Source organism: Pelophylax lessonae (genome assembly GCF_965119305.1).
Source record: "Pelophylax lessonae genome assembly, chromosome: 10".
Classification (NCBI taxonomy): Eukaryota; Metazoa; Chordata; class Amphibia; order Anura; family Ranidae; genus Pelophylax; species Pelophylax lessonae.
Genome location: NC_138777.1, coordinates 69,987,653 through 70,059,741, shown reverse-complemented (window position 1 = coordinate 70,059,741; position 72,089 = coordinate 69,987,653). Strand labels below are relative to the sequence as shown.

General features: G+C 47.1%; 1 protein-coding gene across 1 annotated transcript; it reads right to left on the bottom strand.

The window, feature by feature from the left end:
• Positions 1 to 20,831: 20,831 nt before the first annotated feature.
• Positions 20,832 to 62,733, bottom strand: LOC309565940 (glutamine-dependent NAD(+) synthetase-like). Its single transcript, XM_082270969.1, has 14 exons — positions 62,633 to 62,733; positions 54,958 to 55,018; positions 48,036 to 48,152; positions 47,872 to 47,925; positions 43,656 to 43,745; positions 41,810 to 41,861; positions 39,683 to 39,771; positions 37,388 to 37,478; positions 36,853 to 36,959; positions 35,726 to 35,857; positions 35,244 to 35,313; positions 31,857 to 31,982; positions 24,684 to 24,851; positions 20,832 to 20,961 (listed from the first exon to the last, which is right to left on the bottom strand). Exons 1-14 carry the CDS (start codon positions 62,715 to 62,717, stop codon positions 20,908 to 20,910), a joined length of 1,296 nt encoding a protein of 431 aa, XP_082127095.1. The 5' UTR covers positions 62,718 to 62,733; the 3' UTR covers positions 20,832 to 20,907.
• Between the last annotated feature and the right edge of the window lie 9,356 nt (positions 62,734 to 72,089).

The following is a 72,089-nucleotide window of genomic DNA, read 5'->3' as shown; positions in this document are numbered from 1 at the left end:
AGCCAGGTATTATAGGTGATAGAAGGGGCCAAATTACACAGCAAAGCACTGGGCTGTATAACATGCTTTAGACACTTAAAGCGGAGTTCCACCCTGGATTTTTTTTTTTTTAATACCCCCGGGACAGTCAGGGCTAGTGCATTCCACAATGGCTAGCCTCTGATCTGTCCCGGGTTGCACTTACCTGTTAGGACAAATACTTACCTTGCAAACGTCTTGTCCAGCGCTGCCATCTCAGATGTGGGCAGCTTGAAGCCAGCGAGATCCCCTTCGGCGTCTTCTTCCGCCTTCTTTGGTCCCACGATGCTCTGCGCCGGCCCCGACGTCACTTCTGGGTCGCGCGCGTCATCCCTCTACAGCTTCTGGGCATGCCCAGAAGCTGTTTAGAAGGGGATGACGCGCGCAACCCGGAACTGACGTCGGGGCCGGTGCAGGCGCAATGATTCCTGGGAGCTATGACGTTCAGCTCCCAGGAATCATTGCAGAGCCAGGAAGTGACGACGGGCCGCGGCCGAGGAAGAAGGAAGTAAGGTAAGTATTTTTTCTTCGCTACGAGGTAAGTAAAAAAAAAAAAAAAAATATGCGATTATCCATTTCTTTTTCAGGTGACCCGGAGCGAGAAGATGGAGGTAAGTATAAAAATAGGGTGGAACTCCACTTTAAGGCCCGAAAGATTTTACCCCCTTCCTGACCAGGGCCTATTTTGCGATTCGGCACTGCGTGACTTTAACAGACAATTGCGCGGTCGTGCAACGCTGTACCTAAACGAATTTGATGTCCTTTTTTTCCCCACAAACAGAGCTTTCTTTTGGTGGTATTTGATCACCTGTGCGATTTTTTTTTTTTTTTTTTTGATCATGTGCTATAAACAAAAAAGAGCATCAATTTTGCAAAAATAACAATATTTTTCACATTTTTTTTATATAAAATTCCCCCAAAAAAAATGTAAAAATCTAAATTTTTTAACATTTTAGGGCAATTTGTTTTCTGTACTTAACGAGTAATGGCGATCTGCTATTTTCTTTGCGGGACTGCGACATTGCGGCGGACAGATCGGACCCTTGACTGACATTTTGTACACTTTTGGGGTTACCAGTGACATTACTACAGCAATCAGTACTATACATTTGCACTGTTACTGTAAAAATGACACTGGCAGTGAAGGGGCTAACTTTTTTTGAGAGGGAGGGGTTAAGTGTGTCCCTAGGGGCGTGCTTTTAACTGTGATTGGATGTGGCTTGAGGTGTAAGAACAGTGATCAATGGTCCTACATAACAGAACCGTATGATCACCATTCATACACAGGGGAGAATGACAGGCGGCTTTGTTTACATTAGCCGCCTGCCTTTCTCCCGCTGTAACGGACAATCGCGAGTGCCCGGCAGACATGGGGTCTGCCGGGCACACGCGCGGGGGTCCGTGAGCGAGCGGGAGCGCGCCTCCAGCGGCGCGCGATCGCTCCCTAGAGCCTCACAGGCTAGCGACGTAGTACTACGTCACTTTGCCTTTGAGGGGCTGACTGCCGACGTAAATTGTCGTTAGGCAGTCGGCAAGTGGTTAAGGTAACAGGATCCACTTTTTTTTTTTTTATGTTAGAGGCTTTATAAATACTGTAAATGCTGCTGTCTGCTCTTTAAAAATAGATACTCAAAATAAGTATAATGACATTGTTGAAAAGGGGCGGAACATGGGTGACCCCCCCCCCCCTGAAAAAAGTTCTGCGGACGCCCATGTATGGGGGTGCATGGAGTGTGTTATGGGATATAGGAGAGTGTATGGGGACACATGGAGTGTGTTATGGGGTATAGGAGAGTGTATGGGGACACATGGAATGTTATGGGTATAGGGGAAGTGTATGGGGACACATGGAGTGTGTTATGGGGTATAGGGGGAGTGTATGGGGACACATGGAGTGTGTTATGGGGTATAGGAGAGTGTATGGGGACACATGGAGTGTGTTATGGGGTATAGGAGAGTGTATGGGGACACATGGAGTGTGTTATGGGGTATAGGAGAGTGTGTGGGGACACATGGAGTGTGTTATGGGGTATAGGGGGAGTGTGTGGGGACACATGGAGTGTGTTATGGGGTATAGGGGGAGTGTATGGGGACACATGGAGTGTGTTATGGGGTATAGGGGAGTGTATGGGGACACATGGAGTGTGTTATGGGGGACACATGGAGTGTGTTATGGGGTATAGGAGAGTGTATGGGGACACATGGAGTGTGTTATGGGGTATAGGGGGAGTGTTATGGGGACACATGGAGTGTGTTATGGGATATAGGAGAGTGTATGGGGACACATGGAGTGTGTTATGGGGTATAGGGGGAATGTATGGGGACACATGGAGTGTGTTATGGGGTATAGGGGGAGTGTATGGGGACACATGGAGTGTTGTATGGGTTATAGGAGAGTGTATGGGGACACATGGAGTGTGTTATGGGGTATAGGAGAATGTATGGGGACACATGGAGTGTGTTATGGGGTATAGGAGAGTGTATGGGGACACATGGAATGTTATGGGGTATAGGGGAAGTGTATGGGGACACATGGTGTGTTATGGGGTATAGGGGGAGTGTATGGGGACACATGGAGTGGGTTATGGGGTATAGGAGAGTGTATGGGGACACATGGAGTGTGTTATGGGGTATAGGGGGAGTGTATGGGGACACATGGAGTGTGTTATGGGGTATAGGAGAGTGTATGGGGACACATGGAGTGTGTTATGGGGTATAGGAGAGTGTATGGGGACACATGGAGTGTGTTATGGGGTATAGGAGAGTGTGTGGGGACACATGGAATGTGTTATGGGGTATAGGGGGAGTGTATGGGGACACATGGAGTGTGTTATGGGGTATAGGGGAGTGTATGGGGACACATGGAGTGTGTTATGGGGGACACATGGAGTGTGTTATGGGGTATAGGAGAGTGTATGGGGACACATAGAGTGTGTTATGGGGGACACATGGAGTGTGTTATGGGGTATAGGAGAGTGTATGGGGACACATGGAGTGTGTTATGGGGTATAGGGGGAATGTATGGGGACACATGGAGTGTGTTATGGGGTATAGGGGGAGTGTATGGGGACACATGGAGTGTTGTATGGGTTATAGGAGAGTGTATGGGGACACATGGAGTGTTGTATGGGTTATAGGAGAGTGTATGGGGACACATGGAGTGTGTTATGGGGTATAGGAGAGTGTATGGGGACACATGGAGTGTGTTATGGGGTATAGGAGAGTGTATGGGGACACATGGAATGTTATGGGGTATAGGGGAAGTGTATGGGGACACATGGAGTGTGTTATGGGGTATAGGGGGAGTGTATGGGGACACATGGAGTGTGTTATGGGGTATAGGAGAGTGTATGGGGACACATGGAGTGTGTTATGGGGTATAGGGGGAGTGTATGGGGACACATGGAGTGTGTTATGGGGTATAGGGGGAGTGTATGGGGACACATGGAGTGTGTTATGGGGTATAGGAGAGTGTATGGGGACACATGGAGTGTGTGGGGACACATGGAGTGTGTTATGGGGTATAGGGGGAGTGTTTGGGGACACATGGAGTGTGTTATGGGGTATAGGGGAGTGTATGGGGGACACATGGAGTGTGTTATGGGGGACACATGGAGTGTGTTATGGGGTATAGGGAGAGTGTATGGGGACACATGGAGTGTGTTATGGGGTATAGGAGAGTGTATGGGGACACATGGAGTGTGTTATGGGGTATAGGAGAGTGTATGGGGACACATGGAGTGTGTTATGGGGTATAGGAGAGTGTATGGGGACACATGGAGTGTGTTATGGGGTATAGGGGGAGTGTATGGGGACACATGGAGTGTGCTGTAGAAGAGTGTATGGGGAATAGGAGGGTCTATAGGAAACATATGGAGTGTTCCATGGTGTATAGGTGAGTATATAAGGAGCATACAAGGGGTGCAGTAGAGGAGATGGGGGGGGGTTCCAGATTTCCTATGAGCCCCATACTGTAGATATAGATGAGGGGTCAGATTGGTGGGTGGAGTGATGGGGGATGGGAATGGATGGAATAGATCCCAGGATTAGTATGGAGTGTGGTATAGATGGGAAAACATACAAATATGGATGAATATGGGGGGGGGGGGAACCTAATGGGGTGCATTGTGGAGTGTAAAAGGGCATGGTGGGGGTGTGGAGGGTTTTAAGCCCATTTGCAGGAGATTTACAGGGGGGGGGAGGAGTTAGTGAATTTTTATTTTTTGTTTTAATATTTATAATTCCCCCCCTCCCCTCTCTCCTTCCCTACCTGGAAGTGATGAGTGACACAATCTATTTTCTCCTCCAGGTATGGAGATCACAATGAGCTCCGGAGCTGCTTTGGATTGGAAGGCAATCTGCTGACACAGCGTTTTAAAGCTTCGTCTATGCGAAATTGAAGGTACCGAAGTTTGTTGCCATTTCGCGGGCCAACTCAATTTTATGCCTTGTCATGTTGGGTATCTATTTCCTCGACACAAGTGAATTTGTGTGCCCTAAAATGTATTTGTATTTTATACTGAAATATTGCCCCAACAGCCTGTGACATGGAAAATATAAACTGTTTTAGGGGTTTTAAGTGAGCCTAAAATTACTTTTTAAACATGGGTGCAAAAAATGGTCTTCCTAGCACTGCCAAGACTTGTGTAATGCTTGTCCATTCTTCTTTAAAGTGGAGTTCCGGCCCATTTTGCAACTTTAGTGATTCCTGGAGTGCTCGCTATGCTGATCAACAATTGGGCATTTTCAATTTTTTTCGGGGGTCCCTTACCTTATTTTCAGGGAATTTTTGATTGTACTTCCTCCTTCTCCCCCCTCTGTGGCCACGGCCACCGACATCACTTCCGCCTTTGCATTGCATCCTGGGAGCTGTTTATCATCACTCCCAGGAGGCTGGAATCAGGAAGAACTCCCAGAACACTCCCTGGAATCAGGAAGAAGGACACAGCAGATTATACTGCGGCTTCAGATGCCCACATACAAAATGGCCGCGCCCAGACAGCATATTTAAAAGTAAGATTTTTACTAAAATCCAATACTGTACACCTTGTAAGTATGAGAATAGCGGTTCTGTAAAGGGCGATGGATTAGTATTATAGGGGTATTTTTAGTTAGAAAAGGTATTTGAGGCCGGAACTCCGCTTTAACCACTTGCCGCCCGCCCGCCGTCATATGACGGCGGGACGGTGCGACCATTATCCTGGGCGGACGTCATATGACGGCGGGACGGTGCGGCCATTATCCTGGGCGGACGTCATATGACGGCGGGACGGTGCGGCCATTATCCTGGGAGGATGTCATATGACGGCGGGACGGTGCCGCCATTATCCTGGGCGGACGTCATATGACGTGATCCAGGAATGCAGGGCAGGCGCGCGATCGCGTGCGCGCCGCCGTGCACTGCCAGTGTGTCCCTGGGACACAGCCGGTCACCGGCAGGGGGGAAACAGCCAATGGGCATGGCTGTTTCCCACGTGATCGGCTGTGTTCCAATGACACAGCCGATCACAATAGCAAAGCCCGGAAGATGACCGTGCATGCGCGATCGGGAGCGCGCAGCGCGGTCATGTCGGTGGCGCTGTGTTCCGTAGGAACACAGCTGTCACCGGCAGTAGTAAACAGTCACTGACAGTGACTGTTTACTAAGTGATCGGCTGTGAATCCATTCACAGCCGATCACAAAATGTAAACAAAGAGCAGTAACTCACTGTTACTAGCTCTTCTCCCCTCATACAGTTTCCAGTGTGAGGAGAGCAGAGCTAGAAATAGTGAGTTACTGCTCTGTACACATGTCAAATTTAAAAGCACACAAATAAAGGTCCCCACACAGTCCTCAGCCCCCCCCCAATTGCACCTGTCACCCAACAGTCACCTCATCAGTGCCCAGAAATTGACACCCATAAGGCTACGCTCACATTTGAGCATAGCGATCGCGGGCAGAATCATAGCGATTCTGCCCGCGATCCGGAAATCATTGCAAATTGCGGGACGCCTGTGCGTTGCCCGTGATTTGCAATAGCACCCCAAACGCTGTGCGATGCCGCGATTTCCACCTGCCGAATCGCGGTAACATCGCACAAACAACGCATGACGCCCAAAAAAGGTACAAGAGCTTCTTTGGGGCGTCATGCGTTGTTTGCGTGATGTTACCTCGATTCGGCAGGTGGAAATCGTAGCAACATCGCACAGTGTTTGGGGTGCTATTGCAAATCACGGGCAACGCACAGGGGTCCCGCGATTTGCGATGATTTCCGGATCACGGGCAGAATCGCAGTGATTCTGCCCTGATCCGCTACGCCCACATGTGAACGTAGCCTAAAGTTCACAGGTCACCAGAGACTGCCATCAGTACCGCCGTTCACCATCGCCTGTCACCCCATCAGTCATCGTCATCTGTCACCCTATCAATCATCGTCACCTGTCACCCCATCAGTGATCGTCACCTGTCACCCCATCAGTGATCGTCACCTGTCACCCCATCAGTCATCGTCACCTGTCACCCCATCAGTCATCGTCACCTGTTTGCCATATACATGCAACCACTTACCGACCCCCTAACGACTATATGCGTCAGCCATTAAAAGCTAAATACTGGAGTTATGGCAGCAGATAGCCCCCATAACCCCGGTCTTTTTTGAAACGGTGGGCGGTCGGCTTTCAGATAAGGGTGGTCCCAGTGGCGGATTCGCCGCGGAATTACCCTTACGGTGCAGGGGAAGAGGTGCCCCCCTCCTGCCGCGTCCCAGACGTTTTCCCAGACGAACCCGCCGGCAGCGGGGAAAACTATCCGGTCCCGGATCCTCAGAGACAGGAAGTCGAGTGAGGGCAAGATGGCCCTCACTCGAATCTATGGTCTTGGAGGACCGGAGCTACGTCAAAAGGGCGGTTTTCTTTTTTTTTTTTTTTTCCTTTTTCAACAATTTTTTTTTTTTTTTTCTTTTTTAGTGTAGTTGTGAGGTCTTTTTGACCCCAGATCTCACAATAAAGAGGACCTGTCATGCCTATTTCTATTACAAGGGATGTTTACATTCCTTGTAATAGGAATAAAAATGATCAAAACATTTTTTTTAAACTGTGTAAAAATAAAAAAATAATAAATAAAATAAATAGGAAAAAAAAAATTAAAGCGCCCCCTGTCCCCGTTAGCTCGTGCGCAGAAGCAAACGCATACGCAAGTCCCGTCCACATATGTAAACGGTGTTCAAACCATACATGTGAGGTATCTCCGCGATTGTTAGAGCCCTAGACCTCCTCTGTAACTCTAAGCTGGTAACCTGCAGAATTTTTTAAAATGTTGCCTATGGGGATTTTTAAGTACCAATGCTTGGTGCCATTCTGTGAGCATGTGCAATTTTGAAGCATGACATGTTGGGTATCTAATTACTCGGCGTAACATTATCTTTCACATTATGGAAAAAAATTGGGCTAAATTTACAGTTTTTTCTTATTTTTTAGTTCAAAAAAGTGAATTTTTTTCAAAAAGATTGCATTTGGAAGACTGCTGTGCAAATATGGTGTGATAAAAAATATTGCAACGATCTCCATTTTATTCTCTAGGGTCTCTGCTAAAAAAAAATATATAATGTTTGGGGGTTCTAAGTAGTTTTCTAGCAAAAAAAATGATTTTAGCTTGTAAACACCAAGTGTCAAAAATAGGCCGTCTTAAAGTGGATAAATGGACAACTTTGTGAAAAGTGCTACTTGGATGTTAGGCGTCTGTATGTGGTCAGGCTGTGTAAAAGTGTTACACATGTGGTATCGCCATATTCAGGAGGAATAGCAGAATGTATTTTGGGGTGCAATTTTTGCTATGTACATGCTATGTGTTAGAAATATTGCATAAATGGACAGCTTTGTGTAAAAAAAAATGTGTTTTCATTTTCTTTCCACATTTTCCAAAAACTTGTGGAAAAAAATGACATATTCAAAAGACTCATTATGCCTCAAAAATTGTACGTTGGGCTGTTTGCTTTCCAAAATGGGGTCATTTTATGGGGGTTTCCATTGTCCTGGTGCTCCAGGGCCTTCAAAAGTGCGATAGGTTGTCAGGAAATGATATGTGTAATTTATGCTCCTAGAATGCCGAACGGTGCTACTTGGATGTTAGGCCTCTGTATGTGGCCAGGCTGTGAAAAAGTCTCACACATGTGGTATCGCCATACTCAGGAGGAGTAGTAGAATGTGTTTTGGGGTGTAGTTGCAAGTATACATATGCTGTGTGAGAGAAATAACCTGTTAATACGTATATTTGTAAAAAAAAAAAAACATCTTCATTTTGCAAAGAGTTGTGGGAAAAAATGACAACTTCAAAAAACTGACCATGCCCCTTATTAAATACCTTGGAATGTGTACTTTCCAAAAAGGGGTCATTTGGGGGGTATTTGTACTTTCCTGACTTTTTAGTGTCTCAAGAAATGAGATAGGCCTTCAGTACATCAGGTGTAATCAATTTTCAATGATTAGCACCATAACTTGTGGACTCTATAACTTTCACAAAGACCAAATAATATACACTTATTTGGGTTATTTTTACCAAAGATAAGTAGCAGTATAAAATTTGGCCAATATTTGTGAAGAAAAATTACTCATTTGCTAAATTTTATGAAAGAAACAAAGAAAAATGTGTTTTTTCACAATATTTTCAGTCTTTTTTTATTTATAGCACAAAAAATAAAAAAAACCCAGTAGTGATCAAATACCATCAAAAGAAAGCTCTATTTGTGTGAAAAAAAGGACAAAAAATTTTATGGGTACAGTGTTGCATGACTGAGTAATTGTCATTCAAAGTGTGAGAGCGCTGAAAGCTGAAAATCAGTCTGGGCAGGAAGGGGGTGAAAGTGCACTGTAGGCAAGTGGTTAAAATAAAAAAGTTCTTCAGAATCATGAGAGAATCGTGATCTTTATTCTAAGCAAAGAAAATTGCGATTCTCATTTTATCCAGAATCGTGCAGCTCTAATATACACAACTGGGCGAAGGTCTTAGACGGGTGTGAAGAAATGCTGTAAATGAAGAAAGCTTTCAGAAATAAAAGTGTTGATAGTTTATTTTTACAAATTAACAAAATGAAAAGTAAATAAACAGAAGAGAAATCCAAATCAAATCAATATTTAGTGTGACCGTCCTTTGCCTTCAAAACAGCATTAATTCTTCTAGGTACACTTGCACACAGTCGTTGAAATTGGGCAGGTAGGTGCCTGGACCATACCTGCCTACAGGACTCATCCCCCCTGCTCCTACATTGTTCAATTAAGTCATTTTAGGGATTTGATTGGCAAGATTTACTAAAAGTATGTTTTGATGAAAAATATGATAGAAAACAGGTCAGCTGCCATTTTCTTCTGGGTGAAACCTTCTGGCAAAAAAAAAACAAAAAAAACCTGATGCTATACCAGTGGTTGGGGGGTGGTGGTAAAAACATGTCTCAACTAAGGAGTTTTACAACCCCCCCAAACTGCAAAGGTTAACAAGCCCTTACTGTCCTGAGCACCTTATAAAGGTTGCTTTCCCAATGATGCACTGCAGTTTACCAGTACCACAGGTGCAGTGCAGCGCTTTCACAAAGCACAACAACCCTGCAGGATATAATAGAAGTTGATTGGCTCAGTGCAGCTAATCCTCTTAGTGCTTGCTTCATCCGATGCTGGCGCTATGCACTCTGATGCTCTGGGATGTCGGTTTGGCAACCTTTGATCTGGGCTTACTGACCCACCATTCCAGAGCATGAGGCCACGGACCACATCAAATGTTGTGGGTGGGGAGTAGTGGGCGGCTGTTACCAAGGCGCCGGACTGCTTCAATCTGACAGCAGGAAGTCGGCTTGTCAAATATGCAAATCCCTGTGTCCTATGGATCTGACATTGAGGGGTTTACACCCACCCCCTCTTGTCAAGCCTGTATGACGTACGGACCTGGCAGTGAAAGGGTTAAGTATGGTTACTCAGTGTTTAATAGCTTTTAGTGGTGTCATGGGGGCATATAAATGCCACGTACTGAGAATAGATATCCAGGGCTGAGAATCACCATATTGTCCATGTATGTATAAAACTGCCATAAAAGAGAAATGTGTGACACAATATTAGTGTCACAACACAGAGTCACTTACATGACACAATTAAATGACTGTATATTATTTTTCATATAAATGATGTTCAAGTAGAAGTAATACTTTTTTTTTTCTCTCTCTCCAGGCAAAAATGTTATCTCATCCAACCAAGACACAAAGCCAATTCCACCGGCTACATCCATGGAGGACAAGAAACCTCCCATAACTTCAGTTACCAGTGAGAGCGAGGAGGCTTTAATGGCCACATCCAATGAGGGCAAAAAATCAGCCAACAGGGAGGATGAGAAGACTTCACTGGCTACAACTAACAAGGACAAGCAAGTCACCAGTAAAAACGAGGAGACTTCGCTGCCAAAATCCAAGGAGGACAACAAACCAGTCACCAGTGTGGGCGAGGAGGCTCCACTGGCCAAATCCAACAAAGACAAAAAATCAGCCAATAGTGAGGATGAGAAGACTTCACTGGCTGCAAGTAACAAGAACAAACAAGTCACCAGTGAAATCATAAAGACTTCACTGACCAAATCCAATAAGGACAACAAAACGGAAAACAGTGAAGGCGACGATACTTCACCTACCTACGAGTCTGACAAACCTACCATGGAAAGTTTCACCTTTCATAGAATGCTTGGACAGGGGTCCTTTGGAAAAGTGTTTTTGTCCTCTCATCCCTTCATTGACAAAAAGCTGGCAGTGAAAATTGTTAAAAAAAAAAAACTACTTGCTGGTGATCCTAGCTGTGCACTTGAAGAGCGTTACATAATGGAAACATGCAGCGACTCCCCATTTTTTGCACATCTCTACTGCTCCTTTCAAACAAAGGCCCATCTGGTCTTTGTTATGGAATTCCTGGGTAGAGGGGACCTCAGTGCATTTATAAATTCTTCAGCTCCATTTTATGAAGTGACCTTAAAACATCTTACTGCCGAAATTCTGTGTGGACTGCAATACCTTCATTCTCTTCAGAGATCTAAAACCAGAGAACATTCTTCTGGATAATGACGGTTTTGCCAAAATTGCAGATTTCGGTTTGGCGGCAACTTGTGTCACGGAGTCCAGCAGAGTCAGAGAGCGTGTGGGGACACAAAGTTACATGGCCCCTGAAGTCTATGCTTATAAGCCATACTATTACCCAGCAGACTATTTCTCATTTGGGATAATAGTATATGAGATGGCCGTAGGGTTCCATCCTTTTTATACTGGAGTGGAGAATCGACAGCAGTTGGCTGACAACATTCACACCATGTCAACCAGTTTCCCATTCGACATGGACTTTTCCCTGTATGAACTCATACACAGACTTTTTTGGCATGACCAAGAGGAACGTGCATACCTAGTGCGCAATCTCAGATCACACCCTTTCTTCAAGGGGATTGACTGGGCAGAAATAGAAAGAGGACCAACTATATCAGAGCCTATTTTTGAGGAACCACTGGAAGAAATCATTGAAGTGAACACATTTCTGTCCAAGGACCTGGAGATACCAATTTGCTCAATTGAGCAGGGGTTTTTCAAAGACTTTACATACATGAGCGAGGGAATGAAGGCCAGAACAGTCTGATCCCCACCAGCATCAGAGGGCCATCCTTGCATGGATGGTTAAAAAAAAAAAAAAAAAAAAAAAAAAAAAACAACCCCCCCCCCTACCCCCCCCCCCCAAAAAAAACAAAAAAATTAGTTAGGATAAGATAGGATATATAGATAAGATAGGATATATACTGCTTTTACATGTTAACTGACCCTGGCCTGTTTACCGACAATGCCTTTGCCTAACATTTTAAAAACCAAGTTACTGACATCCACGTGCACCGACCTCAGCCCGTTTACCGACTATGCCTTTGCCTGCCGTTTTAAACCAAGTTTTTGACTTCTAAGTGTACCGACCTTGGCCTGCTAATCGACTATGTTTTTTGCCTGCCACTTGGAATGATCTTTTGCCCTTCTACTTTAGTACACAGGGGTCTCACATATGTGAGGGGCTTCAGAATAGTCTTTGGAGTATAGAAAAACCGTGTTTTGGTTTTCTGTGTTCCCAGAACAGGGTCTGGAATCCGGAGGCTTCAAAGAGATTTGGGTGGGAGAAGCCTCTACCTCTGTCCCCATTCCTTTCTGACAGAGGCCTTAAGCTTGATGGTCCTTCCTGCTGCCTGGATCAATATTTTGGCTGTGCTGACCATATTGCTGCATGTAATGACCCAGGACTTTATAGATCATATCTCTGCCTGCTACCTGGACCAATGCTTTGGCTTTGCAGACAGTATCCCTGCTAAATGGACAAATTTGTGTGAAAAAAAAGTTTTAATTTTCTTTCCACATTTTCAAAAAACTTGTGTAAAAAAAAATGTCATGTTAAAAAGACTCATAATGCCTCATAGAATATACATTGTGGTTTATGCTTTTCAAAATGGGGTCATTTTATGGGCGTTTTCATTGTACTGGTGCTCCAGGGCCTTCAAAGTATGATAGGTCATCATGAAATTAGATGTGTTTGAAATTAGAGTGCGGTCTTAGGTGAATTTCCCTCACAAACTTGGTCTTTCGAGCCAGAACCCAAGATCCTGTGACAGGACCAGATCATGGGTGACCGTTACCTTACGGGAAGTCCCAACACAAGGGATTCTTTTACTGCAGAAGTCCTCCGTCTGAATTGACGTCAACAGAGGCCGGTCTACCAACTGGTCCCTATCAGGTGACGGGTTCCCAAGAATTGGCCGAATAAAAGACCCATTCTGGTTCAAGGTAAGAGTGACTTATAATTTGGTTAGAGAGTCTGTATATGTAGAAGTGTCTGTGTGAGAAGATCTTCATAAGAATACCAATATTTTTTAGTAGAACACAGAACTCTTAGTCTGTGTATGTCTGCGAGTTAACAAAAATATTGTGTATAAGTGTAAGAATATCAATATTTTTTAGTAGAACACAGAGCTAGGAGGGTTGAAGAAGTGCAGTAAACCGCTCAGAGAGTCTGTGTATGTCTGTGAGTTAACAAAAGTATTGTGTATAAGTGTCTGTGTGAGAGACCTTAACTAACTCCGTGCGCACGTTAATATGGGCCAGAGATGTGTGAAACAAGAAGAAATAAGTGAGAATACCAAATAGATGTTATCTGAATTTAAATAGAATAGGTTTATTGTGGTTGTCTGCATCTTTAAGCGATAAACTTCTGAGCTAAAAAAAAAAAAAAAAAAAAAAAGGTATTCTAGTAAAGAATAGACACTGACACCATAATATTTAGTGCCTTGCTTAACTGTTGTTCTGTTTAAGATGGGTAAAGTCCCTGCCCAATTTACCTAAGCCCACAGTAGTCAAGATAGCAGAAAGAGTACCCTGGATCCACCTCTCACATTGTAAAAAGGAAAAGAATCTAGGGCCAGACCAGGGAACGCCCACAGAGTCTTCAGTGAAAGTCCGGCTACAAAGGGGGGTGACTCCAATAGGGACCACCCGTCTCAAACCCGGTGAAGAAACATGGCACAATATAGGCTCATAGGGGCGGTAAAACAGCTTAGGGAAAGACAACTGTTAGAACCAGGGTGCTTTATCAAAACATGGATGGGCGGATTCCTAATAGGGATAATGATAGTGGGAAGTATTATAGCATTAGCACTAATATTTTTGGATCTAAACTCTAGGACCCAAAAACAAGATAAAGGGTTACACAAGAGAGAACTGCCAAAAATGCCCAATGGTGATCTAACCATCACCATAAGTGAAGGATCTATTATAGCAGTCAAATTTGTTGTCGGTCAGGTAATAGAATGCTCATGCAACTGTATATTTAGATAAAGCAATTACAAAAAATATGTGTGTGGAACTGCCACCTGTTTTTCATGGTCTGAAGTATGGTGGATTACAGATTTAGATGGTTACCTAACCTCTTCAGCCCAGACTCCCCAACAAAAAAGTTTAGTGCAGCGTTTAAGTTTGCATAAACTGCCACCACAGGGGAATAGCTATAACCAACTGTTATTGGTTTTGAAAAATGCAACAAAGGAGGATTCAGGAACCTATAAGATATATATATATATATATATATATATATATATATATATACACCCCTTGGAAGAGATACAGTGGGAACAATACAAATTCAAGTACTTGGGAAAGGACAAGTTGCACTTTCAGTTATTAGCATGCTATTAATAAGGTTTTGTCCAGACTTGTTTAAAACTAATTTTATTTACAAAGAACAGTTAAGTATAGAAACAGGGTTTGGGGATAAAAATGAGTGGGTAGAATGGGTCAGATGGACAACCAAAACCAAAGGGCTGGGAAATTGTATCTCATGTGCCAACTCAAGGCCCCAGCTAGCGACTGTTCCTTTCCTAACGGATGAACCAAACCTGATATGTATAATAATATATGATATGTATAAAGAAAGTTCAAGGAAAAACTCACAAACACTGAGTGTAGGGAAGAGCAAAAATTGTATTCAGTCACCAAGATGCAGAGCATACCCCCCTCTGTTAGGGCAGTCTTAGGACATTTTATCTGCTTTGTCAGCACCAAGAGTGAAATGTAGGAGACTTACACCCCGCCTTACTGCTTATAAAATATATTAACCAGTAACCCACCTTACCAGCAGATTGGTTTCAGAACCAAAAGAAACAGTTAGCTGATGTTTGGTGGCTGTGTGGGGATATGAAACTTAGAAACAAACTCCCTCCCAAATGGAAAGGGATACCTTTCAGTCATGAGATGAAGATGCCGCAGTTGAAGAAACAACACTTTCGAAGAAAGACGCACTACAAGGATCATTTGACAATCGAATCGAGTCTACACTGATTTTATCGGAGTACCATGAGGAGTCCCTGATGAATTCAAAACACAGGACAAGATATCAGCCGGATTCACCTCCATCTTCTTGGGGGTTCAACCTAACAAGAATGTTGATTGGATAAACATCTATTATAATCAGCAAATGTTTGTGAACTACACCAGAGATGCCATTCTAGGAGTGGCCAGCCAACTGGATGCAACCTTATTGACAGCCTGGCAGAATCGTATTGCTCTTGATATGCTGTTAGCAGAGAAGGAAGGTGTGTGCAAGATGTTCAAGGCCTTTTGTTGCACCTTCTTTCCTAACGATACAGCCCCCGATGGTAGCATAACGAAGGCCCTGCAAGGATTGCAGATGCTGTCTGAAGCACTGGCATGGAAAACCCCCTGACTGGACTCTTTGAGACATGGTTCGGTAAGTGGGGTGAGCTGATAAGGAATATATGTTGATCTCGATAGTAATGGCCGCCACTGTGCTAACCCTGTGTGGTTGCTGTTGCATTCCCTGTGTCCGAGGACTCCTTCAGCGATTCATTGATTCATCTTTGACAAAAACTATGTTTCTCCAAAAGGATTTGGGCTCTCTTAATGCTCGGCAAAAGCACATCTGCTGAGCGAATAAATGAGGTGCTGACCCCAATGACAAAAAAAAAAAACTTTATTCCTTCAGGTTACCTTCACACATGGAAACACTTGGGTGCTTGCTGAGCAGCCAAATCAAGCTCCGTTGTCCGCTGCACTCGCTTACTGGCCTGGCAGCAGAGGAAGGAGGAGGAGGGGGCCAAACTTCTGATGTACCTCGCCGTGGCAAGCTCCGACGGAAGTGGGGACAGGTAAAAACAGGTACCCGCTCCCCCCCCAAAAGGTGCCAAACATGGCACCGGAGGGGGAGAGGAGACAGATAAGTGGAAGATCCACTTTTGGGTGGTCAGAATGGGCCTAAGCTTATCAGCAGTAATGGTTATTACGTTTACAGAAAGGTCACTAAAAAATACAATAAAAGTCACAAATTCCACGCTTTCCATCCATCCGCAGGGTGGCTCTCAGGCTGCTTTTTGGTAACGCACGTCTGAGGTTACAGTTAGAAACCAGGGCTTCCCAATAAAGGCAACAGCCAAATTCACAAATGTACCGGTAGTCACATTCAGTATCATTAAAAGGTTTATAAAATCAGTTTTTTGTTTTAAATAACGTTATATATACCTGTTCTGTTTAATGGTCCCCTGCTGGCACTCTGGGCGCCCCCATCACAAGCCGCTTGGTTTTGCACAAAGCAGCCCCGATCCTCCTCTTCTTGGGTCGCCCGCTGGCGCTCTGGTTCACTCTCTCCTGCTTCCACAACTTCATTTCATTATCAACTGTTACTTACCTTTTAAAGTGGTTTTCAAGGCTGAAGGTTTTTTTATCTTCATGCATTCTATGTGCATTCAGTTTGCAGGTTCTAAGTCAGCCCCCCATTACTTACCTAAGCCTGATCTCAATTCAGTGATGTGCACGAAAGCCGAGGCTCCCCCATGTCTCTCGTTTCTCATTGGCTTCGGCTGCTGCCAATCACAGCCAGTGAGGACGGAACGGGGGCAGGGCTGAGCCACACTTACTGTGTCTTATGGACACAGAGAGCAGGGCTCAGAAACAAGCATGTTTGAGTGCCCCCATAGCAAGCAGCTTCAAGAAAAGCCTTTTGGGAGTAAAATATGTGTGATGTAGATATCGTAACTGAATCAATTTATCTTTGGATGAAATTACTGTGTCTGGATATATATATATTTTTATTTTTTCGTGGTCTTGATTGATTTTTGTTTGCATATCTATCATTTTCCTTCACAAGATCTATACACTGCAGGATGGCTTAAGCCGGTGATAAATTGAGCAATTCGCTTTCCTGCAACCATGTGTTGATGGGGGAATCCCTTCCACAAAGTAATTGTGTCCTCCCAGTAGGGGGAGCCATCCCCACACGGTGATTACTGCTAGCGGCTGTAATAGCTGACAGGCTGGTTGTACCAAAGTTGATCACTCAACTTAGGTACAATCAGCCTGCCCATACATGGTTCAAATTTCGCCCTGTCTCTGCTGAAACGGCTGAGATTCGAACCCTCTATGGCCGGCTTTACACACGCTCGCTTCTGAGCCCCGCTGTCTGTGTCCATAAGACACAGTAAGTGTGGTTCTGCCCCGCCCCCATTCCCTCCTCACTGGCTGTGATTGGCAGCAGTGGGAACCAATGGCTTCTGCATCTCAGCCAGTGAGGAGCGAGAGACACGGGTGAGCCTCCACTTTCCTGCACATCACTGGATTGAGGTTTAATGTTGAAAAATGTAAAGTAATGTACTTGGGGGCCAGAAACCAGAAAGCAAGCTACTCACTAGGGGGGAAACTCTGGGGGAGTCTAGGATGGAAAAAGACTTGGGGGTACTGGTAGACAGCAGGCTTGGCAGTGGCATGCAATGCCAAGCAGCTGCAAGCAAAGCCAACAGAATATTGGGATGTATAAAAAAGGGGATTCACTCCAGAAATAAAGAGATTATTCTCCCGCTCTACAAGACTCTGGTCCGGCCACATCTGGAGTATGCTGTCCAGTTCTGGGCACCGGTCCTCAGGAAGGACGTGCTGGAATTGGAAAGAGTCCAGAGAAGGGCAACAAAAATAATTAGGGGAATGGAGGACATCAGCTATGAGGAAAGACTACAAGCACTGAACCTATTCTCTCTAGAGAAGAGACGTTTGAGGGGGGATATGATATCAATGTACAAATACTGTACTGGCGACCCTAGCATAAGGAACAAACTATTCAGAGTAAGGAAATACAACAAGACACGTGGCCACTCACTAAAACTAGAGGAAAGGCGGTTTAACCTTAAAATGCGTAAGGGGTTCTTCATTGTAAGAGCGGTAAGGATGTGGAATTCTCTTCCACAAGCAGTCGTATCAGCAGGGAGCATTGATAGTTTCAAAAAACTATTAGATGGGCACTTTAAAGACCACAACATACAGGGGTATACAATGTACAGTTAAAAGCAAACACACACACACATCATAGGTTGAACTGGATAGACTGATGTCTTCTTTCAACCTCACTAACTATGTAACTATGTAACTGGATTGAAATCAGGCTTAGGTAAGTAATGGGGGGCTGAGGGAGAACCTGCACAATGAATGCACATAGTATGCACGAAGATAAAAAAACCTTCAGCTTTTAAAACCACTTTAAAAGGTAAGTAATAATTAATAAAATGAAGTTGTGGAAGCAGAATTTAAAATAAATAAATAAATCCTAATGGATTGCTAAGGTTTAAAGGATAAAATCCCCTTTGGACAATATTACAGGTTCCTCTATTCAGGGTAGAACAGGTAACATGTTCCAGCTTCTACTGCCCTCTCTCCCCTGATCCCTCCTCCCTGTGACAGTGAGCGGGGTGGTGTTCTCCCCAAACCCGCTGTCACTTTTTGAAACAGCGTGGCCATAGGCTCCATATGGCAAAGGAACAGAAGCAGACTCCATCCAGCCACGATCGAGACCGGAAGCATCAGAACTCACCGCATCAGCGGCTGCTTTTGCTGTTAAACTACTGCTTTCTAGTACGTGACCTGTATCTTTTATTAAATAAACGTATATCCTGATATGCTGCACCATGAGAGTTTCTCTTGTTTGAGCACCTGATAGACGCACCGAGGGAGATTGGTATATACCTAAGCTGGGACCAGTTGATTTCTTCCTGAAATATTAAGCTGTAACCATTGGAGATAGAACGAGTGTATTTCTGAAGATTGAGAGGCCTGAGAAGAGTTTAAATTACATCATAAAACGCTCGTTTTGAGTGTTATGGAGGTGAGCGGCCATTTCACTTAACCACTTGCCGACCGCCGCACGACTATCTACGGCGGCGGTCAGCCCCTCACAGGCAAAGTGACGTAGGTCTACGTCGCTCGCCTGTGAGGGTTTAGGGAGCGAGCGCGCGCCGCCGGAGGCGCGCTCCCGCTCCCGCGTGGTCACGGACCCCCCCGCGCGTGTGACCGGCGAACCCGATCGCCGCCGGCCACTCTGCGATCGGCGGGGGAGAGGGAGAAAGTCAGGCAGCTTGTGTAAACAAGCTGCCTGTCATTCTCCTCTCTGTATGAGAGATGATCACATGGATCTACTATGTAGATCCATTGATCACTCTGCATACAGTTGAAGCCACAGCCAATCACAGTTAGAATCACGCCCCTAGGGACACACACAGCCCCTCCCTCTCAAATAAAGTTAACCCCTTCACTACCAGTGTATTTTTACAGTAACAGTGCATATATATAGCACTGATTACTGTAGAAATGTCACTGGTAACCCCAAAAGTGTCACAAATGTCAGTCAAGGGTCCGATCTGTCCGCCGCAATGTCGCAGTACCGCAAAAAAAAAATCGCAGATCGCCGCCATTACGCGTTAAAAAAAAAAAACAACAAAAATGACAAAAATCTTTCCCTTTGTTAGTAAACGCAATAACTTTTGCGCAAACCAATCAAAATACGCTTTTTGCGATTTTTTTTACCAAACATAGGTAGCATAAAACAAATTGGCCGAAAATATTAAAAAATTTTGATTTTTACATTTTTTTTTGGGGGAATTTCATATAAAAAAAAGGGAAAAATATTGCTATTTTTGCAAAATTTACGCTCTTTTTTTGTTTATAGCGCGTGATCAAAAAATCGCACAGGTGATCAAATACCGCCAAAAGAAAGCTCTGTTTGTGGGAAAAAAAGGACGCCAAATTCGTTTAGGTACAGCGTCGCACGACCGCGCAATTGTCCGTTAAAGTCACGCAGTGCCGAATCGCAAAATACCCTCTGGTCGTTTAGCAGCCAAATCCTCCGGGGCTTAAGTGGTTCAACGTCGGATTGCTTGCTCACCTGCGCACATCTACCTGGCTGTGATTGGAAGTTTGATCGCACTCTTTTATTCACCAAAATTTTTTATTGAATTTCCTGGGCACCCTGCACTTTAATCACCTTAAATATATTTTGAAGGACTGTATGGACATTATGCACTTTATATAGCACCCCTGCACTTTGTATATCTACTTTATTTATTCACAAGTGTATGTCTAGATTGACACCGATTATTCATTTTTGCTACAATTCATTTTATTGATAGTTTATCACTGAATATTTTAATCATTTTTTTGCACATTTCACCAATCAATTTGATATTCACTGTTTTTCAATTTCATTTTCTCTATTATCAAGTTTTTGACTGATTATATGTAGAATTTTATTTGGATCCATTTCTTCTATCATCGCCTATATTACCTCTGTGCTTTTAGACATCTCTGGAGATTTTAAATAATTGTGGTTGGAAGTTTTTAGACTTACACTATCCCCGACTGTTTTTTATTTATATATGGAATATTTATTTTGGATCATCCCACTTTTTATGCATTTTGTAGCTTTTTAAAATTATCCAGTTTTATTTCTCGTGTGGATACAGTTAGAGTGGTTCATCTTAAAGAGTGGAGCGCTGATTTTCTGCTTTTCAATATTACTGGGATATGTGGTGACACTACCAAATCGGCTGCTTTCTCTGTGTTGTTCCACGATTGTCTTTATTCATTTACTCTTTTAGATCCAGGGTGTCGTTTACCTTATTTTAGCACACAAGTTTGCTATTTTATAACCTAAGGGTGAAGAACTTCTTGTGTCCCTCAATGGACAAGAAAAAACATGGTGCATTGGCAGACTCTGCAAAGTAAATCTGCTGCCTAATGTAACACATGAATACCTAACCATAAATGTGAGTCCCTTATCTCCACACACCAATGTGCACAGGCCTTTACATTTTGGATTTCCCATCACTTTCTCTCCCAATGGCAATGGTCATTAGGATTAATGGAGATTTCAAATTCCTGCAGTGGGGGTACTAATAACAAAAGCATGAAATAGTATGTAACCCCCCACCACACTAGAAAAATAACGTTTTGTCTGAAGTTGTAAACCTCAATTTTCAGTGCAGTGACCCTCTGATCATCTTTGGTCTTAGATTAAGAAGAAAAGAATGAATGCAACCGGTTCTCTTCAATCCACCTCTCCAGATACCTCTCCCATTCTACTTTCCTCAAGAGAAGACACCTACAATAAAAAGAAGCCATTTAAAATATATTTTAACAATTAATGCTAATTTCTTCACCATCAATTACTCCTAAAAAGCAACTACTTCTATCACCACAATATAAATCACACTCATCCCCATGCTGGGCCATCTGGTACAACTGGCTGCTGCAGCGGACAGTTGAGTAGAACCGATCAGTGGTCGCGTTTAAATTGGCTTTCCACTAATACAATGCAACAAAAGCAAAATAATGTTATACCTGCTGGAACCTGAACAGCTCTTATGTAAGGGTTCAGCTGACATTTAGTACTTACAGTATGTACATTTATGACGCAGACAGCAAAATAGTCAGCCAGGCGTTTCTCCTGTTAAAAGAATCTGTCACTTTTCCCATTCAGAGCAGAATGACTGGTTCTCTTGACACGCATACTTCCTCCATTGAGTCCACTACAACTGTATGTTTTGCTTGTTTTTCTTTTTATCTCCCCGATGTGTACTGGCCAGCACATGACATGCTGGATCCTCTTTGATCTTCTCCTAGTGATGGGCAGTCATGGATGATGGAGAGAGTGGAGCTAATTTGGGGACATCAGAGCAGCACTCTGAATCAATATACTGGGTGTGGGGTTCAGGGGGCTCATGACACCCTTCAGTCTCACAGTGTCATGGAACCCGGAAGAGTGAGGACATCTTGTGGTGAAGAAGAGAAATGTGTACAACGATGTGTTAAAAGGGGACTACAACCAGAGCCGCAACTTTTTTATTTTTAAAGCCTGGAGCTTAGCTTTAAAGTAGAACTATAGGTAATTTTATTTATAACGGAGGGTTATAACCGCTGTCAGATTTGTTTCGCCATTTGTGTTCTATTGTGTTCCATTGAGGAGATTTCTCTTCACTTCCTGTCTCAGAGCCAAACAGGAAGTGGGAGGAAATCCCTGCAAATTAAGGGAATTCCTTGGGGACCCCCCCATGTCACCAGAACTAGTGTCCCCATTGGAAGATTTTCTCTCTATGATTTTCCTGGAGACAACCCAACATGTTTTTTTACTTTCACTTTTGATAATGGTAAAAAAGAACAGACAGGTGAATCTCCTTAACACAAACAGCAATAAAACTTGGCAAGCATTTTAATCCCTCTCTACTCTATCCAAAATTTAAAATACGTTTTGCCTTTAGTTATACTTTAATATTCTTCTGCCCTCCTCCTCAGGCCCAATAACAACATACTGGTACAAGGAAAAGGTAAGATGCTCCCTCATACCTGGAAGTACCGGGTAGTTCTAAGGGCTCCAAAAACAGAATGGAATGGTGGAGTGGTGAAAGAATGGTAGGATGTATAGCAAAATGCGCCGGTCTGCGCAACTGTGTATTCCCCTCCTGGCGACTCCAAAATCACATAAAGTGATATTAAACCTTTTTTTTTTTTTTTTATTAAATGAACAACAAAAACATGTCATACTTACCTGCTCTGTGCACTGCTTTTGCACAGAGCAGCCCCAATCCTTTTATTCTGGGGTCCCCCACTGTCATTTCCAGCACCTCCTCTTAGACGAGTGCCCCCACGGAAACCCGCTTTCCACTGGAGCATCCGTGCACGCTCGCTCCCATATCACCCTGTCTGCATCTATTAACACAGAATGGGCGGCTCTGCCCGCCATCCTCTCCCTTGACATAGCATTTGATTAACAGCACCGGGAGCCAATGGCTCCAGCTGCTAACAATCTGCTCAATAAGGAGGGAGAGAGCGGTAAGAGCAGTATTTGATCGTACTCCGGTACGATAAAGGGGGATGCTGGGGGGGAATCCTGCAGTACAGAAAGTTTTTTCCTTAACGCATAGAATGCATTAGGGTAAAAAACCTTAACGCTTCAGAACCACTTTAAGGTGCCAACATCCAGACGGCCTGTCTGGCCCAGTATCACTACCCCCTAAAAAGAAATACCAGAACCACAAACAGTAGATTAGCCCAGCAATGGAAATAGAAATGTAAAGACTGTCTTCAGCTAGTCTTCTCTCATGCCATGCCCTACTGACGCGTTTTACCTTTCCACAGGCTTTATCATGAGAGGGTGAAATGCGTCAGTGGGTGTGGCACAAGACTGAAGCTTGTCTTTACATCTCTATTTCTATTACCGGTCTTACCCGCTGTGTGTCTCTGTTTTTTCTTATTACAAGGTACGTGACTAGCCCGTAAAGGGAGCCTGCCACTATTCTCTGAATTAGCAAAGTGGAAGATTCTCTTGAAGTTGCTGATAAACAATACAAGAAGGGTGCGTGTCTGCTTGTGCTGCCTGCTCAACAGAAAACAAAAATACGTGAACACTAAAAAAAAAAAAACAAGTGTTCAGCTAAAGTGAGATATAGCAAAGTGTAATTGCATCACACTGCACTACTGTTAACCACTTGCCAACCGCATTTTTACTGTGGCAGGTCGGCTCTATTGTGCGAAATCCCGTACCTGTACGTCATTTTCGTGCAATAGCCACTGGGGGGTGCACATTCACCGCCGAAGGCGCGATCATGTGCTGATTGGACACAGGGATTGCCAATCAGCGGGTCCCGCGGACCCGATTTCCGCTGACCACCCATGATCGTTCCCAGGAGAGGCAGAACGGCAGTCTGTCTATGTAAACAAGGAAGATCGCCCTTTCTGACAGGGGAGAAGATGGAGATCCTGAGTACCTGCTAAGCAGGAACATGGATCTCTGTCTTACCTCAGTCAGAGCACCCCCCCCCTAGTTAGTAAGCACCCCCTAGGGACACATTTAACCCTTCGATCACCACTGATGTTAACCCCTTCCCTGCCAGTGCCATTAGTACAGTAATAGTGCATATTTTTAGCATTGATCACTGTATTAGTGTAACTGGGACTCAAAAAAGTATCAAAAGTGTTAGGTGTCTGATTTGTCCGCCGTAATGTTGCAGTCCCACTTAAAAAAAAAAAAAAAAAAAAAAAAAAATCGCTGAGCACCGCCATTACTAGTAAAAAATGTAATAAATAATACAATTTCATAAAAATGTCCCATTGTTTGTAGACGTTATAACTTTTGCGCAAACCTATTAATATATGCTTTTTGGGATTTTTTTTTTACCAAAATTATGTAGCGGAATACATAGTGGCCTAAATGTATGAAGGCATTCGATTTTTTCTATTTTTTTATTGGATATGTTTTATAGCAGAAAGAAAAAAAAAGGTTTTGAAAACGGTCGGTCTTTTTTTGTTTATAGCGCAAAAAATTAAAACCGCAGAGGTGTGGGAAAGAAAGGACAGCAATGTTATTTGGGTACAGCGTTGCACGACCATGCAGTTGTCAGTTAACGTAACGCAATACCGTATCGCAAAAAATGGCCTGGTCATTAGGGGGTAAAACCTTCCGTGGCTCAAGTGGGTAATTATCAATACATCTACAAGAAGGGAAACCAGTCATGAGGCAAACATGGCAGTAGTCATAGCGGAGATCTCTGTTGAAAGTTAAGTTGTCTGGCTGTCACACAGATCCTTTGCTTCAACAATGAGTCGGTGATCAAATATACAGATAGGGATTTCTGACTTTTCTGCAATGTTTTGTGCAGACTTGTCAGTGACTCAAGTACCGAAGCCAGGGGCTCAGCATAACAGCCAGGTATGTGGAATTTTCAGAAGGAGGTCTGCAATGGCAGTCCCTGTATATCTCTCATTACAGATTCATTATAAAAGCTCAATAGAACTCTCATGCAGCCACAACAATAGAAAGAGACCTGCCTGTTCATCAATGCAGCGGAACTGCCACGCCCACGATGCATTATACAGGAAAGGTCGGAGGTCAAACCGGTTATCATCTGGACTGTAGCTCTCGGCATGGTATGCAGGCGTCTGGGTCGTCATTTTGTGCCGGTTAATGCTGAAGAAATGTTTCACTTTCTCAGCTACCTGAAATAAAATGGACAGAGGCAACAATGTAATTTGGAATAGGAAAGGATGGGGACTGGAAGAAGGACTGGGTATTTCACACAAAGGAAGCAATGCAACAGGATCCTTTTTGACACAAGTACATGGTTACACAGAGACATAGGGAGGAGGAGGAAGGGGGAGGAGGAGGAAGGGGGAGGAGGAGGAAGGGGGAGGAGGAGGAAGGGGGGGGGAAGGGCAGAGCAGAGCTCATCATGGGAGTAATGGCACTGATGGGAGGGACTAGCCAGGGACGGACAAATCGAACGATCACCACTTACTAAGCTGGACTGGCACCAGAGAGTTTCTGAGAGAGAGAGACAGACAAGTCACAGACTGTCCTGTCTGTTATTGATCATTGAGGCGCAGACCGCCTCTGTTCTTTCACTGTCAGGTCTCCGGAGACTTTCAGGACTCGGGAGATCGTGACATCAGGTCTGTTCCTCAGTGCTGCCACGGCAGCTACATTTAGTGATGGTCCAGGGCGGCTGCACAGCACAGGCAGCAGTGGGACTGAGTAGGGAAACCAGTGGCCGGGCGCCCTAGGCTACAGTGCGCCCTAGGGGGCTGCCTAATTTGCCTTAGTGGTAGCGCCGGCCCTGAGCTGAGGCCACATACAGCATACCATGCTGTGTTCCGGGTTGGAGTCGAGACTTCCGGTCTCATACCCGGAACACAGTAGAGTATCAGCGCTCAGCCATTATGTAACTATGTAAATATCAAAAGCTGAAGTTCAGTTTTAAGGATCAGTCCACCCAAAACTGATATTTTGGAGTTTAGTAGCCACGGTATTGTTAGAGAACCTGACATATTCTTTATGTTCTATATGGCCAAAGGTCGGTGGACACCTGGTCATCACACCTTTATTTGCTTGTTGGTCATCCCATTCCAAAACCATGGCTTCCACCTACAGCCATTACAACGTACACTCTTCTGGAAAGGTTGTCCAGTGGAAGACGTTGGTGAAAATGTGTGCCCATTCAGCCAAAAAAACATTTGTGGAGAACAGGTAGTGACATTGGATGAGAAGACCTGGCTTGCAATCTGCTTTCCAAATTTCAATTTCTAAAGGTGTTCAGGAGGGTTGAGGTCAAGGCTCTGTACAGGACACTTATATTCCTCCACACCAAACCATGTCTTCATGGAGCTGGAATTGTACACAGGTGTACAGTCATGCTGAAACAGAAAATGGCCTTCCTCAAACTGTTACCACAAGGTTAGGAGAGCACAACTGTCTAAAATGTCTTTGTATTAACCTCTTTAGGATTGCCGGTCTGCTTTGTACTGCAGACGGTCGGCTCCTAAAGCCACACTGACGTACCTGTACGTCGCTGGCCTCTTTCGGGTACAGGGCGCGCAGGGAGAGGGAACAAAGATACAGTAAACCTCCGTTCCATTACGGTTCAGTTTCTCCCCGGTACATTGCGTTTTTTTCTGTGATGTTATTTTACTAATTAAATCATTGAAAATGAAATATTTTGGTGTTTTCCATAGCTCTTGCTCTGTCTCTCAGTATCTTTTATGTGTTTAAATGAGTTTCTATTGTTTTAAAAGTGTGTTTAAAGACCTTAAAATGCTTTTAAAAGTACAGTTACAGTTAAAAAAAACATGCCTACAGTGTGTATTTTAATAGGGTTTTTCTATTACGCGGATTTTCTTTTCGCGGATGGGTCCGGAACGTAACCCCCGCAATGGAGGGGGGTTTACTGTATTTAGTAAAAAGCAGCACATAATACACACATTAACACTTAGGCACACTCTAAACCCCTTGATGTTAACCCTTTCCCAGCCAGTGTTATCAGTACAGTCACAGTGTATAGTATTATCACTAATCACTGTATTAGTGTCACTCGTGATGTCAGTGTCAGCCAGTTCCCACCCAGTGTCAGTTGGTGTCAGACTGACCGATGCATCACATTCCTGCCATCACCACCATTACCAGTATAAAAAACTAAATACAAATTCCAGTATATATACACCATAAATAGATAAATGGTAAAAAGGCGCTGGTAATCTTAGGTGTAAAATATAAATTATTTGAAAGTGTGTGATCTTATTTAAAAACTTACTAAAAATTCACATAACCAGGTACAAATGCCAGTGGTGCATACATATACAATATATATAAATAATATATAAAGTGCAAGTGCTGTACAACAATTTGTGCAAAAATAAAAAGTGCTTAAATGTGCAGCCACGGATGTGTTAAATAACATGTACCATAAATAAATAATAAAACAATAAAAAAATATTGTGACTACTATTTCAGTGCTTAAGTGATTTTTTTAAAGTGCTTATGGGTAGTTCATAGTCCAAGTCAATTCATGCAGGGAAAAAAACTTGAATGTATTAATTGCTTGGATCTTGGGTGCTCCGGTGATGGGGTGTGACACTCTTTGCTTCTTACCAGATTGAAGCAGGTCGCAAAGACCCCCAACGCCTGCGATCCCTTTATATGGATGGATCAGACCTTACGGACTCCTCTTTCCTTAAACAGAATATACTGCTCCTTTCTCCTATTTTTCCTTGTGTATTACTCATATGGGTGAGGGTAGAGCCCACATATAGAAAGACACATAAAACAGCCAAAATAGTGTAATACTGTTGATTTAATATAGGTGCATAGTAATTACAATGATTGGCTCCTTACATTTAGTTGTGCCCTCCTGGCACTGGGCAATATGCATTGGTTGCTGCGGGTATCAGGAAAAAAAGCTCTATGAGGATCTGCAGTACCCTCTCTTGAGTCTCCTTCCCCCCTTCTAGCGTGCGGCGGTCGGCGTGAAGTGAGGCGCTGTGGCTTAGTTGGTGAAAGCACCTGTCTAGTAAACAGGAGATCCTGAGTTCAAATCTCAGCAGTGTCTTTCCATTTAGAAGGTTTTCAATATTTGGCAAGATTAATGTCACCCTTTAATCTTTAAGGCACGCCGACCGCCGCACGCTAGAAGGGGGGGGAAGGAGACTCAAGAGAGGGTACTGCAGATCCTCGTAGAGCTTTTTTTCCTGATACCCGCAGCAACCAATGCGAATTGCCCAGTGCCAGGAGGGCACAACTAAATGTAAGGAGCCAATCATTGTAATTACTATGCACCTATATTAAATCAACAGTATTACACTATTTTGGCTGTTTTATGTGTCTTTCTATATGTGGGCTCTACCCTCACCCGTATGAGTAATACACAAGGAAAAATAGGAGAAAGGAGCAGTATATTCTGTTTAAAGAAAGAGGAGTCCGTAAGGTCTGATCCACCTATATAAAAGGGATCGCAGGCGTTGGGGGTCTTTGCGACCTGCTTCAATCTGGTAAGAAGCAAAAAGTGTCACACCCCATCACCGGAGCACCCAAGATCCAAGCAATTAATACATTCAAGTTTTTTTCCCTGCATGAATTGACTTGGACTATGATCTCACACTTTCAAATAATTTCTATTTTACACCTAAGATTACCAGCGCCTTTTTACCATTTATCTATATATTTATTGTTACCTAACAATTAAAAGGGCAGCGGGTTTTTTAACATCTTTGAAAAGGGCCAGGCGCCTTCGCATTTTCTTTATATATACACCATAGTTTGTAGACTTTCATACAAACCAATCAATATACACCTATTAGGATTTTTTTTTTCCAAAGACGTAGCAAAAAAACATTTTGGCCTAAATTCATGAAGAAATTGGATTTTTTTTTAATACGTTTTATAAAACAGAAAAGTAAAAAATATTTTTTCTTTTCATAATTTTTGGTCCCAGTGTTGATCAAATACAACCAACCAAAAAAAAAAATTTGTGTGAAAAAAAATGATACAAATTCCATTTGGGTGCAGTGTAGCATGACTTTGCAATATCCAGTTAAAGTAGCACAGTGCTAAATAGCAAAAAACAGCCTGGTCATGAAGGGGGTAAAACCTTCCAGAGCTGAAGTATCGTATTTATTGGCGTATAACACACATTTTTCCTCCTAAAAATTGAGGAAAAAGCAGCAGTGCATGTTATACGCCGATATTAAAAAAAAAAAAGAAAGGCCAGGAAGCATCGCCGAGAGCAGAAGGGGCGGGCCGGGCTGAGGAGAAGGAAGGACGAGCTGTCATAAGAGCAGAAGGGGGCGGGCCGGGCCGAGGATAACGAGCGAGCGCAGTCATCGGAAGTCCCGCCTATGAGAGACGTCACACGTCTCGGCAGAGGAGGCGGGACTTCTGATGACTGCGCTCGCTCGTCCTTCCTTCTCCTGCTTCCCGGCCTTTTTTAAAACAGATTTGGATAGTTCCAATGGCGCTTGCGAGGCTGCATATATGGCCACTGCTGATGAGGCTGCATATATGGACACTGCTGATGAGGCTGCATATATGGCCACTGCTGATGAGGCTGCATATATGGACACTGCTGATGAGGCTGCATATATGGACACTGCTGATGAGGCTGCATATATGGCCACTGCTGATGAGGCTGCATATATGGCCACTGCTGATGAGGCTGCATATATGGCCACTGCTGATGAGGCTGCATATATGGCCACTGCTGAGGAGGCTGCATATATGGACGCTGCTGATGAGGCTGCATATATGGACACTGCTGATGAGGCTGCATATATGGACACTGCTGATGAGGCTGCATATATGGACACTGCTGATGAGGCTGCATATATGGACACTGCTGATGAGGCTGCATATATGGACACTGCTGATGAGGCTGCATATATGGACACTGCTGATGAGGCTGCATATATGGACACTGCTGATGAGGCTGCATATATGGACACTGCTGATGAGGCTGCATATATGGCCACTGCTGATGAGGATGCATTGCTGGAGGCTGCATATATGGACACTGCTGATGAGGCTGCATATATGGCCACTGCTGATGAGGCTGCATATATGGATGCTGCTGATGAGGCTGCATATATGGACACTGCTGATGAGGCTGCATATATGGACACTGCTGATGAGGCTGCATATATGGACGCTGCTGATGAGGTTGCATATATGGCCACTGCTGATGATGCATTGCTGGACACTGCTGATGAGGCTGCATTCATGGGCACTGGTGAGATGTCATTTGATTAAAAAAAAAATGTTCTGAGTTCAAAGCTGTTTATTTTAAATTTAAGCTTTGTTCCTAAAATTTCTCTCCAAATATTAGGGTGCGTGTTATACGCCGATAAATAAGGTAGTTAAAAAATATTTTTACTAAAATGCCTGAAGTGAATAATTTGGAGAGCTGCCCACACACTTTTAGTCATACAGTTGGTGTGATGGTCAAGTGTATCTTTTGGCCATATTGAGTATCTCCTAGGGACTTTAATGGTGAGATCTCAGTGCTAGGTTCCTGGGTCTGCACACCTCTCGTGACCATTAAAAGCATTACCAACTCACCCAGTTTGTTTAGTCATTAAATATTAGGGAGCCTGGAACAGAGAGGAGCTGAAACACACAAAAGGTGGCAGAACATATAAAATTCCCGGGTAGACAGGAACAATGGCAAGGAGATTTCTTCAGAATAACCAAGACACCCCAGGGACTGATTTCACCATTACCTAAAATATCACTTTTTAGTGGTCTGACCCTTTAATGTTCAACTCCAAAGCAACTTTGTTTCCCTTTTTAGGACAGCATAAAGAAGGCATTCTATTTCAGGTTGCTTTGCTTGTCTGCTAGCTGTCACCATCACAGGAAGTACCGTAAGCAGAATTTGTACCAAGAAAAAGGAGGGGAAGAAAGAGTGACCTAACCCCATCAGAAAGAGGACTATTAAATGGTACCTCCCAAAAGATAAATAGTAATACAAAGATCTTGTTAAAAATGTACAAAAATATATCTGCTCTCCCCTGGTGTGTCTCTTGGGGGTTTTGGAGGTGGACGGATTGGATGTAGCCACTAAGCTTTTCCTGCGCATTCTCTTCTTCTGTTTGTGGAGGTTGATTGCCAGGAGATGGATTTATACTGAGGTATTGACACTCAAGATGTGGTTAAGGGTGCTGAATGCTGACATTGTACTGTACAGGATGACCTATGAGGCTAGGGGGGTCCCCTAAGAAATTTAGGAAAATATGGCATCGCTGGGTGGATTCCACTGCTACGTTGGTGGATACGGCTGCTGGGTGATTAGGAGGATTTGGGTCTGCATGGGGGGTGGGTTGGGGTTCTGAAACTTTCTAACGTGTTGGGCTTATTGAGCTTTCCACATGCCGTACTACTGTTTTATGGATACTACATGGGGGGTTCCTCTGGGGTGGTCACTGCTGAAGAAATGGGTGCTGGGCTGTGTTTTGTCCAGGTGGCCTCCTCGCCTGCATTACCTTTGGGGGTGCAGGTGGGGAGGCCAGGTTCTTATTTGGTTTGGGGGGGGGTGTTGGGGGTTCGTTTACAATTAAAACTGAGGTCCTGCTGGTCGCATTGTTCGTTTTAAGTAAATGCTCATCTTCTGAGGGGTAGTTCTGTTAATCCTTTCTGTTATGGGCTGGTCAGCTGTTATGATATACGCCCCTTGGAGGGTGATGGGGGATGTTTGTACTGTATTGTAATATGTTGAGCTGTGTGATTATGATGGACTTCAATAAAATCTTTTTTAAAAAAAAATGTACAAAAATATATTGATGTCTCTGTATGTAATATATGATGTCGCTGTATGTATTTTGTCCCAGGGGCTCCTCTTTCTTGTAGCCCTGGTTGGAATAAGGCTATGTATAGGATTTTTTTATATATTTTTGTTACATTTTTAACAAAAGATTTGTATTATTATATATCTTTAGGGAGGTACCATTTAAAAGCCCACTTTCCGGTGGTGTTAGATCTATTCCCCTCCTTTTTCTTGGTACAAATAAATATAGGGCTGGTCCCATCAAAAACTTTTTTGACTCACATTTTTTACCATAATTATATATCATTCTAAGTAAGCAGAATTCCAACAAAAAAAATTAAGAAGTTCTAACCCTTTTCCCACTTGCACCCAAGTATTAGGTTGCCTTATGTTTGAACCTGTTAAAGTGCACAATAGACTTTCTAGGTGATATCATCCTCCACATAAGAATTAGTTTGCAGAACATGCTGTACGGTCCAGTTTTCACAACTTTTCTTAGCCTTCCATAGACTGAAAGCTCATCGTATGTCATGCCCATATCCTCCTGTAGGGGGCACGTTGGTTAGAAAAGTATTCGAGCATGGCTAGAAATCCGCTAACATGTAAAATACTTTAGTCGGATCATAGGTGTGTTCAGCCCATTGCATTAGGGTGTGCACCCCAAAGCTCAAACACACATGCCTCTCTCTGCAGCCTCAGCTGCACTGGACAGTGCATGACCAAGATAATACTCAGTGCTGAGTGGCTTCCTGTTCATTTGCCAACTGAAGCATAGTAAACAAAATGAACACAGTGAGTGAGTGTATTCGCTGTGTTCATTTAGAAAAGGAAGGGGCTGGTATATTACATATTTACTAGCCCCTTCCCCTACTCTCCATTCTGAAACATCCCCCACAGCAGCCAGGGGGAGAAGGAGGGATGCCAGCAGCACTGTGGGGGGCGTAGCACGGGGGGGGGGGGGAGGCCCAGGCAATAGGGGGAATCGGCATCACACATAGTGATTAGGGTGTGCCCAGGCACACCTGACACACCCCCTGTGTATGCCAATGAGTCTAAAAAAACACTTCACTAAGATATTGTGTAGGCAACCTGTCCACATAAACAGTAATAATTGAGGGCTTCTCTGTTACAGAGTCCTGTTGCTGTTACATGGGTTAAAGCAGCCCATGTCATCAGCATACTAGAGAGTCAAGCCACTGCTTAACATTGAGGGCAGTATTTAGACTCTTCTCCTGCCCTGTGCTCCAATCAACAGCGCTTCTCAGGGCCTCTCTAGAACTAGCTATACTAACCTTTGCTGCAGCAAATAGGACTATTAAAAACTAAAAATGAAGCCCTCAACTATTACGGATTACAAAGTCTGGCTCATAGCAGAGATGGCCCCATCTGCTTTGTCAGTTATGCACAGTCTGACAACAAGCAAGCAGACAGAACTGGCCGTTCTATATTTTTTTTCCCCCACACACAAACACAATATTATATATATATATATAAGGCATACCATACCACACAGTTTATAACCATTTTTTTATAGGTCAATATATATATATATATATATATATATATATATACACACTGTGTATGTAGGTGTGTGCGTGTGTGTGTGTGTATACACACACACTAACATACATACTATTTATACAATCAGTCCCTGCACCCTGGAGCTTACAAAGAAAAAAAAAAAAAATTATATATATATATATATATATATATATATATATATATATATATATATATATATATATATATATATACACACATACATACATACACACATACATACATACATACATACATACATACACACACACTGTATACAGTTGTATTCAAAATTATTCAACCCCCCCCCCCCCCCCAATGCTGTAAAGGGTTTTAGGGAATTTAGTGTATATTTGTAATTGTATTCAGAATGAAATCCTACAAGGACTTCTTAAAGAACCATATGCAACTAAAATGACATCAATTGGTTTTGTAATACAGTAGTAAATGTTTCTTTTGTGAATTCTTCATTGACACAATTATTCAACCCCTTAAAGACTACCACTCTGAAGAACAGAGGTTCATTGAAGTGTTTTCAATCAGGTATTGAAAACACCGGTGGATGTCAGGGAGCAGCAATAAAGCCTAATAAGCACCAATTAGGCAGCTTTAAAATGACTGTGATACTCAGCTCCTTCTAGACATTTACTAGTGTGGTTACAAACATGGTGAAGTCAAGAGAATGGTCCAGGAAGACAAGAGAAGGGGTGATTACTCTTCACAGGAAGGGCAATGGCTATAAGAAGATTGCAAAGATGTTAAACATACCAAGAGACACCATAGGAAGCATCATTCGCAAATTCAAGGCAAAGGGCACTGTTGAAACGCTACCTGGTCGTGGCAGAAAGAAGATGCTGACTTCGACTGCTGTGCGCTACCTGAAGCGTAGAGTGGAGAAAAGTCCCCGTGTGACTGCTGAGGAACTGAGAAAAGATTTGTCAGATGTGGGTACTGAAGTTTCTGCTCAGACAATACGGCGCACACTGCGTAATGAAGGCCTCCATGCCAGAACTCCCAGGCGCACCCCCTTGCTGTCTCCAAAGAATAAGAAGAGTCGACTGCAGTATGCCAAAAGTCATGTGGACAAACCACAGAAGTTTTGGGATAGTGTTCTGTGGACTGATGAAACAAAATTAGAACTGTTTGGGCCCATGGATCAACGCTATGTTTGGAGGAGGAAGAACAAGGCCTATGAAGAAAAGAACACCTTGCCTACTGTGAAGCATGGCGGGGGGTCAATCATGCTTTGGGCTGTTTTGCTTCTGCAGGTACAGGGAAGCTTCAGCGTGTGCAAGGTACCATGAATTCTCTTCAGTACCAGGAGATATTGGATGACAATGTGATGCAGTCCGTCACAAACCTGAGGCTTGGGAGACGTTGGACCTTTCAACAGGACAATGATCCCAAGCATACCTCCAAGTCCACTAGAGCATGGTTGCAGATTAAAGGTTGGAACATTTTGGAGTGGCCATCACAGTCACCAGACTTAAATACGATTGAGAACCTCTGGTGGGACTTAAAGAAAGCAGTTGCAGTGCACAAGCCTAAGAATGTGACTGAACTGGAGGCTTTTGCCCATGACGAATGGGCGAAGATACCCGTAGATCGCTGCAAGACACTTGTGTCAAACCATGCTTCACGTTTAAAAGCTGTTATAACTGTAAAAGGATGTTGTACTAAGTACTAAGATTGAATGTCACTTGGGGGTTGAATAAAACTGATAATGGTGTGAGCACATTAAAGACATTTGTGGTTATTTCATTATAAATGTTATGTTATATTTCTCTGACCTACACGTGCCTCTTTGATTTAATTGTAAGCAGGATGACTGAATGATCAAAATCAATGTCAAACTGGCCAAAACAATCAATTTCAGTGGGGGTTGAATAATTTTGAATAGAACTGTATATATATATATATATATATATATATATATATATATACACACACACACACACACACACTTACACATATATACATACACACTTTTTTTTTTTTACATATGGAACTTACCATACTTGTTATAAGCTGTGTGATCTAGTTCTAATGTGTGGTCTAGTTCTCTAAGGTTGGTCTAGGAGTAAAGGTTGTTCACTTTGCTGATAATAGCTTTTAATTAAATATATATATATATTTTTTAATAATGATTTTAGAACCATTTATTTAAAGGATATCAAACAACAGTTTAAAAACTTAAAACAATAAAGTTAACTATGGACAAGAACAAGGAAGAGACTGTAAAATAAGAGACCAAGGACTGTCCTACCTCATCGGTCTGCGATATGCGTCCATCTGTGAGCGGCTCCAGTTCTGCTGTTGGCGGGGCAGACAGTATACTGGAATATTAAAAACATGATGAGTTCAGGATGATTACAGTCCATCAGATCAGGACTAAGAAGTACACATTTTATTTTTGAAATCAGGAAAATATTAGAAAGAAAATCAGGAAATAGTGCACACGAGTAGATTCAGGGAGCAGGTGGAGTGCTAGAATGATGATTGCAAGCTTTCTGCAGCTTACCGCTATGCTACAAACAGAAGGCAATTTTATCTGCACCTGCTCAGGTCTATTCAGATTACACACACAGCTAAATATTCAGCGAAAGGATCCAAGCCCCTCCCTGTCTCTGGTTCTTACAGCTCTGTATGGAGTACCAGTCAGAAACAAACAGTCCACAATAGCAGAGTTGGGTGGACTGTCCTGTTTTGCACCACATTTATTCAGATGGAAGTTTGATCTTCACCCACCTTGTCAGTGCGCTGAGCTGAAATGTATCGATAGCATAGCCGATTAATCTTCTCAGATCTGTTTTACTGATCCCACCAATGAGGTTTATGTCGGCACTGGAGCAGTCATACTTTGTCAGGTATCCTCGAAGGCTTTATTAAACAAAAGTATAAAAATTATGCTGACTGGAACTAAGTATTTGTAAATCATTTTAAAGGTTATTGCAAAAACATCAGGGGGTAAGAAGTGCTGTGAAATGTTTTTTTAAAAAATTTGTGTGTTTGAATATTTCAAGCATTCACACAGTCACCATGAAAAATCACAGTAATCTGCCTCATATGTTTATTTCCTAGGATTGCCAGCGCCATCTAGTGGCCATAATGTAGTATTTTCCTGATTGAGGTATTTTAGGAAAATATCACTATATGGGCACTAGGATGGTACTGAAAATCCTAGGTAATAAAACTTATTAGACATGTTAAGCGTAAGATTTTATGTTAAGAGCATTATTATTGAGGGTTGTGCGAATGCTTAAGGCATTTGCACAGCGAATTTTAAAAAATAGTCGCCACAAAACCCTAAAACAATGTTGGTTTTAAAAGAGTTTACAAACCTCAGATCTATTTTTCAGTATCTCGGGCATCATGTCTTAAAGAGGAACTTCACCCCTCCCCCCATTGTTATCCCCTCACCTTCTATGGTTTCGTGGGTTATCTTCAAAATACATACTCACACAAGTTCAGTGTTGTCCTGCTTTAACCCACCAATCCTCCGCTGCACACTGAGCCCACGTCTGCCATCTTCTGTACTTACCATCATGTGTCAAGCGGTCTTTCCCGGGTGCAGCCAGGCCCCCTGGTGACACTCACATGCACGTTGTGTTCTAGATTGCCGCAAAGCCTTCTGGGATGCATAAAGTGATTATTCCTGGAGGCTTGGGGCAGCTATGGACATTATTCTGATCTAGACAAAGGCTGGAGAACAGGCTATTTTCCCCCCAAAAAATATTCCGGCTAGAATTCTGACTAGAATTAAACTAGATGTCTGGATTTCTCAACCATTTTAAAGAATATTTCCTTAAAAATGTGTCAGAATTCATATTCTACATTTATTGTCATTGGTTTAATATATAAATGATCGATCTAACCTCTCATCCACATTAGCTGATCCGAGAACCAGCAGTCCTCCTAGTAAGCCACGTGTCCAGAGGCTGAGCTGAGCAAACAAGTACGCCATCACCATCCTTAATCGGGCCTGTGGAAAGAAGTGACATGACAATATCATTTAGATTGGACCTAGCATCAAATATATGGTTTCATATTAAACACACGCATGCTCAATAATGCATTAGAGTAACACTTCCAGATATTTCCGATTATAGTACTCCTCTTGACATTTCTCTACAGAAGGACAGCACCATCTTTGCTAAGGCACAAGCCAGGGTCTCCTACTTCCTGGATTGATGACACAATCATGTGAAATCTGGTATCTGTGCAGTTCTTAGCGGTATTTACAAATGTCCAATATAAATCAGCCTCGGTCTTGATTTGCTACATTGGAGGGCCGGGGAGACATTGGAGGTCCAATAGACCAATCCATAGTAACTATATACACCCTCTAGTTTCAAAAGTGATGATATGATTTTTCAATCGCATTCCATGTCTATACTCTGGCACTAATACCCTTGCCATAGCCATGCACCACATGGCATTATCTTCTCTTTTCACCCATCCAAGAAGCATTGTTACATCCAATACCAGGGGGTCACCAAACCTTCTAAGCAAAGATTTAGTTAATTGTCCTTCAGACTTTAAGGGGGCTAAAGGCCCGTACACACGTACCGATCGTCGGCATACAAACGTCGGTGGACGAAGGATCTGCCGATTGTACGCGTGTTAGTATGGTGCCTCCGACAGATGTCTGCGCACAATCCGCGGACAAAAGTCTTTCTTGCAAACATGAAAATTTTTGTATGCCGACACCAGAACGGACGATTGTTCGCCTGTCAGTACAGAATTCGGCCGACAGACCGCAGATTTGCAAGACTGGGCATGCTCAGAAAATAGAAAACACAGGGAAAGTTAACCATTACATGACATCACTTCTGCAGTCGGCGGACAAAATTCTTGTGCTGTCCTTGTGCTGTCTTTGCACTTTTCAGCAGACACCGACATCCCGGGGAGAAAAGAGGAACATTTGTATGCCGACCATCGGTACGTGTGTACGGGGCTTAACTGTGGTCAGTGGGAGTAGAAAATGCCCCAGCATCATAAAGAGTGGACAATACCTCAGGCTTCGTGATCAGTGGGAGGAAAAGGTCTACATAGTGCCTGTGATCAGTAGGGGGAATAGTGCCCTATCACTGGTATCAGTGAGAGAAATAGTGCCCTATCTTTGTGTCAGTGAGAGGAATAGCGTTTCGTCATTTATATCAGTGGAAGGAATTATGCCGCACCATTAGTGTCAGTGGAAGGAATAGTGTCCCATTGTTGGTGTCACTGTGAGGAAAAGCATCCCAGCACTGTTCCATCATTTATATCTATAGGAATAATTATGCCATGTCATTGGTGTCAGTGTGGGGAATAGTACCCCATCATTGCTGTCAGTGGGGGGGAATGGTGTCCCATCATTGCTGTCAGTGGGAGGACTGGCGTCCCATCATTGCTGTCAGTGGGAGGACTGGCGTCCCATCATTGCTGTCAGTGGGAGGACTGGCGTCCCATCATTGCTGTCAGTGGGAGGACTGGCGTCCCATCATTGCTGTCAGTGGGAGGAATGGCGTCCCATCATTGCTGTCAGTGGGAGGAATGGCGTCCCATCATTGCTGTCAGTGGGAGGACTGGCGTCCCATCATTGCTGTCAGTGGGAGGACTGGCGTCCCATCATTGCTGTCAGTGGGAGGACTGGCGTCCCATCATTGCTGTCAGTGGGAGGACTGGCGTCCCATCATTGCTGTCAGTGGGAGGACTGGCGTCCCATCATTGCGGTCAGTGGGAGGACTGGCGTCCCATCATTGCTGTCAGTGGGAGGACTGGCGTCCCATCATTGCTGTCAGTGGGAGGACTGGCGTCCCATCATTGCTGTCAGTGGGAGGAATGGCGTCCCATCATTGCTGTCAGTGGGAGGAATGGCGTCCCATCATTGCTGTCAGTGGGAGGAATGGCGTCCCATCATTGCTGTCAGTGGGAGGAATGGCGTCCCATCATTGCTGTCAGTGGGAGGAATGGCGTCCCATCATTGCTGTCAGTGGGAGGAATGGCGTCCCATCATTGCTGTCAGTGGGAGGACTGGCGTCCCATCATTGCTGTCAGTGGGAGGACTGGCGTCCCATCATTGCTGTCAGTGGGAGGACTGGCGTCCCATCATTGCTGTCAGTGGGAGGACTGGCGTCCCATCATTGCTGTCAGTGGGAGGACTGGCGTCCCATCATTGCTGTCAGTGGGAGGACTGGCGTCCCATCATTGCTGTCAGTGGGAGGAATGGCGTCCCATCATTGCTGTCAGTGGGAGGACTGGCGTCCCATCATTGCTGTCAGTGGGAGGAATGGCGTCCCATCACTGCTGTCAGTGGGAGGACTGGCGTCCCATCATTGCTGTCAGCGGGAGGACTGGCGTCCCATCATTGCTGTCAGTGGGAGGACTGGCGTCCCATCATTGCTGTCAGTGGGAGGACTGGCGTCCCATCATTGCTGTCAGTGGGAGGACTGGCGTCCCATCATTGCTGTCAGTGGGAGGACTGGCGTCCCATCATTGCTGTCAGTGGGAGGACTGGCGTCCCATCATTGCTGTTGAGATACAGGTTCTTACAAGAGACTATTAACATTTCCATATCGGAACATATTACTATCTATTTAAAGGGAAAGCAATATAAATGTTTAACGGTGTAAACTTTTAAATGCATGGAATAAGATGTGTACTATTAACACTCTATATGGCACTAACACCTTTTCGATGTGTATTGTAGACTCCCAATATTACCTATTTGGTGCCCACAACTCTTCACAGATTTCTGATCCTAGGCAGGTGTCTTTAGTTGCCAGAACTGCATCACCAAATGGTACCGTGTCCTACAGGGTAATCAAAACACAACAGCATGTAATAATAATATATATATTACACTATACATATACACTGTGTTTATATTATATATATATTACACACACACAGTATCTCACAAAAGTGAGTACACCCCTTTTTTGTAAATATTTTATTATATCTTTTCATGTGACAACACTGTAGCAAAGTGTAATTTCCTCAATGTAAAGTAGTGAGCGTACAGATTGTATAACAGTGTACATTTGCTGTCCCCTCAAAATAACTCAACACACAACCGTTAATGTCTAAACCGCTGGCAACAAAATTGTGTACACCCCTAACTGAAAATGTCCAATTTGGGCCCAATTAGCCATTTTCCCTCCCCGGTGTCATGTGACTCTTTTGTGTTACAAGGTCTCAGGTGTGAATGGGGAGCAGGTGTGTTACATTTGGGGTTATCCAAGACGACCAGTGCCTTGCTAAAGAAGCTGAGGGTAAAGGTGATGGACTGGCCAAGTATGTCTCCAGACCTAAACCCTATTGAGCATCTGTGGGGCATCCTCAAACGGAAGGTGGAGGAGCGCAAGGTCTCTAACATCCACCAGCTCCGTGATGTCTTCATGGAGTTGTGGAAGAGGACTCCAGTGGCAATCTGTGAAGCTCTGGTGAATTCCATGCCCAAGAAGGTTAAGGCAGTGCTGGAAAATAATGGTGGCAACACCAAATATTGACACTTTGGGCCCAATTTGGACATTATGAAGGATCGAGGATGAGCGCCAATGGCTTTACACCAATTATGTCCCTTACAAAGCCTTTTCATGTCCCTAGCAGATAATTTCAATGCCCCTCCAAGAGTCTTTCAATGCCCCTCCAGGAGTCTTTCAATGCCCCTCAATGTCTCTTACAGAGCCTTTTAATGCCCAAGACAGAGAATTTCAATGCCGCTGACAGAGCCTGTAGTGTCCCTTACAGAGCCTTTTGATGTCCCTAACAGAGAATGTCAATGCCCCTCAAAGAGTCTTTCAATGCCCCTGAAGGTGGGCTGATGGCAGGGTGGGCTTAAGATCACGCTCCCACGATTTCTTCTGACCGGAAGGTCGGAAACAGCAGGTAGCGGCAGCCATCTTGGATGTGGTAAAATGCCACAGAACCCCAATTTTGTTCTTGCGGGTGTTCCGCGGAACACCAATTGGGAAATGCTGGTTTAAGGCAAACAGCATGGTATTCGGGTTGTCTTCGTGATCCCATAGCATGAATTTATAGTTCTTTGTTCATTCCCTGCGTAAATTCCAAAATATATATACACTATAGTTTGTAGATGCTACACTTATTGGGATTTGTTTTTTTTACCAAAGACATGTAGCAGAATATATTTGGGCCTAAATTTAGGAAAAATTTCCATTTTTTTTTCTTTTTATTGGAAATTTTTTATAACAAAAAGCAAAAAATATAATTTGCAATCTTTTTTTTGCTTATTAAAGAATATAAAAAAAACTGGTGGTAATCAAATACCACCAAAGGAAAGCTCTGTGCGTGTGAAAAAAAATATATAAAATTAATTTGTGTACAGTGTTGCATGACCACGCAATTGCCAGTTCAAGTAGCGCAGTGCTGAACAGAAAAAAAAAATGCCCAGATCATGACGGCGGTAAAACCTTCTAGGAGGTCAAGTAGTGAAAATGAATGTTCAGAAATATAACATAAGCCCAATTGTAACTTGTCTTTAAAAGGCACCTGTCGATGATAGAAATATTGCTGCCATTGCAGTCTCTGAGGTTGTCCTCTTTATTGTGGCTTTACTATCCTGGAACCCAACAGTAGCTAAAACCATAGAAGTACAGTATGGAGTGCCAGACCAAAATTACTATCTGGGGAGTCACTGATCCAACATGTAGCTGCCGAACCCCAACCCCTGACCTGCATTCTGAATCCAGGTCAGTGATTGGATGGTTGTGCAGCAAGGATTAGCGTGGCATTCTTGGCGCTCGCATTTTTACAAAGTGATGGCGGCTCTTATATGTCAGAGCTAACATTTTTTTATAAGTGTAATAATAAAACACACATTCCCACCTGCCCGGTGATTTCCTGAATAGTTTGTGGAAGGAAGTGATCTTCAACTTCTCTAAACAATGAAGAAAGATGCTGATTACATTGTAATATTTGTGAGAAAAGCATACAGAAGGCTAACAAGAGATTCAAAAACTTTTTAAAACAGCTAAAATGGATCTCAAATACAAAACAGATTTGTTTTTTGTCTGCAATTCTGATCAACCACCGTTGTTATCCAAACACTCATTGCCAGAGAGTACAGCCAGATCCTGGACCTCACTGCAGGCTACACTGCCGTTAAGAACAGAGCAACAGCACACTGTCTGCTCTTCCCATAGGTGGGCTCATGATTTGTACAAATTGGGCAGCTGCACAGGGGCCTATTGAACTTCAGAGCCTATTTATACTGGATGAGGGTAGGGCAGGTGCTGGGACATTCTCCCACTGTCACATATACCTGGACAATGCTCATGCCTGGGGCTGGTGATAAGCAGGATATATCATGATGTCCTAACCATACTGCTGGTTTTGAACAACCAAATGATTCCCTGCCGGACCGGCAGAAAGACACGCAGAATTCTTCTCCCATTTAATCATCTGGACACTCCTTGGACCTAATCTGAAAAGGGGATGTCAGTGTATGGCACAGGCTCTTCATGTGGATCGACCTCCCTATCCGTGGATCCGCCTCCCTATCTGTGGACCCGCCTACCTATCCGTGGACCCGCCTACCTATCTACCTGTCCCGGTCAGGACACCATCTGCAAGGAGATCGCACATTCCCTGTGTGTGTGAGGGTTTCCCCCAGGAAGGGGCGTACACATATTTTCAATCTGGGGATCAGGTACCAAGTAAAAGCCTTTTTATATAAAATAATTGGCGCCAAATGCATCAAGACCCAGCAAGAAGAGAAGTGGTGCTTTGCAGTGTTCATGAGTACAGAATAGCAACGGATTCCGAGAATTACACTCAGCACAACAGAAGTGGTACTGTGCAGCGTCCATACATACAGAATAAGGACAGATACTGAGAATTATACCCAGCATACAGGATAAGAGAAGTGGTACTGTGCTGAGTGCATACATACAGAATAACAAAAAATGCTGAGAATTACACCTAGCATACAGGACAAGAGAAGGGGTACTGTGCAGAGTCCATACATACAGAATAAGAATAGTTACTGAGAATTACACCCAGCATAAAGGACAACAGAAGTGGTACTGTGCAGAGTCAGGGACTGCTGTGGATGTACATCACTGTCTTTGCTAAACTACTCAACCACTCCCACTCTCAGATATCTACACCATAAAGGATAATCATTCCGTAGTCCACAATAAGTGGGGTGGGGGCTGTATGTGATAACTTAGAAAGTGCGCAGAGGACACAGGACAGATCCGATTCTCATAATTTGTTGCACATATGGAATCAATATATTAAAACACTTTAACCTTTTGCTGCCCTTATAAAGGCATGTGTGTGGAAACAAAGAGATTATGCTTTAAAGCCTACACACCACGCATATACACCCATGGACAGCAGAGCTTTCTAAGCTGATCACAGTGCACTCCCAGCACAATTACCAAGCTGTCAGACAGTTCCTGGGCCATACTAATGACCGGGAATTGGCAGGATCAGTTCCCGATCATGTGACCACTGTGACAGGCAATCACAATGGTCATGTGATAAGGCGATCCTTCCTTTCCCCTGGGCATACACATCCTATTGAAAAGGAATTCTGTGGCTGGAAGAAAAGGGGTAAATGGTATATTATACAGACCAAACGGGAGCAAACAAGAGAAGCTTGATGTTGGGGTTTACATACACTTTAATGGTAATAACACGCATTATACAGATTGCTCTACAATACCTTGGTTTATTCCATGGTGTAAACCAGCGCAGCTTCCGGTAATTTCCAGCATTCGCCATGACCGTTTTTGGTCGGATAAGCAGAATTTTCCTTTGAAAGAAATAAAATCAAATTTCAATTTGAACACCACTGAGCCAACTGATTTTTTTTCGGATTTTAACGGAAGACATTAAAAAAAATGCGCGATTAAATATTATAATAAATCAAGTGAAAATAGATAACTAGAAATGCCCATGTACTCTGACATTATAGAAATATTCCTACTAATCACACAATGGTCAGAACTCGGTCTTGTCTTCAATTCCTCCCAGGGTTTTATTCCATGGGGTGTGTGTGTCCTCCCTGGGTGCAAGCCACCCACTTTTGTTTAAACCCAGACTACAGGAAATTTGTAAAATTATTGCTTGCAGTGTGGTTGCACTTCAAGGTTCAACTGATTGTTCAGTCTGGGGGAGAGTAGAAGCACTTTAGCGTACATGATCGATCCTCTGCTCTCCTGGCAAATTGTGCCTCCCATGCCTTGATGGAGAACTATCCCCTGGCTTCCCTATGGACCCTGCATTGGTCTTGATGATGTCAGGACCCTAGACACCAGAGCATGGGGGAAGATGATGTTGCAAGGACAGGTCTAGCAGCATAGAGGATGGCCTAGGTAGGTCTTTTTTCTATGTCCTCTACACCTAAACGAGCAATTAACCCTTGTAGTGTGAGCACAGCCCCACTACTAGTGTTAATTTCATCAACGAAAACGTTTTCGTCACCGATTTAGTCAACGGCATTTTTCAAGTGACGAAAACGCAAAGAATAACTAGCAACAACTATGACGAAAATCAAATCCGTTTTCGTTAACGAACGAAAACTAAACGAGAATGTGAGGCAGGGACGTTTACCCAACTTCCGAGAGTCGAGACCAGTCACCTCACCAGAGCACTGCAGTACTACAGCCAGAGTCAGGCGTTCGGACTCCAGACCCAACTCAGTCACATCATCACACGGCAGACGACCACCCAGGCAGTGGCACCCATCACCACATCCAGAGCAGAGCACCCACTGAGTGAGTTACAACAGCCAGGCCAGCCATTACTGCCTCCCCTGAGTCCCCTCAGACCACTGGCATCCACCATCCAGCACTTTGTGTGTGTGTGTGTGTGTGTGTGTGTGCGTGCATACGGCGATGAGGCCGGCCCATCCTGTTCAACTTCAGAGTCAGACCACCCTTAAACCTGAGACTCCCATCCAGCACTCTGAGCAGCACTGTGCTGTGTGTACTGCAGGCAGCAGCATTACAGGCCTCCTCTCTGACCTGACCACCGCAGGCATCCGGCACTGTGCAATGCATACAGGCCATCCCTTAGACCACCTGAGACCACCACACATCCAGCACTGTCCATGTCCAGCAGCATTACAGGCCTCCTCTGACTACCGCAGGCATCCAGGGCACTGTGCATTACAGGCCATCCCTTAGACCTGAGACCACCATCCAGAACTGTGCAGCAGCATTACAGGCCTCCTCTGACCTGACCACCATAGGCATCCAGGGCATTACAGGCCATCCCTTGGACCACCATCCAGCACTGTGCATCATACAGGCCATCCCTTAGACCTGAGACCACCATCCAGGCTCCAGCACTGTCCAGCAGCATTGCAGGCTTCCTCTGTCTGACCTTACACCACAGGCATCCAGGGCATTACAGGCCATCCCTTAGACCCGAGACCACCATCCAGGCTCCAGCACTGTCCAGCAGCATTGCAGGCTTCCTCTGTCTGACCTTACCACCACAGGCATCCAGGGCATTACAGGCCATCCCTTAGACCTGAGACCACCATCCAGGCTGTGTAGTGCTGTGCTAGTGCATGCTCAAAGCTTAATACCATAAATAATAACATATTCTATTTTTCATTCCAGCAATAGTATATAATGAGTTTGGAAATTGTAGAGAAATGCTTAAATAATGCATTACAAATTACAATTGAACTACACCCATTTGATTATAGATGACTAAAATGTAGGACGTTTTAGTCAACTAAAACACTTGCAGAAGACTAAAATGGGACTAAAAGTAAAATGATATTTTAGTCCTAAGACTAAAACTAAATTGAAATTTGCTGCCAAAATTAACACTGCCCACTACAAGGCATAGTTTTTAAGTTTCTCCAGAGTTGGGCTTTAAATCGCAATATCGAAATAATTAAGTGAACAAGGGCAACATCAGCATCCCTTTAGACGTGCATGGTCCTCGCTTATCCCTGCTGGCCAGTTGCGACAGGAATAATGCACATCTAAAAAGGCATGCCATGATATGTTCTTTAATATGACGCTATATGCAGGGAGCCTTTTGTCTGAAGATGACTACGAAATCTGAACTGGTGTGATCCTTGATGATCTAGCTCATAGGTGCTCAACCTGTGGCCCTTCAGCTGTTGTGGAACTAAAAGCCCTAGCATGTCTCTGCCATTGGAAATCCTGCTTGTAACTGTCAGCGGCATGCAATGCCCCATGGGAATTGTAGTTCCAGAGCAGCTGGAGGAGGTCACAGGTTGAGCACCCATGAGCTGGTAGTAGTCACTTTAAAGTGGTTGTAAAGGATGAAGAATTTTTACTCTCATGCATTCAATGCATGAAGGTAAAAAAACACGTCAATGTGCACCCCCCCCCCCACAGTCCCCTTAATACTTACCCAAGCCTGATCCAGTGATGTGCAGAGGAGCCAAGTCTCTCCCCGGTCTCTCCCTTCTTTATTGGCTGAGACACAGCCAGTGAGTAGGGAGTGGGGTGGGACTGAGCCATGACCTGTGTGTCCCATAATAAACACATTGAGTCAGCCTGAGTGCGAGCATGCATGAGTGCCCCTAGAGTAAGCAGCTTGCTATGGGGGCATTTGGCAAGGGGGGGGGGGGCAGAAGAACCACCATTGGGACCCGAGAAGAGGAGGATCTGGGCTTCTCTGTGCAAAACCACTGCACAGAGCAGTAAGTATGATGTGTTTATTATCTTAAAGGTAAAAAAAAACGAAACCCTAAGATCCCCTTTAAGCTGAACTTCTTCCGTAATTTTAAAGATGCTCTGAGACACTTTTTCAGTTTAAATGAGCGTCAGAAAGATACCTACAGAGCCAACATTTATTTCATCAATGAATACAAAGCATTCTCTGATTGGATGAGATGGCGGGGCAGTGATGTCACACTTTCCACCGCATTCATTCAGCAAATGCTTTGCATTCATTCAGAAAAACAAATTATATGAATGGCGCGTGTGACGAGAAAGTGACCCCCTATGTCAAAGCAGCCTATTGGCACAGGACCTGGAACCAAGATGAGATCACTGGAGTAGCAGTGACTGTTTCTTTGGTTCCCAGCTTCCAGGGGGATTGGCAAGGTATGGTAAATACCTAGTAGCATTGACCCAAGCTGGACCATTCTAACTATGTAAAAATATCTATACCCGGAATTATTCTTTAAGGGTGGTTTTACGCTGCTGTGCAGTGGTGTGGCTGCAATGCAGGCAAAGCGCAGTGTACATGCAGGTTTTGTGCAGGTTACCTACGGCTTCCCATAGACTTCTATTTTTGGTGCATTTTCTGAAAGCACACCAAAAGTCCTGCGTGCTGCATCTTTGCTGGGTTTTCAGAAAACGTACCAAAAAAAGCATGATCCAATACAGTGGTCTCCAAACACCAAGGAGCACAGTTCCTCCTAAGGACACTAACAATGGGGGAACAATGACAGCAGTGATAGGGCACAATCCCTTTCACCGACACCAAAAATGAAGCATTGTTTACTTCCGCTTATGCTGGGACATTTTCCACACCCGATAGCCATGGTCCAGCCCCCCCCCCCCCCCCCACAGTAAACTGCCTCTTTCTTTAGAAAGTTTGGAGGCCTCTGATTAAATAGAGGTCTATGAGAAACTGTGGGTAAGCTGCACGGAAACCGCAGGTAGATTGGCCCTTAGGGATTTAGTAGCCAAAACTGCAGATTTTAATATATCTGCAAAATTCATTTAAAAACAACTCAAAAGTCAATGAGAGTCAATGGCAGAGACTTGGACATATCTAGGTCCATGGTATAATATTCCATCATTGGAAAATTCCGTCCTTTTATCAAACATTTTTCCATATTGTTAATTGCTGTTAATAGAGAAATTATCTCTAAGGCAGATCAGACAGGAATTCTATGATGATTAAAAGAAATAAATGTAAAAGGAAAATCTGATTACTTGTTAAGGAAGATCACCCGGCAGTTGTATCGGACATTTTTGTGCATCACCGGCCTGCAAAGAAGGAGCCGTTAGATCAGAGCATAGACAACAAAGCAGGTTGTATCGTCTTGTTAATATATAAACAGATGATGTATTGGTGACAACAAGGATGACATACTCACATCCCCACATCGCAGATGATATCGGTGGTCACCGAAGATTCCAGCAGCTTCGCCAGGACTTGGAAAGAATGAAGGATTGTATCGGACTTGAAAAAGTGATCTGAACAGCCATAACCACTGTGTGAAGAATGATAATTAACAATTATACACAAATTGCTCTAAATGATTTACTGGGATTGAAGCTGAACCTCCAGGCACAGTCCATTAAAAAATATCCCTTAAAGCGGAGTTCCACCCTGGGGGAAAAAACAAAGTCAACAGCTACAAATACTGAAGCTGCTGACTTTTAATATAAGGACACTTACCTGTCCAGTGATCCCGCAATGTCTGCACCCAAAGCCAACCCATCCATCGGCTCCAGGTGCAGGCGCCGGCATCCTTACAGCCTTGCGGCTTCACAGCTTGTTTCTTAATGCACATACGTGAGTCGTGCTGTGCTTTCTGATTGGTCCTGCAGTCTTCTGGGACCTGTGTGTCTCTCAGAAGACAGCGGGGGGGGGTACTTGGAGGGGCCACAAATGACTTGGGTCCCCGGAGCGTCCTTACATGGAAGTGGGGGCGGGTACCAGTTTTTGGCAGGTATCCGCTCCCCCCAGAAAGGTGCCTAATGTGGCACTGGAGGGGGGGAGAAGCAGAAAAGCGGAGCTTCCACTTTTGGTCGGAACTCCGCTTTAATAACCACAAATTATATAAATCAAACATCTCTGAAAACCTAGATATAACCTTCTAAAAGTAGCGGTGACATAATCATTGTGCTGTACTTAGCCTGTGCAGACAGCAGAGCGGTGGTAGGGGCCCAACAAACCCCCCCCCCCCCCCCCCCACTACAGGCTTCCTGCAGAAAACTAAAGGAGGGGGCGGAGACAAGACCAGTCACCCTGTATATAAAAAGAGCAGCAGTGACCGGTCTTTATTACAGGAAGCTGCACAGAGGCAAAGTCTCACACTGGATTAATGCACAGATCTGGAAGAAATGCTGTTGTATTTTATAATCTCTTTCCTTTCTTTGTTTCTAAGGAAGGCATCGCTATAATTACTGTGTCCTTATCTGCCAGATCACACTCTGATCATCTCATATCCATGGGAACCCTATATGAAATGTAGTGTTTTTTTTATGTATTCTTTGTTTATTATGTTCAGTACCAACAAATAAAAGATACATTTTTCTAAAAATATTAGCATTTCTTTAATTCCGGTAAATTAAATAATTAACTGAAACTTTCGTACAAAATGACACTAAGTAAAAAGAGTAAAATAGTCCCTACTATATTTCCGCCTTCTGGGGACCCAGCAGGATACCCTTCCTTTACCACATTGTTTTGTCCCTTTCTTCCGCTCTATCCCCATCTTTACACTTTGGGGCCCATTTATGAAAAAAAAAAAAAAAAATTGCTGTGCGAATCTGACAAACATTTGTACAACTGCCACAAAAGAAAAAAAAAATTGCATGATTATTAATGATGGTCGCAAGTGCAAGCTAGTGGCCATAATGCGTTATCTTCCTGAAATACCATAAATCAGGAAAATATTACATTATGGGCACTAGGTGGTGGTGACAATCATAGAAGATACTCATATTAGACGAAATTCGATTTTTCTTTTGTGGTGGCTGTGTGAATGTTTGACACATTCGTACGGTAAATGTTTTTATAAAAAGAGGAGTGTTGGCTTTGGATACATACACCAACCAAACAGCTCAATCAGCCTCAAGACCCTAGAGGACTACTGAGAGCCGGCTACTTAGTGAACCGACTACTAAGAGCCCACACTTACTTATTGCTCCCACTGGTCTAAACACTGTGTGCCGCTCCCCCCCCCCCCCGCCCCAAGGGCTGTAGGAAATCTATAGATACCGCTGTGAATAACTGATTGAGTCTATGGTAAAATTAACGCTTTTATAGTTGATAGATCTGGATCCGCAGGTGATCCTAGCTTTGGTCATGTGAATTGTTATCGGTGTTTTTGAATTCATTAATATTCTATAGCAATCCTGAAGACCTTCAATATAAAATTAGAAACAAAATTAGTAAATAGATCTTCAGGACAGGAAGAATTACGCCAACAGCCGTATAATTCAGGGGAGGGAAATCTCCACCAACTCTGTACCGGCAGGGCCCGACCCCTCACTCGGTACAGGCAGAGGCGGTAGAGCTCGACCCCCTCACTCGGTACCGGCAGAGGCCGTAGAGCTCGACCCCCTCACTCGGTACCGCCAGAGGCCATAGAGCTCGACCCCCTCACTCGGTACCGGCAGAGGCCGTAGAGCTCGACCCCCTCACTCGGTACCGGCAGAGGCCGTAGAGCTCGACCCCCTCACTCGGTACCGGCAGAGGCCGTAGAGCTCGACCCCCTCACTCGGTACCGGCAGAGGCCGTAGTGCTCGACCCCCTCACTCGGTACCAGCAGAGGCCGTAGAGCTCGACCCCCTCACTCGGTACCGACAGAGGCCGTAGAGCTCGACCCCCTCACTCGGTACCGGCAGAGGCCGTAGAGCTCGACCCCCTCATTCGGTAGCTCGACCCCCTCACTCGGTACCGGCAGAGGCCGTAGAGCTCGACCCCCTCACTCGGTACCGGCAGAGGCCGTAGAGCTCGACCCCCTCACTCGGTACCGGCAGAGCTCGACCCCCTCACTCTGTACCGGCAGAGGCCGTAGAGCTCGACCCCCTCACTCGGTACCGGCAGAGGCGGGAGAGCCCGACCCCCTCACTCGGTACCGGCAGAGCTCGACCCCCTCACTCGGTACCGGCAGAGGCGGTAGAGCCCGACCCCCTCACTCAGTACCGGCAGAGGCGGTAGAGCCCGACCCCCTCACTCGGTACCGGCAGAGGCGGTAGAGCCTTACCCCATCACTCGGTACCGGCAGAGGCGGTAGAGCCCGACCCCCTCACTCGGTACCGGCAGAGGCGGTAGAGCCCGACCCCCTCACTCGGTACCGGCAGAGGCGGTAGAGCCCGACCCCCTCACTCGGTACCGGCAGAGGCGGTAGAGCCCGACCCCCTCACTCGGTACCGGCAGAGGCGGTAGAGCCCGACCCCCTCACTCGGTACCGGCAGAGGCGGTAAAGCCGGATCCCTCACTCGGTACCGGCAGAGGCGGTAGAGCCCCGACCCCTCACTCGGTACCGGCAGAGGCGGTAGAGCCCCGACCCCTCACTCGGTACCGGCAGAGGCGGTAGAGCCCCGACCCCTCACTCTGTACCGGCATATCGATATGATATCGACTATCGTTCTGCGGGCGTGGGCGATATTCATATCGCCGAAGACACGATATTTAGCATTAGGCAAGGGGCATGGCCGGAAGACGTGCGGGACGGACGCGGCTTGTGAGAGCTCCGATACCGCCGTACAGAATCCTCAGCAATCCTCCTAAATCTCCCCTATTCATGGAGAAAAACAGCTTGGGGAGACCCATTGAGCCACCAGAGACCAATACTGCCCGGTATTGCGGAGGAAAGACTCCGTTCTGAGGAGTGCAGAGTTGAGGCCTACACAGGCACAGAAGCCGCGGCCTTGCCTAGATCAGAGCGCGATCGCGCGCTCGTGGTTCCCGGTAAGGCCTACTTACTCCGCACTCATTCGGGACTTCCCTCAATCCCCCGGGTGACCTCAAAGCCATACACAGACCTCCTAATCTTCACAAAAAGGACCCCAGTGTACTCATATCCCTCAGCAAGCTGTGCCGACCGCCATCTTGGCTGCACAGGGGGACACAGATCCACAGCAGACTGCAACTCTCTCACCTTGTTCAGCAATCCCCCCTTGCATAGAACTCTTAGCAGCCGCTCTACAGCATTAGGCAGGGAGAAGTCGGGATTCCGGGGGATTCTTCTACCTCCTACCACCACTGTTAGTATCTTCTGCATTCCACCCAGTTAAAAATCGCGATATATATCATTGAAAAACGAATATCGCAATGTACTCTTTTTCCCAATATCGTGCAGCCCTACCTCACTCGGTATCGGCAGAGGCGGTAGAGCCCGACCCCTCGATCGGTACCGGCAGAGGCGGTAGAGCCCGACCCCTCACTCGGTACCGGCAGAGGCGGTAGAGCCAGACCCCTCACTCGGTACCGGCAGAGGCGGTAGAGCCCGACCCCTCACTCGGTACCGGCAGAGGCGGTAGAGCCCGACCCCTCAATCGTTACCGGCAGAGGCAGTAGAGCCCCGGCCCCTCACTCGGTAACGGCAGAGGCGGTAGAGCCCCGACCCCTCACTCGGTACCGGCAGAGGCGGTAGAGCCCCGACCCCTCACTCGGTACCGGCAGAGGCGGTAGAGCCCCGACCCTTCACTCGGTACCGGCAGAGGCGGTAGAGCCCCGACCCCTCACTCGGTACCGGCAGAGGCGGTAGAGCCCCGACCCCTCACTCGGTACCGGCAGAGGCGGTAGAGCCCCGACCCTTACTCGGTACCGGCAGAGGCGGTAGAGCCCGACCCCTCACTCGGTACCAACAGAGGCGGTAGAGCCCGACCCCTCACTCGGTACCGGAAGAGGCGGTAGAGCCCGACCCCCTCACTCGGTACCGGAAGAGGCGGTAGAGCCCGACCCCCTCACTCGGTACCGGAAGAGGCAGTAGAGCCCGACCCCCTCACTCGGTACCGGCAGAGGCGGGAGAGCCCCACCCCTCACTCTGTACCCGGCAGAGCTCGACCTCCTCACTCGGTACCGGCAGAGCCCGACCCCCTCACTCGGTACCGGCAGAAGCGGTAGAGCCCGACCCCTCACTCGGTACCGGAAGAGGCGGTAGAGCCCGACCCCCTCACTCGGTACCGGAAGAGGCGGTAGAGCCCGACCCCCTCACTCGGTACCGGCAGAGCTCGACCTCCTCACTCGGTACCGGCAGAGCCTGACCCCCTCACTCGGTACCGGCAGAAGCGGTAGAGCCCGACCCCCTCACTCAGTACCGGCAGAGGCAGTAGAGCCCGACCCCCTCACTCGGTACCGGCAGAGCATGACCCCCTCACTCGGTACCGGCAGAGCCCGACCCCCTCACTCGGTACCGGCAGAGCCCGACCCCCTCACTCGGTACCGGCAGAGGCGGTAGAGCCCCGACCCCTCACTCGGTACCGGCAGAGGCGGTAGAGCCCGACCCCTCACTCGGTACCGGCAGAGGCGGGAGAGCTCGACCCCCTCACTCGGTACCGGCAGAGGCGGGAGAGCTCGACCCCCTCACTCGGTACCGGCAGAGGCGGGAGAGCTCGACCCCCTCACTCGGTACCGGCAGAGGCGGGAGAGCTCGACCCCCTCACTCGGTACCGGCAGAGGCGGGAGAGCTCGACCCCCTCACTCGGTACCGGCAGAGGCGGGAGAGCTCGACCCCCTCACTCGGTACCGGCAGAGGCGGGAGAGCTCGACCCCCTCACTCGGTACCGGCAGAGGCGGGAGAGCTCGACCCCCTCACTCTGTACCAGCAGAGGTGGGAGAGCTCGACCCCCTCACTCTGTACCAGCAGAGGCGGGAGAGCCCGACCCCTCACTCTAGGGCTGAACGATAGTCGATATTATATCGACTATCGTTCTGCGGGCGTGGGCGATATTCATATCGCCAAAGACACAATATTTAGCATTAGGCAAGGGGCATGGCCGGAAGACGTGCGGGACGGACGCGGCTTGTGAGAGCTCCGATACCGCCGTACAGAATCCTCCGCAATCCTCCTAAATCTCCCCTATTCAGGGAGAAAAAACAGCTTGGGGAGACCCATCGAGCCACCAGAGACCAATACTGCCCGGTATTGCGGAGGAAAGACTCCGTTCTGAGGAGTGCAGAGTTGAGGCCTACACAGGCACAGAAGCCGCGGCCTTGCCTAGATCAGAGCGCGATCGCGCGCTCGTAGTTACCGGTAAGGCCTACTTACTCCGCACTCATTCGGGACTTGCCTCCATCCCCCGGGTGCCCCCAAAGCCATACACAGACCTCCTAATCTTCACAAAAAGGACCCCAGTGTACTCATATCCCTCAGCAAGCTGTGCCGACCGCCATCTTGGCTGCACAGGGGGACACAGATCCACAGCAGACTGCAACTCTCTCACCTTGTTCAGCAATCCCCCCTTGCATAGAACTCTTAGCAGCCGCTCTACAGCATTAGGCAGGGAGAAGTCGGGATTCCGGGGGATTCTTCTACCTCCTACCACCATTGTCAGTGTCTTCTGCATTCCACCCAGTTAAATATCGCGATATATATCGTTGAAAAACGAATATCGCAATGTACTTTTTTTTTCCCAATATCGTGCAACCCTACCTCACTCGGTACCGGCAGAGGCGGTAGAGCCCCGACCCCTCACTCGGTACCGGCAGAGGCGGTAGAGCCCGACCCCTCACTCGGTACCGGCAGAGGCGGTAGAGCCCGACCCCTCACTCGGTACCGGCAGAGGCGGTAGAGCCCGACCCCTCACTCGGTACCGGCAGAGGCGGTAGAGCCCGACCCCTCACTCGGTACCGGCAGAGGCGGTAGAGCCCGACCCCTCACTCGGTACCGGCAGAGGCGGTAGAGCCCGACCCCTCACTCGGTACCGGCAGAGGCGGTAGAGCCCGACCCCTCACTCGGTACCGGCAGAGGCGGTAGAGCCCGACCCCTCACTTATCAGTTATGCACAGGCTTAAGCAGGAAAGCAGTGCCTGTCTTTTTTATTGGAATGTTTGGGTTTGGTAGAATAAAAAAAATGTATCTTTAAAAAAAAATATGACCAAAAACTAAAGAGACTTTCAGAAATCACAGTTTCTGGCATTTCTGCAACAACAACAAAGCTGTAATTTTACTTGCTGAGTGAGACTTTGACCTATAGCCAGCTTTGTGCGGAGGAGCAGGGTTACATATGTGAGTGGGGGGGGGGGGGGGGAGGGCGTTAGGCATACGGGTGAAGGATTGGCCCTACAAAACAGATGACGCAGGCTTGGCATGACCTCTCAGTAAACAGACATCTTACCATATTTCCAGTTCTGGCCCGAGCCGATATCGAGCTCCTTGCTCTTTGGCAATCTTTATACCTGGAAAAATCAGACATTTAATGCAGGTATGCAGGCAAAATATAAAAATATATAAAACTAACAAGGGTTCAAGGAACAGTTTACTTTCCATACCAGGTTTCATATTCTACCCATATTTAGTGTGTAACATGAAATGTGGTCAAATTATCCCACACCCCCACCCCCACCCCACTTATCTGAAATCCGGGCCAGGGTGTTCCTTCCTGTGCTGATGTTTTGCTATTTGAATTCTGTATGGTTACTCATGGCTCCACCTATACAGCCACTACCATCCATTCAATGGACTCTGTGACTGGAAAGACTACAAGTCCCATCTTCCCAAGCAGCAGAGAGACTTGTAGGTTGTGCCAAGGTAAAGCAGACACACAGACTTCAATACTTAGGTGTGATGCCATGTTGCATTTTTTGCTGCACGTTTTTGGAGCGGCATCATTCATTTTCAATGGGCCTCCTTCGGCTCCAAGGATGCGCCAAAGAAGTTCATGGACCAATTTTTGGCACAGAGCCTGGCACGTTTGGGGTCTTGAGACAAAAAAAATAATGCCACCGCAAGCGTGTCTCGCTGTGATTCTGGAATCGTGGGTAGAGCCACGATTCCAATACTCTCAAGTGTGCCCTGGGTCTTACACACAGGGCTGGGTCACGCTATTGCACGGTGTTGCAGTAATGTATGTTATATGTGACAGTGCACTGGGGTGACACTTATATAAAAGTCTATGGGGACAAAAATGTACGATTGAGCTCCTGCACTGCAAGTCAAGCTTAAAAAAAAAATCACCTGGCTACACGCAAATGTGAATGGGGGCCACCGTATGCTGTGATCCCAAAAATAGGTCAGGTGCAGTTTTGCTTGCACAATGGGGTGTGTTGGTTGCCCATTGAAAACAAAGGGCTGCCTTGATGTAACCCGCAATGTGGGTGCATCACCGCCCCGGAACAGCGTGGACACACAGCCTTACAGAGCTCCTATACGTTCCATTCACACCACTGTGATGCAGAAACACACCCCAGATGCACCAACCAATACAAGTGCGCAAACTCACACCACAAGCATGGTAGCTTCTTGCCATGCAATAAAAAAAAAAAATAGCCCGCACTTTTGTGTGATTGTCACACACAGGGCAGCCCATTGAAATGATTGGGCTGCCCTAAACACATGCCCTGGGTTGCATCTTCATAGAGCGTTGCCTTAATTTAGCTTCTAAACCTTTTGCATAGTAAGGCCTCATTGCATACTGGACCTAGTGGTGCACCGAAATTTCGGCAACCAAAATTTTCGGCCGAAAATGGGCTTATTCCATTTCGGCCGAAAATGGGTTAAAGATGCCGATGCCGATACGGGCGCAGCGCAGGTTTCAAAAGACCCTCATCTGGCCGGCGGCCCGCCTCCCTGTCACTACTGCTGAAGATGCTTAGCCAATAACAACTTTTGGACACACTGGCGTAGATCTTCAAGGTACTCTTTTACTTTTCTACTATATATATCCATTGTCCTACACATTGGTTTAGTTTCACCTGAGCTCAGAGATGGTTTATGGCAAAATGTCTGGCCGACGGCCCGCCTCCCTGTCACTACTACTATGATGTGCATGAATGAACGAACACACCGGGTGGGCGGGCGAGCGGCCGCTAATAGCTGTAACTAAGTGAGCGCTTCACTTCCCTATCAGGCGATTATCTCCGCTGACAGGGAAGTGAAGCGCTCACTTAGTTACAGCTATTAGTGGCCGCTCACCTGCCCGCCGGGTGTGTTAGTTCATTCATGCACATCGTAGTAGTAGTGACATCACAGGGAGGCGGGCCACCGGCCAGAGGCAGGACTTTTGAAAGGAAGGACACAGGAGGAGCAGAGAGTAAGGAGAATGCATCCTTGGCATGGGGGGGACCGCTGAGGCGGGGGGGGGGGGGGACTCTGAAGCGGGGGGGGGGGGGGGCGCTGAGCCAGGGGGACGCTGAGGCGAGGTTACCAATGGTATTAGTATTATGCAGCATGAGGGATTTAATGTATTGCCACTGCTGTGCATTAGTGACCGACCAGTGTCAGTTAATTAACCCCTTTGTGCTGCATTAGTGCAACCAGTATCAGTGCAACCAGTGTTAATTAACACTGATACTGGTTGCACTAATGCAGCACAAAGGGGTTAATTAACTGCCACTGGTCGGTCACTAATGCATCAGTGACCAGCAGTGGCAATACATTAACCCCCTCATGCTGCATAATACAAATACCATTGGGAATTAAATTAACCACTTGCCAACCCGTCACAGTACATATACTGTGACAGGGTGGCAGCGACAGGTGTACGTCGCTGCCTGTTTTTGGCGTATGCCCCTCTTCTATCTATTTTAAAATCATTTGGGGGAAAAAAATTCATTTTCGGTTTTCGGCCAAGGGCATCCTGCATTTTCGGTTTTGGCCCAGAATTTTTATTTCGGTGCATCCCTAGCTCTTGCTGGCAGAGCCCAAAAAAAAAACAACGCACATACTGTATTATGTTAGTGCTACTGTTCACATGTGTTTAGGCTCATTTACAGAATATAGAACACGTTTATAAACACGTTACGAGCACATATGCAGAAAAAATGCATTTATGTCAATCAGCCGGGTTTATACTAATGTGGTGCATTTGAAAAAAAGTACAGCATGGTATTATTTCCAAATAAATGTCCTGGAGTGCACATGAATGCACCACGACAAGCAGAAAAGGACCACTCCGCTGCCACATAAAGGCACCACAAATGCATGTAAATACAAATAAAAAAAAAGCATTGCAAACTCTTTGAAAAAGTATTACAAATGCACCACTAATGCATTACAAATGCCTGCAAACACATGTGCAGAACTGCACACAGGGATCATTTAGGCCAGGTTCACACCTGTGTGGCCCGTGGTTTGCGCAGGAATGAGAGCCTATTTATTTGAATGGGCTGCCGTGCCCCGCGACGCACAGGAAAGAAGCCCCTGCTCTATTTTTTTTAATTGCAGCCTGAGGTTCCCAGTATGGGGTGCGATTTCCAGTGCGGGTGGCATGCAATTAGAATTATTGGCACTCACCTGTGGGTCTCGCATTTCTCCGTGTGGGTGGTTGCGGCTGCCAGTATTTGTGTGAGTCCCCCAGTGGCACCACCCACACAGATGTGAGCCTAGCGTTAGAGCCTGTTTATACCATGAATCACAAAAGGAACGCGACGTGTGTTCCAGTGCAATTCACATACGATCCGGGTGCAGTGCAATTTCAGCCCATTCATTTAAATCGGTTGTATACTCATGAAAAAAAAAAAAAACCCTGCAGGACAAAGGCATAATGAGCTAGTATGCATGGCATACAAGCACATTATGAAATACTTACCTTAGAATGAAGCCCCGACACGGTCATCTGGGCAACGCTGAGGGTGCTGACATGCTCCCTCGGCTTCTCTTCCTGGTTTGGCGGAACCGGCGCTGTGAGTGGCCAGAGCCACGATGATGTCACCCCCGTACATGCGCGTGGGAATTTCACTTTCCGGCAAGGAGCTCTGAAGGTCCGCCGGACCTTCAGAGTACATGCGCCGCTGACGTCAGTGGCTGCATGCAGGTTGAATATCTCCTAAACCGTGCAGGTTTAGGAGATATTAATTGTACCTACAGGTAAGTCTGAATATTGGCTTACCTGTAGGTAAAAGTTAAATAGCGGAGTGTACTACCGCTTTAAATAGGCTGAAAGCATGCCAGACTGCAGCAAAAGTAGCGCATGCACTATGTTTAACCTCCTGCCATCCGCGCTACAGCCTATATACGGCTGCAGCGCGGACTCGAATTTTCGGGAGGCCGTTTTTAAACGGCCTCCCAGTGACACGCCCCCCGCGCGCTCCTGCGAGCGCGCATCGGGGGGGAATCTGTGTCGGCCGTGTCCCTTGGACACAGCCGATCACAGATCGTGGTGAATGGCCAATCACAGCGGCCATTCACCACGTGATCAAGCCGTCCAATGAGAGATGATCTCATATGTAAACATATGAGATCATCTCATCGCCGGCGCTCCTTCCTCACACAGAGCCTGCGTGTGAGGAAGGAGGGAGAGCTGCACAGCGCCGGGGACACAGAAAAAAGTAATCAGGGCACCGATCACCAGTGCCCTGATTACTAGAGGTACACCAAACACACCTTCAATGCCCACAGTGCCCACCATCAGTGCCCCCCATCAGTGCACACAATCAGTGCCCATAGTGCTGCCAGTCAGTGCCTGCTCATCTAGGCACTGATGAGCACTGACTGGCAGCACTATGGGCACTGAGTGTGGGCACTGATGGTGCTGCCCATCAGTGCTCATCAGTGCCGCCCATCAGTGCTCATCAGTGCCACCCGCCAGTGCCCAGCAGTGCCACCCCTCAGTGCCCAGCAGTGCCACCCCTCAGTGCCCAGCAGTGCCACCCCTCAGTGCCCAGCAGTGCCACCCCTCAGTGCCCAGCAGTGCCACCCCTCAGTGCCCAGCAGTGCCAACTCTCAGTGCCCAGCAGTGCCAACTCTCAGTGCCCAGCAGTGTCGCCTATCAGTGCTCATCAGTGCGGCATATTAGTACCTCCTCATCAGTGCCCATAAGTGCCACCACAGCAGTGCCCATAAGTGCCACCTCAGCAGTGCCCATCAGTGCAGCCTATCAGTGCCCATCAGTGCAGCCTATCAGTGCCCATCAGTGCAGCCTATCAGTGCCCATCAGTGCAGCCTATCAGTGCCCATCAGTGCAGCCTCATCAGCGCACATCAGTGAAGGAGAAAAAATTTATTTTCAAAATTTACTCGCAAAAAATAAGAAAAACCTTTTTTTTTTTCAAAATTTTCTTTCTTTTTTCTTTTTTTTTTAATAAAAAATAAAAAACCCAGAGATGATTAAATGCCACCAAAAGAAAGCTCTATTTGTGTGAAAAAAATGATAAAAATTTCATATGGGTACAGTGTAGTATGACCGCGCAATTGTCATTCAAAGTGTGCGAGCGCTGAAAGCTAAAAATTGGTCTGGATGGGAAGGGTGTTTAAGTGCACAGAAGGCAAGTAGTTAAAAACTGCAACCAGATTGCCTGCTACTTCTGTACAATGCAAACATCCGGTGTTTGCACATTGCATTTGTGACCTACATTTGGGATGTCGTTAGCACTGCACTGACATCTGCTGCAAATCGCAAGTGCAGTGCTTTTTGAAGAGGATGCGGGAAATGCACCTTGTCCTGATGTGAATGAGCCCTTACACCAGATGCAGTAGAATGCGAGTATGAGTGCATATGCAGGAAAAATTAACGTTTCTCAATGAGCCAACATTACACCATTGTGGGGTTTTTATATGCATTAAAAAAAGTCCAGCATGCTGCATCTGTATGCATTGCAAGGCACCACAAACACATTTAGTGCTGGTTCACACTGAAGCGGCATGACTTCGGGGGGCGACCTGTGAAGTCGCGTGCACCGTGACTTGCACAGACTTCATATAATGAATGTCTATGCAAGTCGCTCCGAGGTCGCCCAGAAGTAGTACAGGACCCTTTTTCTAAGTCGGAGTGACTTGTGTCGCTCCTATTACAACGGCTCCTGTAGCAGTCAATGGATCGCGACGGACTGCGACTTGTCAAGCTGACAAGTCGCAGCAGTGTGAATGGGCTCTTAAATGCAACTCAGTAAAACAAAACGATGCAAATGTATTACACATACATGTAAACACACAGGCAGAACCGCACACTCAATTGCGAATTCTTAAATACATAAGTCCCGATTCACATATATGCGATGCGGGAACCCTGCGAATCCACTGCGGGTTCCCGCATCACATTCAACACGCAGGCAATTCACATTGCCATATGCAAATCGCTGGGGGTGTCAATACAAAGTTAACGACACCCCCGGATCAGTTCGCATATCGCAGTGCGAACTGTCAGTTTGGACATGAATTGGATCGCATAGATGTGAACACCCATGCGATCTGATTCTGGTGCGGACCCATAAAAGGGTCCTGTGCAAGTTGTGTCTGAATGCGAATTCAGCCAAACAATCTGTATGGCTGAATTTGCATCACACAGGCATCGCATGTGATTAGCAAAGCAGTGCGCTCCGAATCACATGCGATGTCAGTCATCCCACATATGTGAGCCTGGGACTGAATGCCTATAAAAGGATCACACCCATAAAACTCTTCTTGCATAATATTATGCATGATCCTAGGTTCACACTGGTGCATGCAAAACACTGCATGTGATTGGCCCAGGAATCGCACCGCATTCCTATGCACATCACATGCGATGTCTGTATGGTTATACATTTTTGTATGGCTGAAAATCACATCCGCACCAAAACTGCGATGCAATTCTGGCGATCGCACTGCATTATGCAATCTGTTTCGGGGGTGTCGTTAATCTAACATTGACCCCCCCCCCCAGCAGATTGCACGGACGCTGTGAGATTGCTAAGCAGTGCGACACGGGGGAAAACACAGCGTCTCTTGTGCGTTTCCCGCATTGCATCAGTGTGGACCGGGGCTGAATAATGAACCTGGGCACAGAATTTCCTATTTAGATTTTACACAACGGAACGCGGATTTCTGAGCACAACGCAGCTGTGTGTTGGGTGTCAACCCTCCGGGCCTGACACCCAACATTCCCAGGACCCGCCCTCTAGTCGTCCCACCGAATCCACACACTGGCCATCCCACCAAGTCCTTAAGTGTACCCACTTTTATTTTAACACTCTTATAACTTAATATATGAAAATTAATCCAATCAAGCAAGGAGACATCCCCACATATTCAGCAAAGGAAATTCCCAATCCAGCAAAGAGACAGCCCAAAACAGGAAAGAGACATCCTAATCCAGCAAAGAGACATCCCCATATATTTAGCAAACAGACAGCGTAATCCAGAAAAAAGACATCCTAATCCAGCAAAGAGACATCCTAATCGCGCAAAAAGATGGCCTCATATATTCTGCAAAAAGACAGCCCCATCCAGCAAAGAGAAATCCCTTTGGTTGCATGGGCTTACTCTGTGGCCACCCTGCTTTAGCAATTGCTAGTTACTACAGCAGCAACAACTCAATCTCGTTGGTTGGGCCTGGGCAGTTGAGCCCCTCAGGTCACCCAGGCCCCCTACATGTGTATGGGCTGTCCCCCCCTGATGGCAGCCCTGGCTGTGTGCATAGGCCTGTAATCTACCATACCGCCATGACCGGGTACGGCGCACAGATCTGAACGCAGCGTTTTTACCTCAGTGTGTATGCGATTTACACCGCACTGTGCAAACTGTTGGGGTTATAAAACTCCCATGTAATAATAATAATAATATAATGGCGCGGTAATATTCTGCCACATCCAGATAGGAAAAAATAAAACTAAACACTGTGCAGATTTGGACGCGTTTTTCCCACCGCTGTGTATGCGGTCTGAGTGTAGTCACATTATAAATATAATATCATACTAAGTGTAGTATGACACATGGGGGTACACTCTGCATTTCTTGTATAGAGGTATATATATATATATATATATATATATATATATATATATATATATATATATATATAAGGAAGCACTGATGGGGACAGACAGACAGACAGGGGATTAGGTTTTAGGAGGTTAGGTATAATTAAGGATGACATACTCTGTAATATTCTCTGCAGGTTCCCATCAAAGTCCAGAGCCCACTGATTCAATGTACAGGTAGCCAGGGTCACCTTCCTGCCCATAGTGTGCAGACAGAGGACAGACCAGTGCAGCCAGTATGACATTTCCTCCTCTGTACTGGTGGACCTCCCCCATCTCATCACTTCCTGCCCCACACCATGCTAGTCAATCCCTCCCATCCGAAGGGGATAGAGAGTGAACGGCAGCCTTTCCTCACTGTACAGCGGCGCTCTCTATTGCCACCTGCAGGCTGGAGGGAGGAGACAGTCTAGTCCTCCCTCCAGCTCTCTGTCGCTTCTCCTGTCAATGATCATCGGGGATGAGCGGCCTCAATTGCCAGCGCGCGGAGGTGGGCTCGCGCTTCCTCTGATTGGTGCAGGGGGCGGGCGGATGACGTCATATAAGGAACGCGAAGGCGGAGCCACGCCATTTTGTAGTGTAGGTTGCCAGGGAGACGGAGCGTCTTCTATCACAGCTGCCACAGCGCCCTATAGTGGATTGATCTGAGATTTCACCCACAGCTTCTACATCAAATCTCTTGTCTGTATCCAGGAGAGACGGTAAGTGTCATTAGTTGTCATCAGGGGCGTCTTTAATATTTGTTGGGCCCTGGGGAAGCATTTTCATGGGCCCCCCACTCCAAAAACAAACACACACTCTGTACCCCCCTGTCCACAGCCACCTCTGTATGTCCCTTGTCCACAGCCACCTTTTGTACCACAGCCACCTCTGTACCCCCCACCCTGTCCATAGCCACTTCTGTACCACAGCCACCTCTGTACCCCCCACCCTGTCCATAGCCACCTCTGTACCCCCCACCCTGCCCACAGCCACCTCTGTACCCCCCACCCTGTCCATAGCCACTTCTGTACCACAGCCACCTCTGTACCCCCCACCCTTCCCACAGCCACCTGTGTACCCCCCACCCTGCCCACAGCCACCTGTGTACCCCCCACCCTGTCCACGGCCACCTCTGTACCCCCCACCCTGTCCACAGCCACCTCTGTACCCCCCACCCTGTCCATAGCCACCTCTGTACCCCCACCCTGTCCATAGCCACTTCTGTACCACAGCCACCTCTGTACCCCCCACCCTGCCCACAGCCACCTCTGTACCCCCCACCCTGTCCATAGCCACCTCTGTACCACAGCCACCTCTGTACCCCCCCACCCTTCCCACAGCCACCTCTGTACCCCCCACCCTGCCCACAGCCACCTGTGTACCCCCCACCCTGTCCACGGCCACCTCTGTACCCCCCACCCTGTCCACAGCCACCTCTGTACCCCCACCCTGTCCATAGCCACCTCTGTACCCCCACCCTGCCCACAGCCACCTCTGTACCCCCCACCCTGCCCACAGCCACCACTGTACCACAGCCACCTCTGTACCCCCCACCCTGTCCATAGCCACCTCTGTACCCCCCACCCTGCCCACAGCCACCTCTGTACCCCCCACCCTGTCCACAGCCACCACTGTACCACAGCCACCTCTGTACCCCCCACCCTGTCCATAGCCACCTCTGTACCCCCACCCTGTCCATAGCCACCTCTGTACCCCCACCCTGCCCACAGCCACCTCTGTACCCCCCACCCTGTCAATAGCCACTTCTGTACCACAGCCACCTCTGTACCCCCACCCTGTCCATAGCCACCTCTGTACCCCCACCCTGCCCACAGCCACCTCTGTACCCCCCACCCTGTCCATAGCCACTTCTGTACCACAGCCACCTCTGTACCCCCCACCCTGTCCACAGCCACCTCTGTACCCCCCACCCTGCCCACAGCCACCTCTGTACCCCCCACCCTGCCCACAGCCACCTCTGTACCCCCCACCCTGTCCACAGCCACCACTGTACCACAGCCACCTCTGTACCCCCCACCCTGCCCACAGCCACCTCTGTACCCCCCACCCTGTCCATAGCCACTTCTGTACCACAGCCACCTCTGTACCCCCCACCCTTCCCACAGCCACCTGTGTACCCCCCACCCTGCCCACAGCCACCTGTGTACCCCCCACCCTGTCCACGGCCACCTCTGTACCCCCCACCCTGTCCACAGCCACCTCTGTACCCCCCACCCTGTCCATAGCCACCTCTGTACCCCCACCCTGTCCATAGCCACTTCTGTACCACAGCCACCTCTGTACCCCCCACCCTGCCCACAGCCACCTCTGTACCCCCCACCCTGTCCATAGCCACCTCTGTACCCCCCACCCTGCCCACAGCCACCTCTGTACCCCCCACCCTGTCCATAGCCACTTCTGTACCACAGCCACCTCTGTACCCCCCCACCCTTCCCACAGCCACCTCTGTACCCCCCACCCTGCCCACAGCCACCTGTGTACCCCCCACCCTGTCCACGGCCACCTCTGTACCCCCCACCCTGTCCACAGCCACCTCTGTACCCCCACCCTGTCCATAGCCACCTCTGTACCCCCACCCTGCCCACAGCCACCTCTGTACCCCCCACCCTGCCCACAGCCACCACTGTACCACAGCCACCTCTGTACCCCCCACCCTGTCCATAGCCACCTCTGTACCCCCCACCCTGCCCACAGCCACCTCTGTACCCCCCACCCTGTCCACAGCCACCACTGTACCACAGCCACCTCTGTACCCCCCACCCTGTCCATAGCCACCTCTGTACCCCCACCCTGTCCATAGCCACCTCTGTACCCCCACCCTGCCCACAGCCACCTCTGTACCCCCCACCCTGTCAATAGCCACTTCTGTACCACAGCCACCTCTGTACCCCCACCCTGTCCATAGCCACCTCTGTACCCCCACCCTGCCCACAGCCACCTCTGTACCCCCCACCCTGTCCATAGCCACTTCTGTACCACAGCCACCTCTGTACCCCCCACCCTGTCCACAGCCACCTCTGTACCCCCCACCCTGCCCACAGCCACCTCTGTACCCCCCACCCTGCCCACAGCCACCTCTGTACCCCCCACCCTGTCCACAGCCACCACTGTACCACAGCCACCTCTGTACCCCCCACCCTGCCCACAGCCACCTCTGTACCCCCCACCCTGTCCACAGCCACCACTGTACCACAGCCACCTCTGTACCCTCCACCCTGTCCATAGCCACCTCTGTACCCCCACCCTGTCCATAGCCACCTCTGTACCCCCACCCTGCCCACAGCCACCTCTGTACCCCCCACCCTGCCCACAGCCACCACTGTACCACAGCCACCTCTGTACCCCCCACCCTGTCCATAGCCACCTCTGTACCCCCCACCCTGCCCACAGCCACCTCTGTACCCCCCACCCTGCCCACAGCCACCACTGTACCACAGCCACCTCTGTACCCCCCACCCTGTCCATAGCCACCTCTGTACCCCCCACCCTGCCCACAGCCACCTCTGTACCCCCCACCCTGTCCACAGCCACCACTGTACCACAGCCACCTCTGTACCCCCCACCCTGTCCATAGCCACCTCTGTACCCCCACCCTGTCCATAGCCACCTCTGTACCCCCACCCTGCCCACAGCCACCTCTGTACCCCCCACCCTGTCAATAGCCACTTCTGTACCACAGCCACCTCTGTACCCCCACCCTGTCCATAGCCACCTCTGTAACCCACCCTGCCCACAGCCACCTCTGTACCCCCCACCCTGTCCATAGCCACTTCTGTACCACAGCCACCTCTGTACCCCCCACCCTGTCCACAGCCACCTCTGTACCCCCCACCCTGCCCACAGCCACCTCTGTACCCCCCACCCTGCCCACAGCCACCTCTGTACCCCCCACCCTGTCCACAGCCACCACTGTACCACAGCCACCTCTGTACCCCCCACCCTGCCCACAGCCACCTCTGTACCCCCCACCCTGTCCACAGCCACCACTGTACCACAGCCACCTCTGTACCCCCCACCCTGTCCATAGCCACCTCTGTACCCCCACCCTGTCCATAGCCACCTCTGTACCCCCACCCTGCCCACAGCCACCTCTGTACCCCCACCCTGTCCATAGCCACCTCTGTACCCCCCACCCTGTCCATAGCCACTTCTGTACCACAGCCACCTCTGTACCCTCCACCCTGCCCACAGCCACCTCTGTACCCCCCACCCTGTCCACAGCCACCACTGTACCACAGCCACCTCTGTGCCACCTCTGTACCCCCCACCCTGTCCACAGCCACCTCTGTACCCACCACCCTGTCCACAGCCACCTCTGTACCCCCACCCTGCCCGCAGCCACCTCTGTACCACCTCTGTACCGCCACCCTGCCCACAGCCACCTCTGTACCCCCCCATCCACAGCCACCTCTGTACCCCCACCCTGCCCACAGCCACCTCTGTACCCCCACCCTGCCCAGAGCCACCTCTGTACTCCCCACCCTGTCCATAGCCACCTCTGTACCACAGCCACCTCTGTACCCCCCACCCTGTCCACAGCCACCTCTGTACCACCTCTGTACTACAGCCACCTCTGTACCTCCCCACCCTGTCCACAGCCACCTCTGTACCTCCCCACCCTGCCCACAGCCACCTCTGTACCACCTCTGTACTACAGCCACCACTGTACCACAGCCACCTCTGTACCCACCACCCTGTCCACAGCCACCTCTGTACCCACCACCCTGTCCACAGCCACCTCTGTACCCCCACCCTGCCCGCAGCCACCTCTGTACCACCTCTGTACCGCCACCCTGCCCACAGCCACCTCTGTACCCCCCCCCCATCCACAGCCACCTCTGTACCCCCACCCTGCCCACAGCCACCTCTGTACCCCCACCCTGCCCAGAGCCACCTCTGTACTCCCCACCCTGTCCATAGCCACCTCTGTACCACAGCCACCTCTGTACCCCCCACCCTGTCCACAGCCACCTCTGTACCACCTCTGTACTACAGCCACCTCTGTACCTCCCCACCCTGTCCACAGCCACCTCTGTACCTCCCCACCCTGCCCACAGCCACCTCTGTACCACCTCTGTACTACAGCCACCTCTGTACCTCCCCACCCTGCCCACAGCCACCTCTGTACCTCCCCACCCTGCCCACAGTCACCTCTGTACCACAGCCACCTCTGTACCCCCACCCTGCCCAAAGCCATCTCTGTACCACCTCTGTACCACCACCCTGCCCACAGCAGCCTCTGTACCCTCCCCCCCACCCACAGCCACCTCTGTACCCCCACCCTGCCCACAGCCACCTCTGTACCACCTCTGTACCCCCACCCTGTCCACAGCCACCTCTGTACCCTCCCCCTGTCCACAGCCACCTCTGTACCCCCCCCCCCCCTCCACAGCCACCTCTGTACCCTCCCCCCGTCCACAGCCACCTCTGTATTCCCCTTTTGTAGTTCTCACCTCTTTTAAACAAATTCACCCCCCTCCTTCTCATCCTCACAGCGATGCTGCACCATTCTGTTATGTGTGCGCGCTCTTTTTCTAACACACACTCTGCAGTCTCCGCCTATCAGATCCGTAGCTAGCATACAGCCAGAACACTTCATTCACTGTTCTGTGCTATAGAAGTCAGAGGTGGGAGGGGGCGGTGGAGCACGGAGAGCAGCTCTGACTCACTCCCTGTCAGGACGAGCTACACACAGAACCCACAGCTGTGCGCTTCTCCCCTGCCCTGTTAGTGTGTCCGCTTGTGTTAACCTGCCTGAAAGAGAAAACGGGAGGACGGGACAGCTGTATTTGTGACTGCCAAACCAGAAGAGCTATTTGAGGGCAGCAGAGGCTCCAGGAGCAGCTACTTTGGGGCCCCCCAACAATACCAGGGCCTGTGACAGATGCCATTTTTTGACCTACGTTAAAGACGGCCCTGGTTGTCATGTCACCTTACCAGTGAGGCCGGTGTCCTGTGGAATAATGCATCCGAGGAACTGCGCATGCTCAGTAAATGACGTCACTCCAGCGGAGATCAGCTGGCGGTGAGGACACTGGCATGCGCAGTTTGTTGGATGTATTATCCGAGGAGAGACAATGGGGGGAGGGAATAGAATGTAATGTCAGATTCTGCCTCGCTCTCTGCACTATCTGCGCATGCGCCCGACGAAAATCTATTCTTATTGGGCGAATTATTCTTATTGGCAAATGACGGGAATATTGTCTGATTACAGAACACACAGCTCTTATCGGGGCACATTAAAGGGGCACTCTGACCGCAATAATAAAGAACTCTGACCGCAATAAAAAAGGGGAACTTTTATCAGGACACATAAAGGGGCACTCTGACGGGGACACACAGGATGTGAAGGAGGACTCTGGCGGGGACATGACCTCAGGCTGGATGACGGCGGGGACCACAGGCTGGATGACGGCGGGGACCACAGGCTGGATGACGGTGGGGACCACAGGCTGGATGACGGCGGGGACCACAGGCTGGATGACGGCGGACACAGGCTGAATGACGGGGGGACACACCCCTTGCATGCCAAATGGTCAGTGCTTATCCCTGGGGATTTCACAGCGGCTGTAACATGAAGATGGTGGATCTGTCAGTGGGGGGCAGAATGAGTGGTTAGAGGAGTGGGGGGCCACTCATGTTACTCTAGGTGCAGTCACAGTAGGTGAACTTTGAGGGGCCAGGGTCCTGAATTTGGCACAGAGATAGGGGAGGTCTACCTCTGGGGGCCTCTAGTATCCCTGTGCCAAATTTGGTGCTCCTAGCCCCCGGGGTTGGGTCACCTTGGAGCAGTATGGCAAGCTTGGAGAGGGCACAGTTGCAGGGCCACAGCTCGGGCCCTGAACATGTCCGGAGAGTCCACATGTGGTAGGGAGGTAGAGGAGGTTTACCATTACAATCCCAAAAATGTTGGGGTCATTTGCCAAAAATATCTTTGTCAAATTTTTATGGGGTCACTTAGGAGCATATGGTTGCCAGTCAATACCACAAAACGGGGAGTGCTGGGTACCATATTAATCCCTATAGTCTTAGCTATCCATGAAGTGGGGCTTTGCATTACCTACAGTATGTCACAAAAGTGAGTACACTCCTGACATTTTTGTAAATATTTTATTATATCTTTTCATGTGACAACACTGAAGAAATTACACTTTGCTACAATGTAAAGTAGTGAGTGTACAGATTGTATAACAGTGTAAATTTGCTGTCCCCTCAAAATAACTCAACACACAGCCATTATTGTCCAAACCGCTGGCAACAAAAGTGAGTACACCCCTGAGGGAAAAATGTCCAAATTGGGTCCAATTAGCCATCACCCCCCCCCCCCCCCCCCGGTGTCATGTGACTCATTAGTGTTACAAGGTCTCAGGTGTGAATGGCGGGCAGGTGTGGTAAATTTGGTGTTATCGCTCTCATTCCCTCATACTGGTCACTGGAAGTTCAACATGGCACCTCATGGCAAAGAACTCTCTGAGGATCTGAAAAAAGAATTGTTGCTCTACATAAAGATGGCCTAGTCTATAGGAAGATTGCCAAGACCCTGAAACTGAGCTGTAGCACGGTGGCCAAAACTATACATCGGTTTAACAGGAGAGGTTCCACTCAGAACAGGCCTCGCCATGGTTCACCAAAGAAGTTGAGTACACGTGCTCAGCGTCATATCCAGAGGTTGTCTTAGGGAAACAGATGTATGAGTGCTGCCAGCATTGCTGCAGAGGTAAAAGGGGTGGGGGTTCAGTCTGTCAGTGATCAGACCATACGCCGCACACTGCATCAAATTTGGTCTGCATGGCTGTCATCCCAGAAGGAACCCTCTTCTAAAGATGATGCACAAGAAAGCCCGCAAACAGTTTACTGAAGACAAGCAGACTAAGGACATGGATTACTGGAACCATGTCCTCTGGTCTGATCAGACCAAGATAAACTTATTTGGTTCAGATGGTGTCAAACGTGTGTGGCAGCAACCAGGTGAGGAGTACAAAGACAAGTGTGTGTTGCCTACAGTCAAGCATGGTGGTGGGAGTGTCATGGTCTGGGGCTGCATGAAGGCTGCCGGCACTGGGGAGCTACAGTTCATTGTGGGAACCATGAATGCCAACATGTACTGTGACATACTGAAGCAGAGCATGATCCCCTCCCTTCAGAGACTGGGCTGCAGGGCAGTATTCCAACATAACCCCAAACACACCTCCAAGACGACCACTGCCTTGCTAAAGAAGCTGAGGGTAAAGAAGAAAAGGTTATGGACTGACTAAGCATATCTCTAGACCTAAACCCTATTGAGCATCTGTGGGACATCCTCAAACAGAAGGTGGAGGAGAACAAGGTTTCTAACATCCACCAGCTCTGTGATGTCTTCATGGAGGGGTGGAAGAGGACTCCAGTGGCAACCTGTGAAGCTCTGGTGAACTCCATCCCCAAGAGGGTTAAGGCAGTGGTGAAAAATAATGGTGGCCACACAAAACATTGACACTTTGGGCTCAATTTGGACATTTTAGCTTAGGGGAGTACTCACTTTTGTTGCCAGCGGTTTAGACATTAATGGCTGTGTGTTGAGTTATTTTGAGGGGACAGCAAATTTACACTGTTATACAAGCTGTACACTCACTACTTTACATTGTAGCAAAGTGTCATTTCTTCAGTGTTGTCACATGAAAAGATATAATAAAATATTTACAAAAATGTGAGGGGTGTACTCACTTTTGTGACATACTGTATGTTCTGCAGTATTTGGCCAAAGTCAACCCCCATGGCAGCCCATGTAAAAATGAAGCATTGGCCAAAAAAAATTTGTGTGGCTCCTAGAAGTCCTCTAGTATTAGTTTGCCAAGTATGGTGCCCTCAACCCCCATGGTTTGTGTACCGCACGGGCAGTACCGTGGAGCAGGGACTGCTGGGTACCATGTTAATCTCCATATTCTTAGCTATCCAATGTTACCTGCGGAGCAGGGCTCACTGGTACCTATGTTCCACAGTATTCGTGCAAATTTGACCCCATGCCAGTCCTTGTGAAAATTAGGGAAACAAAAAAATGTGTGCGGCCCCTGGGGGTCAGCTAGTATCCCTGTACCAAGTTTGGTGCCCATAACCCCTGTGAATCGGGTACCACAGGGCCCTAAATGTATAGTAGAGTGGCTTGCTATGTTAATCTATGGCTTGGTCGCAGGTGAAAGAGTCCAGGCTCCCACAGCTTGAGCCCCTGGACATGTTTGGGGTTCAAGCTGTGGCCCCTCAAAATTCCCTACTGCGTCATATATTATCATTTCATTATATATTACAATCCCCTCCCAGCAAACCCCCCCCCCCAATCCGCTGCCAGCACAACTTCTCCCCAATCCCCTCCCAGCACAAATCCCCCCAACTCTCTTCACAGCACCAAGTCACATTGTCAGATTGTGTCTCCTGCAATTGTTTGCGATTATTACCTTTTTTATTCAAATATATTGCTATAATCTTACTATTTTTGTATATATTACTTTTTATACTAACTTTTAGCTATTTTCAGGTAAACCAACATAAGTCACCATCAGGATGCCACGACATTCACGACGCCGATCCCGTGGAAGGCGATC

Coding starts and splice junctions, on each gene's coding strand:
- LOC309565940 (XM_082270969.1), bottom strand. CDS start 62,717: ATGGGCAGGAAGGTGACCCTGGCTACCTGTACATTGAATCAGTGGGCT. Junction 35,858..36,852: donor TCAGCTAATGTGGATGAGAG/GTTAGATCGATC, acceptor TGTTTAATAAAG/CCTTCGAGGATACCTGACAA. Junction 24,852..31,856: donor GGATGATATCACCTAGAAAG/TCTATTGTGCAC, acceptor ATTTTATTTCAG/GTAGCTGAGAAAGTGAAACA.